The following is a 72089-nucleotide window of genomic DNA, read 5'->3' on the forward strand; positions in this document are numbered from 1 at the left end:
CAGCTTTAAAAAAATGGTAAAAGGAAAAAAGAAATAAAAATACAGATAATAAGTAGATTGATGATAAATTAAATTTAGAGATAGATAAATAGAAAGATTATATGGAAATTATTAGATGAGTTAATGGATATATAAATAAGTGGATTGATTGTTTGGAAGATATACATATATGTAGATGCATACATATTGGTATATAGATAACAATTAAAAGCATTAACAGAACAATAAAGGTCCCCATTTAGGCAATTACATACAGACAAAAACCTTTTTCAACATTAAAATATGTTTTTTTCTCTCAAATAAGATAAAATAAGTAAAGGAATCAAGAAAAAGCCTAAAAGCTGCCTTTGATATAAACGCAGTCACGCAATGATTGGTTTTCAAACAAGAAAATATCTTTTTTTTTATTATAGAATCATCCTATCTATTTCAAACACGGCTTAGGGATTTTTAAAACAGTTAGGTACAATGTGGAAAGCATAGCAACACTATAATTCTTATAATAATTTAAACATGTTGATTTTCAGTCTCCTGTATTACAAATTTAATCAAATTTTTTACTCGTTAATAAATTATAACACTCTACGAGTGTTAATGTTCGTTTGTCCTACTGTTTGATTTTATAGCTTTGATATTATGGACGTTGTCATCCTTGTTTTGTAATAAATATGAGTAATCGATCATTGATAACTAAACATACATTATTCCTATGACGTAAAAAGTATGCATCAAATAATAACTATTAAGTAGAAATTTTCTCTCATTTTATCTCTATATTTATTTATCTAGCAATCTATCTGTTTCTTCTCTATGTCTCTCTGCCTTTCTTATCTCTAAACTTATCTAATTTTATCCTTCTTTCTTTCTCTCTCTTTGTATATCATTTTCACTCTATATATCTCTCTCCCTCCCCCTCAATGTTTTAATATTTTGATTTAATTTTAAAATATAACCATTTAAATGATTTGGGTTAAGATTGGACCAAAATTTTATTAATATTTGAAATTAGTTAAAATCTAATTAATATTTTCATATTTGATTTAATATTACTTTTGAGGGGATTAATTTTTGTAACTTTCACAGACAACCAACCCTTTAATTACAGGTACTTTGAGTATGGTACGATAATTGTTGCTTTGTATACCAAGTTAACATTTATTTATTTTTCTTTCAGAAAAAATGAAAATTAAAAACTGAAAATGAGATAAAAAAAAACTTTAAAAAGTGTTAAAACTCTAAAAATGATATAGAAAGTGATTTTCTGCATTCTTTGCGTGAAAGACAGATACAAACATACACACACACAAACAAACATCCACACACAAGGTTCTCAGTTATGTAACCGACGTTCCCAGAGAAGAATATTAGAGCATGCCTAGTTTCAGCCGCCAACCCGCCACACCAACCGCCGTTTTTCGCCGTCGCCGACTGTTTTTCTGTGCGCCAAGTTTTGTGACAGTTCCCGGAGGGTCATGAGTCACAGTGGTTCAGGTATAAAAGCATTTTCTCGGCTTCTATTAAAAAAAGGCGCCTTAAAAAGAAGATTTTTTTTTTGGCTCAATTTCTCCTTAAATGGTGAATGTACCCTATCCCAGAATATGAATTTTAACTTTCTTGGACCTATGTGAAGCTTCACTGTAAAGGAGAATATTATCGGTTCAGAAATTACAGCACAGTTGTTCAGTCGTTTTGTCGGTATTGCTTTAGAAGACATGAGATTTCTTGGTTATACTTAGCTGCTACTTAAAAAATTGACATCTGATATTTTGGTGAAGATTTCACTGGCAAATGAGGAACTTATCAATAACTTACTTTGTCCGTATATCCGTTCATAACATTGAAGGACAGTTTTGATTCCCATTTTTTTTGTCTATCCCTACGAATATAAAAGGAATAAGACTTTTCCGGCTATTGTTAAAGATAGATGGCAAATTTATAGTAAGCTACAATAAGCATCTACTTTGGCTGCTTTTATCCTTCTGTCGTTTGTTTCTGTTTTATTATCCTGTTATTAATTCTAGTAGAGCTGCGCCCAAAGCATCTAGGAGCTCTTTCTTTGAAAGATTAGGGAAAAGCAGAAAAATAGCATAAAAACATCCCATGACATCCGGGGAACTATGTAAAGCTTCCTTGAAATAACCTCAGAAATTATTAAGCTACAGACAAAATAACCTTATTTCTTTATATAATAGGATTATTATATCTATCTATTTATCTAATAATCTATCTATCTATATACCTCACTAACTATCTAGGTGTAGTAGAGAGAGCGTCTAAGGAATTGTCGCGGCGTATTTGTTCCTTTGCGGCCAAAACTCGGCGGGCGGGCGGCGGCGGTGGTTCCCAACACTCCTCCCACAAACATGAGCGCCTGGTAGAGCAGCTGGACACTGACAGGTATAAAAAAGGGCAGATATTGTCAATGAATCACACCATTTATTATTTTGTTTCCTATTTATCTCAAGGTGGAACTCTTAAGAAAAATAGTTCAACGATCTGTACGGGCATTTACGAGATTTAGCAGACTGACAAGAGGCCTCTCTGGTGGGAAAAAAATTATCCCGTGGTCTATAGGAAGCTGCTTTATAAGAGAGAGAGAGTTATATCAATAGACGCAATAAATTTGGTAGGGATGACTTCCCTTTTTTAACTCCCCTGGTGAATCACTGTGTCCACAAGTGAATAAACCTATATATATAGACAGACAGACATTTACACATCATGTTTTTTCATAATGAATTCTAATCTATTATTTAACTTATAGAGACGAGAAGTCTGCGGCTGATCTTGCGAACGGTAATGGTGGCTGGACAGCCGAACAACAGGTATTGTGGAAAAACTTTATCTATCTTTTTATCTATCTGTTTGTCTATTTATCTATCTATCTATAGTTGACTAGGTAATGGTTGCTGGACAAACGAACAAATAATGTAGAAATATTTTTTTTCTCTATGTCAACCTATACTTGGGTTAAAAGTGTCATGGGAGGGGGCATAATATCAAATATATTCAAAGGGGGAAAAATCCTCATTAACCCCCCGCAATCTGTATTGCCTTTCGCCAAATCTGTATAACCTTTTAAATGCGAATCTAGGTATCTAATTGAATTGAAATAGAATCAAAATCATAAATCTACTATCTATCTTACTTTCTAGGTGTCCAAGGGAAGTTCAAGTAAACAAGAACAATCTGGTTCCAACAGTTCCGGCAATATGGGAATTTCTAGGGGAAATGTCATGGACAAGGTATCTATATATCTGACTATCTATCTATCTATCTAACTAACTATATATCAATATATCTGAATATCTATCTATCTAACTAACTATATATGAATCTATCTGACTATCTATCTATCTAACTATATATCTATCTATCTATGTATCCATATATCTGTGAAAATATGGGAATTTCTAGGGGAAATGTCATGGACAAGGTATCTATCTATCTGACTATCTATCTTTCTATCTGACTATCTATCTATCTAATTATATTTCTATCTATCTATGTATCCATCTATCTGTGAAAATATGGGAATTTTTAGGGGAAATGTCATGGACAAGGTATCTATCTCTCTAACTATATATCTATCTATCTATTTATCCTTCTATCTGTGTAAATATGGGAATTTCTAGGGGAAATGTCATGGGCAAGGTATCTATCTATCTATTTGCACATCTTCCTATATATCTATGTAATTTAGAAAAGGGACTTGGGGGCTATTTATGACACTAGTCCCATAAGTTTTATAATAATATTTAGTTATTCGTTGGCTTAACAACTTTTGGGACTTTATTAAAGTTTGATTGATTGGTTCATTAAGCTGAGTATTCAAACGTTTCAACCACTTATAGTAATTAATCCATGGGGTAATTTTGTGTATCATCATTGAAATGTATTGTACATCAAATTATCGGCCATTGTGTTATCCCATCGGATACCCGTCTCAAAAAATGTATATGCAATATATCAAATGCTATTTTTAGGTCAAACTGTAGAAAATAAAACAATTAAAGTAAACATCTTAATTTTGTAATCAACTTTTTAGTTATTAATCTTTTTTTTCTTCTGTAGATTAATCAACCTATCTATTGATCTTAATTTAATTAATCTTATTAATATATACCTTTTTATCTACAGGGTGACCATGAAAAAAATTGAGTTTTCCGATTTTAGGAAACAACCAGAAGAAATATGTAAAAATAATTATAGTCCTTCTGGTTGTTTTTCAAACTAAATATAGATCTATCTATCCAATTTTACATCTATCCAACTTTCTATCTTCCTATCCTTCTCTCTTTCTATCTCCCTATCTTTCTATTCTTCTATCTTGCTATCTTACTAACTTCCTCTCTTTCTATCTTCCCCTCTTTCTATCTTTCTAGCTTCCCATCTTTCTGTCTTTTTATCTTCCTCTCTTTATATCTTCCTATCTTTATTCCTCTTTTTATATCTTCCTAACTTTCTTTATTCCTTTCTTTCTATCTTCCTATCTTTTTATCTATCTATTTATTTATCTACCTTTCTATCTATCTTTCTATTTTTCTATCTACCTATCTATTTATCTATCTTTCTAACTATATATATTTATCTTTCTATCTATTCGTCTATCTTTCTATCTATTTACCTATCTTTCCATTTATCTATTTTTCCATTTATCTATTTACCTATCTATGTAGGTGACTAACATATTCTCTAACTGCGAAAATACAATCATGGGTAACTCAAGCACAAAAGACAAAGATATCAACGGCATCAATATTCCAAAGGTGAGATTTAAAGTATTAGAATGTGTGTGTGTCTGTCTGTTTAACCGATATTAGAACGTTTGATAAAACTTCATTGTAGAAAATTAGCTTTTCCAAAATTTTAATAATTTTGTTGACAAATAATATTTATTTCTCTGTATTTACCATTTAAAAATAAATTTCTAGCTAAAAGCTATTTTAGATATTTCAAACGTCATAGGAGAAAAATCTTAACTTTAGAAAATAGATTTTTTTTCTTTTCATGTATCTTAGTGTTTTCTTAAAACCGTCAACATAAATACGTATTTATAGTGTCATAGACTTGTGGAGTTTTCATCAACAACCTCCCAAAACCATATTCAGTTGAATGACATAAAAAAGATCAATGATAAACAATAGTTTGTATTACACAATATTTATTTAAATCACCACTGGTTACCTCACATACAATTTATAAGCATTCGAAGGTGTAGAATAAGACATCAATAATAGTATGTGCTAAGCTTAGGACATGGACCACAGCTAAGGAAAAAATCTATTAAAGAGCTCCAGTGATGACTCTATTGTTATAACTCTATTGTCTCTCGTAATTTGCCAATTCTAAATTATAAAAGAATTATGATAAAATATATAAACAAATAATACAGCACACAATTTCTATAAAATAGCACTAAACCATTCAAATACATTTATTAAATGTACCTGAATTTATTGTTCTCGGTTCGGGGGTCTAGATAAAACTAACCATAAAAATGTGTACAGCACTTAAAATAAGCATAAAGTATATCAAATATACTAAAAAACAAGAAATTACTAATATTTAAGTACTTTTCTAAGCATTTTAATTAATATACTTTAATCGGTTTTTATTAATAAAATATGACATAAATCACAAATTATATTTAAGAACCAATTATTAAAGTCTCTTGGTGGGCAATCCAGTAATTAAAATCGCTCGTTCTACACTCCCCACAAAGGAGAAAGAAAAAAATACATCCATTGCATATTTAGAACAGTGATTTTAACTTTACAAGCTCCAGCAATATCCCACAGTCAAGACCATGTTCTAATAAACTAGAGCTAAATCATTGACATAGTTTAGGTTTCTTTACTTTACAACATATCATATCTTAACATTGCAAGATCTTTCTGGGTTTTCAGTATCAAACATTTTGGTTTCAGACAAGTCCAACAAAGTTTGTTTCTGGTACACAACTGTTTACGATAAGTATTTGATCCACTTAAAATATCCTACATTCTCATCCATGGGAATTTTTATGAATTGCACATGGAAACAGAAAGGTATTTTCTGAAGAAGTTGATGATTTTGAACCACTTAAATCCTTATCACCTTGAGTTACATGATCATCATTTACTGTTATAACTTTTCTGTTTGATGAAGGGTGTGACTTAAGTCAGTCATGTTAAAACTAACATCTTTAAGTTTCTTGAGAGCAGCTCCAGGATCAACAAATATGGTATTGGGGGCACCATAATGATCACTGTGTCTTGATATAGCTAAAATAATGCTTTGAGTTGCCCAATTTTCTAAAGCATAAATTGCTGCTGCACCAGATACAATACAACACACAACTAGTGCAGGTATTTTGATAGTTTGTCTGCCATCATGTCTTGCTTTACAATTGAAATGTTGGGCCAAATCAATCATGATTAAAGAAAATGCAGGGGCAAATGACAATCTAATTGAAGAATGGTTCTTCATAGCCTGGTCAAGTGTTTTTTTCCTTATAATTTTGCACTTAATGCAACTATTGATGATGGTTGCAACAATTTTGCGGCTGTTAATGGGATAGAATCTTCTACAGATTTCTTGAATTGTAGTTTCAACACCACCATGTATAACTAGATTTGTATGGACATAGACACAGTATGAGTAAAATAAGTCTGAAGATGGCCAAATACAGGGTGAATGAAATTTGATCTCCATACTCTAGCATATCCAGATCATGTACTGAGACTCTTTGATCATTTGATAGTCGTCCTTTATAGAACAGTACTCCTTTGTTTAAAGTATAATATTTCATATCCTTTTTAGGAATATTCTTCAAACATTCCAATGTTGTTGTTTTGTCAAGGAATGCATTTGTCAATCTTGACGCAACTGTTTCTGTGTTAGAAATTGATATCCATGAGTCATTATTGATTACAGGAGTCACACAGTCAATTTGTGATGATGATTCCCTCCCAGATTTACAAGTTGAAATTGAAGCAATTTCACTGCCTACCTCATTAGAGTCAGGAAAGACATCACCTTCCACAGGGAAACCAATTTCAGTATCACAAATTTGATGATCTAATTGAATGAAATCAGTTGATTTCTCAGATTCAAACATGATTATTGGCTTTTAGAGCTGATGCATAGTATAAAAGTTTAATTTGCAAAGCTTGCATTTGAGTGTCATTCCTGTTTTAAGAGCATGGCTTTTAGTGTTTGAATGAGTCTTATTAAATAATTTCACAAAGAATATGTTGCAGTTTGTAAGTATCCTTAATGCCTTTAACCATCCAAGATGTATAAAGTCTATGATATATTGTTTGTTTGGTTTGTGTGTTACATAAGCTTCAGAAGTATCAGTGCTGTCATTGACACTTTCAACCTTATTGACAGGTAATACACAGTGAATGGGCAAGAAATCATCCTGAGATTTATATAAATGGTAAGCAGGATTATTAGTTTTAACTGTTATTGAGTCAGGGTCAGCAAGAATAACTTCATTAAGGTATTGATCAGCTTGATCCTTATTAAGAGAAACATCTGAAAATCTTGTAAGGGGCATGTATTTGGTTTCAAGATTCATCCACGGATAACCTTGCATCCAGACAGACGATTCCCTAATAGTAGCAGGAGAAGGTGCTTCTTTGGTTAGTAAATCTGCTGGGTTTTGATGTCCGCTTATGTGTGCTATCTGAATTTGTACGTTCTTGCCAAGCCTGTCTTCCATCCATTTATCATATCTGTGTATGGTAATAATTTGGTTTTGTACATACATTCTATTCCTTGATTTTCATTCATGAGCCAGCATAATGCTACTAAGCTGTCAGTTATTATCAGGACTTCAGATATGTTGATTTTAAGAGAAGTGATTACAGCATATGTTAATTCAGATGTAATAAGCAATGAATGGAGGTCATTGCGCGGAACAGACATGTGGAGTAATTCAGATGAACATTCCTCAGCATTTGTCAAGCTAGTCTCTATGTCATGAATGACTGATTTTAAACTTACGATCTCACTAGTAGTGTGGTTGTCATCCTCAAATACAGCATCACTTCCATGTTCATGCACATCATAATTGTCCCACAATAATGATCTTCTAGAATCTTGTAAATTTAGAGTGCTGTCATATTGTGGGGATTGAAATGGTGATAGTGCTGTTTTTCTTGTCTTGTTTCTGGCTCCAAGATTAATGTCTGCGTTCACGTTCCTTATTTCCATGCTATTGTAGTGGGAGAGGTTTTGATCTGAATAGATTTGGCCTAAAACAGACAAGGGTCTCAGCTCCTGTGGGCTGACTTGTTCTTGGCTATTGACACGTCTAGAGACTGGAGTGTCTAGGGAAGTAAGGGATCGACCGGACTTTCTAACCTAATACCTTGTCCCTGTTGCCATGCTGCATATAAGCAATTTTTTGGTAATGACTGAGTTTAATATTGGTTTATTTGTATGTTGGTGAGGTTATGTTAAGAAATATATCCCTGGTAAAGGGGGGTTTGTATGAGTTAGAAACTAATCAATTGTGCCTACCTGTAAAAATTGACTACAAATAGGGACATGACCTAGAATTCACTTAAAGTTGTAGCAAGCAGTTTCAATTAAGTTGCACAGAATAAATTATATACAACAACAGCTGATTTGCTACGCCTATCTCTAGATATTGATTAGAAACAGGAGCATGCAATAGCCTCGTTGTTTGACATAGATTAAATCAATGTGATGTTAGATTACATAAAATGAATCAGTTAGATGAGGGAAAGGACTAAGACCATGTGCCTAGCTCTTCGAAATTGACAAAAGTTAGGGACATCTCACAGCCCTTTTCATTCTAACAGCAGTTAGGGCAATGTGGCGTAAGGTTATATTAATAATAACACATAAATAAAGCATACGACTACTATTACGTGCCTAACTCCAGAAATTGACGTAAGTTAGGGACATACAATAGCCTTCTTTATTTCAATAGCAGTAGGGGCAATTTAACATAGATTTACATGTATATAAATAAAGCATACGACTACTATTACGTGCCTAACTCCAGAAATTGACGTAAGTTAGGGACATACAATAGCCTTCTTTATTTCAATAGCAGTAGGGGGCAATGTAACATAGATTTACATGTATATAAATAAAGCATACAACTACTATTACGTGCCTAACTCCAGAAATTGACATAAGTTAGGGACATACAATAGCCTTCTTTATTTCAATATCAGTGGGGGCAATGTAACATAGATTTACATGAACCAATAACACATAAATAAAGCATACGACTAATGTAATAGCCTTCTTTATTTAAACAGCAATTGGGGCAATATAACATAAAGCTACATGTAATAATAACATGGAATAATATCCAATGAATAAAGCAATAGAATAAGACTTATGCCGATCTTTAGAAATTGACTACAGTTAGGGACATGTAATAGCATTCTTTATTTAAACTACAGTTAGAACCATGTAATATTAGATTACATGAAATAAAGCAGCATAGCTAATACTCTGCGCCTAGCTTTAGATATTGACTTTAGTTAAGGACATGTAATAGCATTCGTTATTTAAACTATAGTTAGAACCATGTAATATTAGATTACATGAAATAAAGCAGCATAGCTAATACTCTGCGCCTAGCTTTAGATATTGACTTTAGTTAGGGACATGTAATAGCATTCTTTATTTAAACTATAGTTAGAACCATGTAATATTAGATTACATGAAATAAAGCAGCATAGCTAATACTCTGCGCCTAGCTTTAGATATTGACTTTAGTTAGGGACACGTAATAGCATTCTTTATTTAAACTACAGTTAGAACCATGTAATATTAGATTACATGAAATAAAGCATAGCTAATACACTGGGCCTAGCTTTAGATAGGGACAAGCAATATGTCTTTCATAATTTCAATGTAACATTAGTTTACAAAGAGAGAATAATTTCATTGTAACATTATTTTACAATGTGACAGCGATTTCAATGTAACATTAGTTTACAAAGAGAGAATAATTTCATTGTAACATTAGTTTACAATGTGACAGCGATTTCAATGTAACATTAGTTTACAAAGAGAGAATAATTTCATTGTAACATTATTTTACAATGTGACAGCGATTTCAATGTAACATTAGTTTACAAAGAGAGAATAATTTCATTGTAACATTAGTTTACAATGTGACAGCGATTTCAATGTAACATTAGTTTACAAAGAGAGAATAATTTCATTGTAACATTAGTTTACAATGTGATAGCGATTTCAATGTAACATTAGATTACAAAGAGAGAATAATTTCATTGTAACATTAGATTACAATGTGAGAATAATTAACACAAAACTGTTTTCACAATAAACCATAAAACTGTTTCATAATCTTTCACTTTAAAGTACTAGATAATTAGATGAATAGTACTAAATAAAGGGTGAACAAATTAATTATGCATAATACAAACAATGTTTTGGTTTAATAGTAATTCATTCAACTTTATTACATTATGCGCCTAACTTTGGACATAGACCTTTGTTAGGGACATAAGATATAATAAAGGTTACAAAATAAATTCAGAATTGTGGAGTTTTCATCAACAACCTCCCAAAACCATATTCAGTTGAATGACATAAAAAAGATCAATGATAAACAATAGTTTGTATTACACAATATTTATTTAAATCACCACTGGTTACCTCACATACAATTTATAAGCATTCGAAGGTGTAGAATAAGACATCAATAATAGTATGTGCTAAGCTTAGGACATGGACCACAGCTAAGGACAAAATCTATTAAAGAGCTCCAGTGATGACTCTATTGTTATAACTCTATTGTCTCTCGTAATTTGCCAATTCTAAATTATAAAAGAATTATGATAAAATATATAAACAAATAATACAGCACACAATTTCTATAAAATAGCACTAAACCATTCAAATACATTTATTAAATGTACCTGAATTTATTGTTCTCGGTTCGGGGGTCTAGATAAAACTAACCATAAAAATGTGTACAGCACTTAAAATAAGCATAAAGTATATCAAATATACTAAAAAACAAGAAATTACTAATATTTAAGTACTTTTCTAAGCATTTTAATTAATATACTTTAATCGGTTTTTATTAATAAAATATGACATAAATCACAAATTATATTTAAGAACCAATTATTAAAGTCTCTTGGTGGGCAATCCAGTAATTAAAATCGCTCGTTCTACAAGACTCTCGAAATGTCGGTATTAGGTCAGCGACTACAACTCTTTGGCCGACATAAACCCTTCAAACAGGGATGCCCACGGTTTTTATTTTAAGGGAGGTAAAACAAGAGACTTTTAATATATGAGGGAGGTAATCTTATGTATTTTTATAATATTAAGGGGGGAGGGGATGAATAAGGGGCTTCAAAACTTTGGCAGGGAGGGGGGTAATCTTACATTTTTTAAAAGAGAGGTTAATCACCAGTTTAACGCTCACCTTGGAGTCAATACCTTATAATTGTATATCGATCATATATGACGACTATACTTTAAATATAAAGCTACAACTGAAATACAATCGACATAACATGATTTAACGATAGCTAAGTATATACTTACTAGCGGCTTCGCCCCTAGCCTCTAGGGGTTTTGCCCCAAGAGGTAATGTTCAAAAACAAGTTTTTCTGGTGCTGCCATTTATTTGGAAATAACTGCCTAAATAAAATAACTGCCTAAAAAATAGTGGGGACGGACGGACGGACAGACGGACATACATCAAGCTACTTTGTATTATAGATATTAATAGAAAAAAAATATTATAACTAAAAAGTAAATTTTAGCATTTTTATAAAAACGCTTTTTTTGTATTTTCAAAGAAAATTTTATAACAAAAGATTTTTGTACATTAAAAATTTAATATTCTTCATCTCTTTTATCTATCTATCCATATTTATTTAATTTACAACGTTTTGTTAGCTTAAAGTCTGTAAAATTTACATACGTATATTTATTATAACATTTGTTAAAAGGCAATATTGATTAAACTCTAAAATCTTAAATATATATAAAAATAAATCGGTTTTTTCCTTCCTTTAAATATCGGATTTTATTTCATCTTTTTCTCTGTAGTACACTTTATTGTGTTTATTATGATAATGGTCTACTATATCGACTATGTCAAAGAAAAATCGATCATGTAAAAATTAAATCTGGAGGGTCGACTTATCCCTTCCACTTTTCTCAAGTTCCCCAGAAGTCTTTAGGGGCATAGCCTCTAGAAATAAAATATAATACTAGCAGCATAAAAAATTACTTTGCTTTTTCAGGGAGCCGTTGCCAACGGACGGGCAAAATTTGAGAGTTCACGAATTTCTACGGAGAAGCCAATGCGATTCTTTAGCAGATCTCGCCCTGGCACTCCTCTACTGCCTGTTAAGGCACCAAAGGTATCTATCTGTCTAACTTGTAATCCATTTATCTATCTATCAGTCTAGGTATAAACTCCTAGTACTCCCCTCATCTTTATTTATATATCTAAAACATACATATATAAATTTGTGTCTATCTATAACTAACTATATATTCCTATATTGTCCCATTACTTCCATATTTCTTATTAAGACACCAAAGGTATCTATCAATCTATCTAGTTATCCATCTATCTATCTTACTATCCATCTATCTATCTTACTATCCATCTATCTATCTTACTATCCATCTATCTATCTTACTATCTATTTATCTAAATAACTATCTATCTAACTATCTATATCTAACTATCTGTCTATCTATCCTATCATTTATCTATCTATCCTATTATCTATCTATCTAACTATCTATAAAAATGTCTCTGCAATATACTGTAAAGGTAAGAAAGGATCTATCCAGTCCAGAAAATCTGTTTCTGCACCCAAAAAGTATGTGTCCATCTTTTTAGCCACCTATGTATTGTCTGTATATCACGTATATCTCTTTTCAGGGCTCTATATATCTATTTATTTGTTTTCCATCTAGGTAGCCAAATACCTATCTATGAGCGATAAACACCGCCCCCCCCCTTCTTCTTAAATCTTTAAGATAGTTGGTAAAAAATGGTTGAACTGTTTTGGGATTAATAATTCAAATAATTGTCAAATGTTTTGCTAATGTCTAACTGTAGTAAATTATAGCTCGATCTAAAACTTTTCAGTGACTTTTCAGTGACTATCTATCTATCTTACTATCTATCTATCTAACAAACTATCTATCTAACTAACTATCTATCTAACTATCTATATCTAATTATCTATCTATCTATATCTAATTATCTATCTATCTATCCTTTTATCTATCTATCTAACTATCTTATATCTAATTATTCATCTATTTATTTGTCTAATTATTTATCTATCTATCTACCTAAGCTGGTGCCAAAAGTATAATTTATATGGCTTATGTTGACTTGCCAAAAAATTTGCAATAGAATCTGATAAAAATATTCTTACATAATATAATATCACGTGTGAGAGAGAGAGAGAGAGAGAGAGAGAGAGAGACTTTTTATACTTTTGAGTAAATCTATCCATAATTAAGTATTATTTGAATTTTTCAATACCAATTAATTTTATCTAAAAATATAGAATTTTTTTTGTTAATCTGTTAATGAATGCATTGAGAAAGAGGGTGTTTATTACACTAGTCCCTTATTATAATGTTTTCGTATTGGTTGGCTTTGGGGCCTTTTATTGAATTTTGATTGGTTGTCTAATAAGAGTGTGGTAATTTTGTGTATCATCATTAGGGTCAGGGATATACATCAATTTATCTGTCATTGTCTTATCCCTTTAGATCCTTGTAATGAATGTATGTATGATTATCTATATATCTTATATAAATGTAATTATCTATCTATCTATGATTTTGTAAAATATTTGAACTATCCAATTATCTCCTCTCTTCAAATTTGCTTTAATTAAATTTTAAGATTTTAATTCTGATATTTTAATATTGGAATTATGTAAAAAGATTTATGTAGAGAGTAAGAGAAAAAATAAAACAAAAGGAAAAAGCAACGTTAAATTGAAGTATAATAGTGGCTTCGTGCCTAGCAACTAATGGCTTTTAATCCGGAGGGAGAGATAATAGCCTAAAACCATCCATTTTATTTATAAAGTTAAAAACTTTGAATTCTAAGGGTGAGACCTAATAGCAGAAAATACCAAAAAAACATCAAATTTATTTATAAAATTTAAAACTTTAATTCTAAATCGGAAACAGCAGAATATAGTCTAAAAACATCCATCTAAGACCTTATTCTTTGAATCAATCGGTTCACTGGTTAGCAGATAACTTTAAAAGAGAGAGAGAGGGACAAAACAAAAAGTTTAATATATTACAATCTATCTAATTATCCATTTTTCTATATCGATATTCATCTGTCTAACTATCTCATAATAAGGATGAGTGAAAAATCTGACCTTCAATCTATCTATGTATATATCTATCTATCTATTGTATTTTTCTTTATCAATATCTATCAATCAATGTATATATTTAGTTATCTATCTATTTATATCTCCCATCTGTCTATCTGTCTATTGATGACATATCAATATCCATATATCCAATCTATCTATCTATCTATTGATGACAAAGAATGCAAACTATGAGAAGAATTCTTCTTATTGATTGCATTATGTATTATCTTCAAGCAGGAATAAGAGAAAGAATAAAGTATAAAACCTTGGCCAGGGTGATGTAAAAATTAAGTAGCTTCCATGAGAATTGCGGGTCAGCTTATAATATAACATCCAGCTGTGCGCAAAGTTTACCAATCAATGATTGGCCAAAGGATTCTCACTTCCATTCTCCGTGTGCATCTGAATTCTAACTTCATTGAATCAGGGCTACATATATACATATAATGAATGCTAAAATAATTTAATACAAACCTAGTTTTGTCTCAAATTATGCCTATAATACATATTTTTATCTACCCATCTTTTACAGATGTATTTATCTATCTAAATCTATCTAACTACCGATAGATACTATTATGATATAACTACTGAACACAAATCTATCTATCAGAAGAATATCTATTTTTCTGTCTATCTATGTTTCCTAGATACATACACCCTTTGAGGCTATAACTATCTATCTACATATGCTAGGTATTTGCAACCTTTGTTGCTGTAAGTATCTAACTATCCATCCAACTATCTATCTATGCTAGGTACCTGCACTCTGTGAGGCTGTAACTATCTATCTATTTATCTCTCCAACTATCTAACTCTCTAACTAACAATATCACTATCTATCTATGCCAGGTACTTGCACCCTGTGAAGCTGTAACTATCTCACAATTTATCTATCTGTCTATCTAACTATCTATGTTTCCTAGATACATACACCCTTTGGGGCTATAACTATCTATCTACATATGCTAGATATCTGCAACCTTTGTTGCTGTAACTATCTAACTATCCATCTAACTATCTATCTATGCTAGGTACCTGCACCCTGTGAGGCTGTAACTATCTCACTATCTATCCAACTATCTATCTAACTAACTATATATCTATGTTAGGTACCTGCACCCTGTGAGGCTGTAACTCTCTATCTATCTATCTAACTAACTATCTATCTATGCTAGGTACCAACACCATGTGAGGCTGTAACTATCTATCTATCTATCTAACTATATCACTATCTAGCTAACTATCTATCTATGCTAGGTACCTGCACCCTGTGAGGCTGTAACTATCTATCTACCTATCGAACTATATTACTATCTATCTAAGCTAGGTACCTGCACCCTGTAAGGCTGTAACTATCTAACTATCTATCTAACTATATCACTATCTCACTATCTATCAATGTTAGGTACCTGCACCCTGTGAGTCTGTAACGCCAGGACCTGTCAAGAAACGGTCCAACTCCAGTTCTAATGACAGCACAGCAAATTCAGAGGTACGTAGGTTCATTTGATTGCACAACTTTTGTCTGCCTTTTCTAACCAAAACTAATGTGCTATTGTCGAATCAATATAAGTAGTATGTAGATTGTCATTTTTGATAACGATGTGTCGTTATTATGTCAGTCATGGTTACTTTTTTCATGTCGATTTAAAATTTTTTATCAACAGAAATATTGATTAATTTAACCACAATTTGAACATTGAAATTTATTTTTAAAAATTCTTTTTTCAGGGTTTATCAAAACTGAAAGGCGGCAACGATATGTCGGCGGGTAAGACGGCCGGGAAAACTGCGGGCAAGACAGCGGCTGTTGTTAGAAAAGCCATGATCACAAAGGAATGGCGATTATTCGTTTACCTATTTATAATTTAGTTCATGGAAAGGAAACAAAGTATCGGGTTATATCGTATTTTCATAGTAGCTTTAGGTTATATTGGGTTCATGTAAGCCCCGCTGGATTAGGGCTCACAAAAGGGGTTAAAAATGGAATTCTTTCACTATTCCCTTATTTAATTTTTCTTCTTAAAAAATTAAGGAAGTTATGAGTGGGCTCGCTAGCAGATGTAACCATAAATTAATTAGATTTCAGAAAAATAAATTCGCAAAAGTCTCGTGATTTTTTGTGGGGGGTGGGGGCGACACTTAGTAATGTTGACCTTTTTATCTGCTCCCCTAATACTATATTTGTTAGGCTCTTTAAGGAAAGTACCCATTTTTCTATTATACTATCATCTCATCTAGCTTTTTTTATCCTTCAATCTTTTTTCGTCTGTCAGTTTTAAAAAAATTGAAAATTGCCAATTAATTAGGAGTGGGTGGGATGGGAACAGTTGTCCGTTGATCCGTCATTCTTACACAACTTCTTCAAATATCTACCCAGCCTTTCAGATAGACTTGTCCTTGCACAGGTATAGATAGATAGATACTTGGATAAATAGGGAGATAATTACTTGGGTAGATAAGTAGAAGTTAATTTGGTAGATTGGTAGATAGATTCTTTGGTAAATAGGTAGATAAAGACTTGGGTAGATAGGTAGATATATAGTTGGGTAGATACTAGATAGGTAGATAGATACTTGGGTAGATATGTAGATAGATATATAGATTCTTTGGTAAATAGGTAGATAGAGACTTGGGTAGATAGGTAAATAAATACCTGGAAAGATAGGTAGATAGATACTTTGGTAGATAGGTAGATATATACTTGGGTAGATAAGTAGAAGATAGTTGGATAGAAAAGTAAAAGATACTTTTTTGATAGGTAGATAGATAGATAGATACTTGGGTAGATAGGTAGATAGATACTTGAGAAGATATGTAGATAGGTACTTAGATAGATAGATAGATAGATACTTAGATAGATAGATAGATACATGAGTAGATAGGTAGATAGATACTAAAGTAGATAGATAAATGAGTAGATAGGTAGATACATGAGTAGATAGGTAGATACATGAGTAGATAGGTAGATACATGAGTAGATAGGTAGATACATGAGTAGATAGGTAGATACATGAGTAGATAGGTAGATACATGAGTAGATAGGTAGATACATGAGTAGATAGGTAGATACATGAGTAGATAGGTAAATAGATACTTGGGTGCAGATAGGTAGTTAGATATTTGGGTAGATGGGTAGATAGATAAATAGATACTTTGGTAGAAAGGTAGATACATTATAGAAATTGTTAATTTTCATCTTGTTCTATTTTTGAGTTAATTTAGTTTTTACGATCGTTAAGTTTTATTTTTATTGTTCCCCAGAGTAAAATTATATTTCTAAAATAATTTTTTTGCAATTTTTATTTAAACAAGGATGACAACATCCATAAAAGTGAAGCTATGAAACGGTAGGACAAACGGACATTAACACTTGTATAATGTCAGAACTGAATAATCAGAATGCGAATGTATAAGAGTCAAAGCAAAATTGTAAGTAAATTTGTTGAAAAACTGCTTGATACAGAATAATGATTATGGACATACTTACATTTTTAGGACTTGATTATAGAGTTGCTTCGCTTATAATATTGTACTTTGTTGTCCCAGGAATCAGTATACCAAAAATCAGACCAATCGGATAATTAGGTCACATACAAATTTTGTTGTTAAAAATGTAAAAAAATCAACATGTTTAAAATGGACGTACGGTCATTCTGGTAATGATTATAGAGTTGCTACGCTTTCTAAATCGTACCTAACTACTAAAGGAATCACCATGCAAAAATTTGAAATCGATAGGACAATTCTAACATGTCTAAATTAACAAAAAAAGCTAACCGTGACTGACGGACGGACCGACCCTAATTATAGAAAACTTCGCTTTTAAAAAAATATCATACAACTATCTTGGAGATTTATTTTGGATAGACAGACAGATAGATATATAACAGATAGACAGACATACAATCTAACTATTATCTATCTAGGTCTGTAAAGCTTGGAGAGATGTGATATATCAACCTAAATTTTGGATAGACAGACATACAGACAGACAGACAAACAGACAGATAGATAGACAGACATACGATCTAACTATTATCTATCTGGGTTTGGAAAGATTGGAGAGATGTGATATATCAACCTTAATTTTGGATAGATAGACATACATACAGATAGATAGACATACATACAGATAGATAGACATACAGACATACAAGTAGGCAAATATACAGACATACAATCTAACTATTATCTATCTAGGTTTGTAAAGCTTGGAGAGATGTGATATCAACCTTAATTTTGACAGACAGACAAACAGACGGACAGACAGACAGTCAGTCAGACAGACAGACAGAAAGATAGACAGATAGACATACGATCTAACTATTATTTGTTTAGGTCTGTAAAGCTTGGAGAGATGTGATATATCAAACTAAATTTTGGATAGACAGACAAACAGACAGACGGACAGACAGATAGACAGACATACGATCTAACTATTATTTGTTTAGGTCTGTAAAGCTTGGAGAGATGTGATATATCAACCTAAATTTTGGCAGGAAAGTAAACCAATCAAACAAACAAACGAACATTAACAATTATAGGGTGGCATTGCTTAATAACCTCAATCTTCTTTTAAAATCTAAATATTTTCGCTTTTTAAATACATGCTTCTAGAGACCGCTAGTAGGCAATATATAGTAGTAAGCTTTTTATGTCTGTAGCAAAGGATTTGCTAACCGCTGAACCGATATGGTTCTCCTTTACAGTGATGCTTCTGATATGTCCAGTGTAGGTTTTAAACTCTTTCGGAGGAGGGTATTTCCAACCTTAAAATACAAAAAAATCTGCCACCCAAAAAATATTAACTTTACTTTTTCTTTTCAAAAATAAATTGAAATCGGGGGAGGGTTCTTCGACATTTCCCCCTTCCACTTTAAGTGCCCCTAAAAGCTTCTAGGCGCGTAGCCGCTAATTTCTTATAAAAAAGTTATGGATTTATTATCCTACACCAGATTTTAATGTTATATAATAGAGTAAACTCCGTAGCGGGCTAAAATAACGATCTTCCCCATATCCCTCCCCTCCTACTGGAAAAAATGCGACGGTATATTGCAACCTAAATTGACAACAATTTTTCTCCTGTCATAATATCCACGTATATCCTACATCCATTAACAAATGTACATCATATAAATCGTAACATGATTGTTTACCTCAAATATTGGGTCAGGAAACCCGGCTTGTAGTCCATTGTAGAGACATCAGACCTTGGACTTCAGAGGATATGATGGAGGTCAAGAAGAACTTCTATCTATCTATCAAGGAACAGATTATATATTAATAGATTGATAAATAGATGTGCAATTAGATAGAAAGATTTATAAATATATATAGATGATATATATATTATATTAATTATTTATTACATCGTATTATAGACAGCTTTCCGCTGATTTTAGAATGAAATATTATAAGATTAAAACTAGTTTTGTTAGACCCGAGGGGCCGAAGGTCCAAGCTAACAAAACTCATATTCATTTTATTATTTTTAGTGGAAAAGTGTATTTAATATGATGCCATACACGATTTTTCAGTATGGCTGAGAACTGGTGGACAGAATCGCTATATTATTAATTGATTGTTACACCAGATTGTCATATACTCTAATAAAATAATACTCCAAGCTTGCTACAATAATGATACCCCCATTCATCCTCTTTACCTTATTCACCCTCCCAAAATTCTGGATAAACAAACTTCCAATAAATAAGGTCAATATTAGCAACCTAAATTGATGACAAAGTGCATAAAAAAAGATCGACAATTCCACCGACAAAGAACTACAATGATACAAACAGTTAGACAGACATACAGACAGATATAATTTATTAACAGACAAATTCTCGGTCAAACAAACATATTGACAGACAAACATAAAGACAGACAGATGAATATAATCTGTGTCCCTGTTAGACCCGAGGTATGGAAGTTGTATGTCTGATGCACGCCAACGATACAGACGTATTTGATTTCATCCAGGTATTTCATTCGCTATTTTATAATTCACTTTGTCTGTCCGTCCGTCATTCAGTCAGTCTGTAACGCTCTTGGGAAATGTAGTTTTCTGAACTGCTATTCAAGACAGACGTTTTTTTCGATAATACAGAATACAGATATTGTTATGATTAATTTTGTGCAATACAATATAGTCGACTTAATATTGATATTGTGTCAGCGATAACCACTTTTATCAAATGCATTAAAAATCATATTAATTTGTCAGTTCTCGGCAAAAGAAAAGGCGCGTAAAATAGGACTTTATTGCAAAGTAAGCTTCCTGCCCTACCTTGTTACTGTAGAGTTACAGACTGATGTAGAAAAGCATAACGACAGACAGACATACAGCTTCTATGAATATTATTGTTTTAGTGTTGTCCTTGGGCCGCCAAATCTGTGAATACCCTGATACTACGCTGTTCCAACCTGACAGACAGAGGGCTGGAGGCACTTCTGGAGTTTTTACAGGTATAGATATTTATGTTCCAACCTTACAGACAGAGGACTGGAGGCACTTCTAGAGTTTCTAAAGGTATATATAGATCAGGGGCGTCCAAGCTTTTTATTTTGGGGGGGGTAAAAATTTTTTAAGGGGGGGTTAATTCGTTTTTGGGGGGGGTTAAAATTGCGCGCGAAGCGCGCCGCAAATTTTTTTTACCCCCCCCCCAAAATTTTTACCCCGGGGTTAAAATTTGCTTGGGGGGGTAATTACCCCCCCTGAAATCTGTTGGCAGGGGCAAATTTAGTTTAGGGTAGGGGTAAATTTTAAATGGGGGGAGTAAAATGAAAAAAATTTTGGGGGTTCCTACGGCACCCCCAAAATCGTTTGGGGGGGTAATCACCCCATTACCCCCCTTGGACGCCTATGTATCATCTTCTTATTTCATATACTTATTTTCTATCTTAGTTAGATAGATAGATAGATAATAAGCTAGGTAGAGCATCTTCCTTTCTTATTAACTGATTTTCATTTATAATACAATTCCAATACTCTTGAAAATATAAATGCATCTTGCATTATCTTATCCTGGATAATATCATATATGAACAATTTCCCTACAACTAATAGTGAACCATAAAAACAATTTCTGAAAAAAATTCTAAAAATAGCTTATAATACATTCGGAAAAAGTAGTGATTAAAATAGCCCCCTACTGTGGGAGGGGACATTGGCTGTTTATTACACTTGTCCCCAAAGTTTTATATTTTCTTTTTCTTATCCGTCGGCCTACCAACCTTGGGGACTTTTATTAAACTTTGATTTGTTTATTCACTTAATTGAGTGTCCTTAAGCGTTTCAATCATAGATTAAATCTACAGAAGGGGTAATTTTGTGTATCATCATTGGGGATGTACATCAATTTATCGGCCATAATCTTATCTCTTTAGATTCCTGGGTTAAAGCAGGAATTAGAACATGTTCACTAAAAATATGAAGAAGAGGGGTTGGGGCTGTAATACCCATCGGATCAACAGATTTGACAATATTTTGCATTTTGAATATTATTTTGTCATCCTGTATCATATTAGAATTCTGACAAAAATAAACCAAGATTGATGCACATTTTCCATGGATCTAAAGGGATTAGACAATATTCGATAAATTGATGTAATTTCTCAATGATGATACACAAAATTACCCTTTATATAGACTATAATTAATGATTGAAACGTTTGAACATTTAACGTAATGAACCAACCAATCAAAATTCAATAAAGGTCCCAAAGAAAATTTATAAAAAAGCACAAAAATTGTGAAATTGGAATTTAATTTTTTTTTCAATATGTTTTCAACCAAAATTTGGGTTTTTCTTTAACATTTAATTTATTTCACAATTTTGCAATCAAAAAAAAGATCTTCAATCTTTTATAGAAGCGAAGCTACTCTATGTAAAGTTGATAGCGTCTGTTTGGCTATCTTTTACTTTAGTACCGAAGCTACTCTGTACTTTTAACTGCCCGTCAGTCTATCTGTTAAAAACAGGATAAAAAAGCGTGTTTTTCTCGACTCCTATTTAAGATTGACGGCTAAAAAACATCTATAGCGCTCGGACTGTTTTTAAGCAGCTTTACTTGATTTTGTTATCTAGAATTGTTTCACCCCCATTGGTCATAATAATACTTGTTTTACATATTATTAATCAAGGAATTAGGCAATGGAAAATAAACTGATGTTTTCCCCCAATTATGATAAACTAAAAAAAAACTAAAACTTGCTGGTTTGTACTAACCAATCAAGATAAAAAAAAAGTTTTTAATCCAACAAACGAGAGAACGTTTTTACAAATTCACAGATTAATATCCCCTCCCTTTTTGTATTTATTTCGTTATAGACCAACTAGCTGGTTGACCCAGGGAGTAAGGGAGGGGACAGAAAATTATTTAGATGCAGACGTAAGAGGTCTTTGAAAAATTAAGGGAGGTAGTTGTCTGTATATACTATACATCTATACTATAGATCTGTTATTTTATCCATGAAATGATATTTTTGGAGAATTTTTTTTGTTGAAACAAACCATCTCATAACAAATTTTTCCGTCTGCTATATTCAAAACTAACTCAGCGAGTTAGCGGCATTTTATGCGGTAGTACCCAAAGTCAGTCAGAACCTGCTAAATTCTTGCACATTCTCTTTAAGCCAGTACCCAAAGTCTGAGACTCATAAAAATTGAATATTCGATCCATTGTCCCCTCTCTAACTCCCTGGGGTTCACCCCTAGCAACCAAGGGCTATTTATTCAAAGGGGTAAGAAATGGGAATAAATAGCTTAAAACCATACCAAGGCTTAAATCTAAAAATGGAAATCAACCCGAGAACCATATGAAGCTTACCTAAAATAGAGAACCCATTTAGTTCAGTGATTAATAAGATCTTAAGCTTCAGACAAAAAATCCTTACTACTTTATATAATAGAATATATTTTTTCAGGGTGTATTTTCACTGGAGATCAATGGCTGCAACGAGATAACAGAGCAGGGTCTGTGGTCCGCACTGCAGCCAAGGCTGGTCTCCCTCACCATTACAGACTGTATCAATGTCGCGGATGAATGCATCTGTGCCATTACCCAACTCTTGCCAGCTCTTTATGAGTTTAACCTACAGGTATGTGACAATTTGTATTTTTTACCATTATTTGTTAGCACATTAGAGGAAAAAATATATTACATTGTGCCATAACTCATTGCATATTTTCCATTAACCCATTCTTGCCAGCTCTATTTTAGTTTAATTTACAGGTATGTGCCAAAACTATTATTTCTTAGATTTCATTACTAGCACATTATTGAAGATAAAAATGTATTGATTTGCGCCATAATTTATTGCATCTGTGCCATTACCCAACTTTATAGTTTTATAAGTTTATAAGCTCTTTTTGAGTTTAATCTACTTTTATGTAAAACAACCACGTATATTTTAAATAGCATTTTTTACATGTTGTGTCAAAACCAAGCATTCTTAATCAGCATTGTTTAAATATTGTGCTTAAAACAACCACGTATATTTTAAATAGCATTTTTTACATGTTGTGTCAAAACCAAGCATTCTTATCAGCATTGTTTAAATATTGTGCTTAAATCTTGCATTCTTCTACTTTATTTTATCTCTTTAAATGTTAACTAAAGATATGTGCAAGAATCATGTTTTTCTTACTTTAATATTCATGTTTTTCCTTAAAAGTTATATTTGTTTGTCAATCTATCTATAATCTATTAATACATTTTTTACTTAGGCGTACCATGTAACTGATTCTGCCCTCTCCTACTTCTCCCCTAAACAGACTGGAACTATGAGTGTTATGAGGCTTAACTCTTGTTGGGAGATAACTAATCATGGGCTTGTTAATATAGGTAAGTTCTTAGAGTTACAGACAGGTATAGAGAAGAACAGAGAGACAGACAGATAGACAGACAAACAGACCAGAACTATGGGTGTTATAAGGTTGAACTCTTGTTGGGAGATAACTAATCATGGGTTAGTTAATATAGGTAAGTTTTTACAATTACAGACAGATATAGAGTAGAACAGAATGACAGACAGACAAACAGACTGGAACTATGAGTGTTATGAGGTTGAACTCTTGTAGGGAGATAACTAATCGTGGGCTTGTTAATATAGGTGAGTTCTTACAATTACAGACAGATATAGAGAACAGACAGACAGACAGATAGCAGAAAGATAAATTCACTAGCCAATAGACAACCATACAGATAGATAGACAGATTTATAGATATACATATATAGATGGACACATAAAAAGTATATAGATGGTGAGACATATACATAGATTGACAGAAAGACAGACAGACAGATAAACAGAAAGACAGACAATTACATATAAACATACAGAGACAGATGGATATACAGACAGATTCAGTTAAAAAGAAGGGAATCTTCTATGAAATGATTTATATACATATAAGTATTATAATAGGTTAACTCACAAACAAAATATGAATTTTACATATTTATTGAGACATTACAAATTGTTTCGTGCATGTTTGCACTCTTCAGATGTATTATTTATACAAAGATGAAAAGAAGTAAAAATATAATTTTCTATATCCAATAATTAATTTTTCTATAAGAACAAGGAGGACAACATCCATGATAGTAAATATGATACAAATATGATATTTTGAGGAACGGATATTAAAAATTAATTTAATGTAAATGGTTTAAAATACAGGATTTTAATATGAACGTAATTACATTTTGAGACGTAATTATTGAGATATTATTTAACATTCTTAATTGTCCTAGGAATAGCTACTTCAAAAATCAAGTAAATGCGCCAACTATATTGTTTAACATTTTATAATTGTCGATTTACCTTTATTACACTTAATTGTCACAGGAATCATCTGTTTGAAATCACATGAAAGGTTATAGTAAGTCTAGATTTAAGTTCAAAGCTATCCATTAATGACATTCAGACGATTTAAACAAAACTTTCTAAATGTAGAGAAGCGTTGTCCCGAAAATCAGAGCTCGGCAACCGCGCGTCAGCCGCAACTAAGCCTCTAATTTAAAACTGTTTGGATGTTTTAAAAAGAGGAATTGCCATATTTGGGTCAGGTTCAGACTTCCAGCTGATTTTTAAAATTGTAAAAGATTGATTTCTCTGTGGCTAACAGGCGTAAGACGCGCGGCTGCCTCGCCTCGCTGAAAATGAATGAAAAATGAGAAAATAATAAATGACACTTTGGAGAAAAGAGAAATAGGGTTTTTGTTGATACTGATGAAATGACAACTAGGACGACTATGTAGAATGTTCATAAGTAGCGCAGCAATTACAAGGAAAATAAAGTGTTATGTAATATGTGACTTATAAAGCTATTGGTTAATAGTAAGCATTTGCAGCATTTGTCAACAAAACAATAAGAAGCTTCATTGTAAGGTAGAACCATATCGGTTCAGTGTTCCTTCGATATCATTCGGTACAAACACAGTCAGACACAGATCCTGTTATTTTTTATTATTAGTAGCGAAGCTACTCTATAATTTAAAATGTCCGTCTGTCCGTCTGTCCGTATGTCCGTCTGTCCGTCTTAGTTTGGGGGAAACGTGATTTTCTCGGCTCCTATAAAAGATAAAAGGCTGAAATTTTTTTGACAACATTTCCATTATCAAGGAGCACAATTAACTATAAAACATCAATGGCGATAGGACCGCTTTTTAGCAGGTTTTAGGCTATTTTTGTATTTTTCACATTTTTCTCCATATCTTTGGTGTTTATGGTCCGATTACCAACATTTTTTTAGTTATAGAATCAAAATTAAATTTCCTGTCGTTTCAAGAAAACAACTATGACGGTCAGACTGCCTTTAAGCAGGTTTTAGGCTATTTTTGTATTTTTCACATTTTTCTCCATACCTTTGGTGTTTATGGCCCAATTTCCAAAGTTTTTCAGTTATAGATATCAAAATTAAATTTCCTTTCGTTTCAAGAACACATCAATGGCGGTCAGACTGCCTTTTTGCAGGTTTTTGGCTATTTTTATATTTTTCACATTTTTCTTCATATCTTTGGTGTTTATGGTCCGTTTTTATTTTATTTTTGCAGTTAAAAATATCAAAATTAAATTTCCCGTTGTTCTGAGCATCCAGTATGTAATTTACTTTGACCGTCAGTCCGTCAAATGTTGAAAAGGTTTCGTGATTTTTTCCTAATATACATGCTTTTGTCAACTAATATCTAAATTCTTATTTAATTGTTTATGCTTCGCTACTTATGGATGTTGTCATCCTTGTTATTAAGGAAATCCTTATAATAAAGTAAAAGGATCTCTGTCTGTCTGTCTGTGTGTGTGTTTGTCTGTCTGTTTGTACCGAAGGATCTCGCTAACCACTGAACCGATATGGTTCTCCTCTACAGGAAAGCTTCTCATAAGAAGGTTCATAAATATTTTGAGGAGGGATACCAATTAGTTATTTTAAAAGAATACCTTTTTAGTGCCGCTAGAGGCCTTTAAGTTCTAGGGGCGTATCCGCTAGTATTTTATATCTTAGTAAATTTAGTAATTTCACTGAGATGTATAGACAATGGACAACCAAATATAAACAATGATTAGAAAAAAATACTATTATAGAGATGCTACGCATATAAAAATCAATTATTAGTAAATTAATAATCTTGATAAAAGAAATTTTTACTATTATATGTATTATGTATAAGTTAGGTGTTAATAAAAGTAAACATTCTTTAAATGTTTTTTATATATGTAGATGTATTTTATAGTGTTATGTGCATCCTATTAGTAGGTAAATCTATCTTATAAGATGCTTAAATTTATTTTAATGTGCTTTAAAAATTAAAAATTTAATTTAAAAAATATTATTTGAAATAATCATTTTGTCTAAATAATGATCAGTTTAGTTTTTATGGACTTTTAGATAATACCTCCTTTCTAGAAATCAAAATAACAAAGTACTGTAGTTTTTTAGAAGGCCCGAACCATGCGGGGTCTAAATATGTATTTTTGGACCATGAAAAGAAAACAACGCAGCGGGTTTCGTCGTATTTTCACAGTAACTTTTGTTAGGCCATTTAGGTTAGGTAAAAGTTAATGATCGCCCCGCAGGATTAGAGCCACAGCAGCTGCTAGTAATAGAAGAAAAGCTACTGTGAAAATAAGAAGAAACCCACTACTTCGTTTTCTTTACATGATCCCAGTTTTAGAAAATCTAACCATGCGGGGTCTAAAAAAATATCTTTTTTCTCAGTGCATTCCTTGCCGAACCTAACCGTGCTGTCCCTATCTGGTTGCTCCAAGATCACGGACGACGGTATTGAATTAATAGCCGAGAACCTGCAGAAGCTGGTGTGCCTGGACCTGTCCTGGTGTCCTAGGGTCACGGATGCAGCCCTGGAGTACATTGCCTGCGACTTAAACCATCTGGAACAGCTCACGCTTGATAGGTAGGTGGTTTGATAGATTAATAGGGTGATTAACAGATAGATTGAAAGATTGGTAAAATGATAGATTGGTATATTTATAGATTGATATAAGATAGATTGATAGAGGATAGATTGATTTATCGTTAGATTGATAGTCCGATAGTTTGACTTTTTGGTGAATATTCTGCTTACCAATATGTTTGGATCATTGGATGTTGTCATCTTTGTTACAGCTATTCCTAAATGCGTTTATTCCCAATGGATTCATAAAGAATTAATACATTAATTGGGAATATCCCTTTAAACTATTTGTGGACCCCCTCTTTCTTATTATTTTGCTTTAAAACTTAGCCTTTTCTCAATCCGTTATTTTACTTAAATGTTTTCGGTTTTAATTGAAATAAAAAAAACGTATTCTTTATACTTAACTAGCGGGTTTGCCCCTGGTGACCTCTAGGGACACTTGAGTCAAAGGGTTGAAAACGGGTGGAGAAAAAAAATGAGGGGGAGGAAAAGCTAAGTGTTAAAAAAGGATTTAGCTGATGAATGTTTTTTTCCTCAAAAATTCTATTATTAGATTTATTCCTTTTAATAGAGAAATTTTAACAGTTATTTTTTGTTTTTATTTTCTTTCGGTCAAAATTAAAGGGAAAAAAATGTAGCAAATTTTGAAGGTAGAAAAAAAGCCAAACCAAGACCAATGTCTTTCTGTATGTCCGTTTAAATCACCAAAACGGCTTGATCGATCATTACACAATTTGTAGAGAAAGTTTTAGTTGATTTAAAGGTGGGTGACGGGGGAGGTTTATAAAAAGTGAACAGTCAAAAATATAATCAATATTGAGTGATATATCATTGGACTGTAAATTTTACTGGTTACAAAGGTTTTATACCACATTAGTTGGCTTAAAAGCTTTAGGGACTTTGTTGTAAAGAAGGGGTAATTTGATTTGTACAACAAATATTTGTCCATTGTCTTATTTCTTTAGATCCCTGGCAATTAAACTATCTATGGTTTTTCAAACAAACGTACAGTCGCACGGTAAACCCAAGTTATAAAGTAACATTCGAAAACATTAATCAGTTAAAAATTTAAAATATCAGAAACAGAAATTAAAAATTTATTCTTGGTGGGTTCTACAAATATTTTGGTACAAAAATGTGATAGTTGGCTTTCTGTATCTACCAGTCAACAACTTTGCTGTTAAAGTAGTATAATTTTTGACTGTGGACACAGCACTATTGGTTAGCCGCGATTATTAGATTTTAGAAGCGAAGCTCTCACTTGGTTTCAAATAACCGTTTGAATGTATGAAACATTTTTGTCTAAAGACAGAGGACAATAAATAGATGTATATTTCCATTGGTGATAAACAAAATTATCCCTGTAGATTTAAACTTTTGGATACTACAAGGATTTGAAAGGCAACCACCGTGGTAATGAACTTTTAGTACCTGAAAATGTACGGTCCAATGTGCCTTTCCCCTCTTCAAAATATCAACAGCATGAATAATATCTTGTTATTTTTTAGATGTGTTCTGATTAGTGATATAGGAGTTGGTTATGTTTCAACTATCATAGCCTTACAATCTCTTTTTCTAAGGTACATGGATAGATAGATAGATAGATAATCAAAATAAAGAACACAAAATCTATATTTTGAAGGCTATAAATGATGTTTATTTGCATGTCTTTAAGATCTCGTTAACAGCTGGAAAAAAAGTTCAATGATATTCTGGGAAGTTTGAGAAAAAATTGATATGGCCACCGAAGGTTTTCGGCCTACGAAAGGCTACTATAGATAAAATTAGGAGGAGGGGTGGTATTCCGCTTTCAAAATACAGGACTCGACAAAAAATATGATTAGTCAGCTTCTAAAAAGTATAAAATGCTGATATATAAAATTATAATGCGTTTTTACACGATATATATTTTCTTTTCACACTCAACTAGAAAATTAAAGTATTCCAACATCCATAAGTAGCGAAGCACTAAAACCTTTCTTATATATTAATACAATATTCTTTTATGCATAACCGACAGACTGACGGACAAAATAAACTGTAAACTTGATGCTCATTGATACAGGAAATCTTTACCAAAAATTTTACCCGTCTATCTTCAAAAGCAGCCGAGAAAATCTTATTTCCCCCATAATGTTACGGACGGACAGACAAGGTGAATTTTAGAGTAGCGTAATTATATGTTTAAACTTACAAATTAGCTCAAAAAATGTAAATGTAAATTAGACTTGGGTACTTTTTGGTAATAATTATAGAGCTGCATCGTTCTCCAAATTGTACCAAATCGTCATAGTTACTAACAGTTTCTTCCTTGCCCCAATCGGACAGACAGACGTACAAAAAGTCCCTAATTGTAAAGCAGCTTCGCAACCAAAAATATATTGTCATCTAAATAATAAAATTTTTCTATTTTTATGAAATCCTTCTAATCTTAGTACTTTTTATTATTTTATGAGCCTAGCTTTTCTTTAAATCAGGGCTTGGCAACCGCGACGAAGCCACATATTTTAACCCCGTTAGATTATTTGAAAATATTTCTTAAAAGATGGATTACCATATTTGGGTCAGGTTTAGACTTCCAGCTGAGATGGGTTCTTAAAAGATGCCGCGTTTTTTCTCGACATTTTTTACGCTATGAATAACAAGCGCGGCATTTGCGAAATCTAAACAGAGTATACAACTATTTATTTAAGTATTCCGCTTTTGTTGGTACAGCCTTTTTAAAAGAAAAACAAATTATCTTAAATCCATTTTTGCTGCATATTTATTAATATATCTTTTTAGAGCTATATTAGACATTATACAAATGGCTAAAATAATAATTTTAAAATTTTGAATTCTTAAGTTGTATACTCTGTTTAGATTTCGCAATGCCGCGCTTAATATTCATAGCGTAAAAATGTCGAAAAAAAACGCGGCATCTTTTAAAACCCATCTCTGATATTTAAAACGGTAGACGGCTCTTTTCCCTGAGGCTTAATCATAATTGTACTTTCTATATCCGCGGAAAGCCGTTTATAATACGATGCGAGAAATAACTATTCTCGTATTCATTTGATTCCGGTGGATAGGAACCGGTTCTCATGAATACGAAAAAACTATGTCTAGCATCGTATTATATCCAGTTTTCTACGAATATAGAAATGTACAATCATAAGATTAAAACTAGTTTTTTTTAGCCGGTGCCTTCGGCACCACGGGGCTAAAAAACTAGTTTTAATCTTATAATTGTACATTCTATATCCGCGGAAAGCCGTTTATAATACGATACGAGAAATAACTATTCTCGTATTTATTCGAATCCGGTGGACAGGAACCGGTTCTCATCAATACAAAAAAACTGTGTCTTGCATCGTATTATAAACCGCTTTCTACGAATATAGAAATGTACAATCATAAGATTAAAACCATTTTTTTAGCCCGTGCCTTCGGCACCTCGGGTCTAAAAAAACTGGTTTTAATCTAATCATTGTACATTCTATATCCGCGGAAAGCGGTTTATAATAAGATGAAAGAAATAACTAATATAGATTTACATGGGAAGTAATAAAATGATGAATGAGCTTAAAATAAAAAAAAAATACTTAGAAATTTATAAGGTATTAAGATATGATTATCTTGGCTATTTTTAAATGTAACAAGCCTATGTTTTTGTTAAGGTGGTGTACACAGATACGAGACTTTGGGCTACAGCACGTCTGTGGGATGAGGAATATTCATGTTCTATCTGTAGCAGGTATGTAGATAGATAGATAGATACAGATACTCATCACGTCTGTGGGATGAGGAATATTCATGTTCTATCTGTAGCAGGTATGTAGATAGATAGATACAGATACTCATAACGTCTGTGGGATGAGGAATATCCATGTTCTATCTGTAGCAGGTAGATAGATAGATAGATGAATGGATGGACAGATAATTGATAGATAAACTAGCAGATTGATGGATAGATAGATAGATAGATGAATGGATGGACAGATAATTGATAGATAAACTAGCAGATTGATGGATAGATAGATAGATAGATGAATGGAATGATTGATGGAAAGATAGATGATTAAGTAGAAAGATGGTTTGTTAGATCGATGCATTGAAAGATAGGTAGAATGAGAATAATTCATGTTTTATCTGTAGATATGTTGAAAGATAGATTGATGGATGAGTAGTAAGATATATAGATAGATATGTTGATAGATAGATAGATTGATGAGTAGTAAGATATATAGATAGGCAGATTAATTAATAGTTGAATGAAAAGACAATTTATTTACTTAATTTAGCATACTACTATTTTGTCATGCTACTTATACATTTGGACTTTAGAATTATCATCTATAGTGGTTTATTAAGATTTTTAATACTAGAGTTTGACAGAAGTATATAGTTTTATACAAGTCTGAAACTTTCCTGTCATACTACCATGTCAGAATGGCTTTAGGAAGCAGCTTAAGATAAGATTGTGGTTTCTTAGAATTAGATTTGGGTACAGTGTGCATACAAAACTGTGAATTTTGTTTGGACAAAAACATAGGAAGAGATTTTAAGATAAAGTGAAAAAGATAAGTTTTATAGATTTTGAAATACAAAAATAGATATTTGGATTAAAGCAAGGTAGGTATTTTGTTAGGTAGATAGATAGACAGATGGATAGATTTCCATACAGATAGATAGATAGACAGATGGATAGATTTCCATACAGATAGATAGACAGACAGATGGATAGATTTCCATACAGATAGATAGACAGACAGATGGATAGATTTCCATACAGATAGATAGACAGACAGATGGATAGATTTCCATACAGATAGATAGACAGACAGACTCTTGTATAGATAGAAAGGTTGAACATAAAATAAATGTCAGGTTAAGTAAACACTGGATTAAAGAAAGGCAGCAGATGCAATTAACAACTTTAATATCTTTCAGGGAAAGAAAGTGACATAGATAGATACTAAGATAGTATAGATTGTGAATATGGGGTTAGTGAGGTGGAAAGTTGATGCAATTAACAACATTAATAACTTTTAAGGATAGAGATATAAATAAATAGATAAACACTAAAGTCATAGAAAGAAAAATAGCTATTAGAATTGATAGTAATCAGAATAGATTAAAAAATAGATAGTTTTTCTAATGTTGGTATCAGGAGCCTTTTGAAAAATGTCCTAAAGTTTTTACTCCTTCTTTTAATTTGATTATATTTTTTTTTACCTTATCACCAATCTAGAATATTTTCTTTAAGTTGATTTAAAAATGAAGGTTAGATTTAAAGATTAATTAATTTAATGGTATTTTTGGGCTTTGGAATAAATTTAATGCTGAGATTATTTTATTTGAATCTTATTCATGACAAACTAAAATTTAAATATCACAAAAAAATTATAATCAGTTATTGTTGGAAAAAGAATTGAGTACTTGTATTAAATAACTGGTATTTTAAATTTAAATCTTATGTGGTTGTTATCATTAATCAGGGTAAAATAATTGATGAAAAAACCTCCTTAAAATTCAATTTGGAATTAATGGTGTTTTTTTTTTATTTTAGGTTGTTCCCAGTTGACCTCAAGTGGGCTGTCAAACTTGCTGCAGCTGCGGCAGCTCAAGGAGCTGGAGCTGACTAACTGTCCTGGCAGCAGTAATGAACTTGTCAGCTACCTCAGACAAAATTTGCCTGAGTGTCTGATCATTGATTAATCATACAAAAAATATTATCAATTGTTTGATTATCAATAAAACAAATTAATACGCTTTATCTCATTTAGTTAGATAGAGATATCTAATAACAAAAAATCTATCTGATAAGATGGCAGAAATTTAAAAAAAATCAAGCCTGTTGTTAATTAGACATGATAAACAACAGCAATAATATTTGAATATCCATAATTTATCTAAATAAAAAACATTTTAATATGGATATATAAATACAAATATCTAGAAAAAAAACCTTGATGGTAAATCAAAATTAATATTTTTAAAACAATTGCAAAGGTTGTTAAAAAAAAGTCAGAAATTAAATTTCTAGTCAGAAACAAACAAGAATAAAACAAAATGTGTAAAAACAAAACATTGCAATAAATGCAAACTACAAAAATTGACAATACTCATTAAACATGATAGAAAATTTTATCAAAGTGAAAAAAATGATAATGTTAATATCAAAACACTCCTTTTTTTCTCTACATTTTTGGGCAATAAACAAGAATACAACTCACTTCTCAGATAGGATATTATACTGTTCCAAATACAATATCAAAATTCATTTTATAATATTTTTTTGAGTTTAAAACAAAACCATTACCTAATGTCCTATAATTTAAGTGAAGTTATTGAAATCAAAAAGTCTGAGAATGAATATATTGGAATTAAAATTTTATGACCTAGAGTATTAGGTTCTAAAATTTAATCCTAGACATAAAGTGTAAAAAACAAACAATATACTGAAACTGATGATCTCATTAAAAGTAAATTTACACTATAAATATGTAAATATATCACAAATACAGATTGAAATAGAAAAAAAATAATTGTGAATTTTAGATATCTAGAGTTTATACAGGATTTTTATTTATTTGATTTGTAATTTTTTGTTGAAAAGTTTAAAATCTAAGGTTTTGATAGAGTTTTAAGTATTTCTAAAAGTTTTAATACAAGAATTAATTATTTAAAGGCAAGACAAAAAAATAAATGAACAACCTGTATTTCATATTTATAGAATTTGGTTAAAATATTTAGATTTGTATTGTGAAATGAAAAATAAAAACATTAATACAAAAAGTAATTTTTCAAGTTATTGTAATTTTGTATTTATTATATGTATACTGTATACAGAATATTGAAAAGCAATCTATAAAATGAATAAGTTTAATTTTGAAAATATTTTTTTTTTATAAGTTTGTTTTTAAGTTTACTTATTTTAATACTTGATGAAAATAAGTTTTTGTAATAGAATATAAACTAAATTATTATATGGATTTGCTTTTTTTCACATTTTTGTGGCTGGTGTATTGATTATTTGTTTAAATTTACATTACAGTTTTAGCTAATTTAAAACAGTCATCAAATTTGTCATTTTTGTTTATGAATAAATTTGATAATTTTGTATAGTACTTTTCTCTGTTTTAGTAAAATATTTAAAGAAAAGTCAAAAGTTCACAAGGGATACACTAGTTAAAAGGGTTTAAATTGATAAGACCTCAAAGTGGTATAGCATAGTGCTAAACTATGATAAAAAAAGGAATATTTGCTAATTTGTAAACTTTTTTATTATTAAAAAAATAAAATCTAGCATTTAAAGACCTGCATTTATATTTTGAACACCCTTTAATAATATACAAATAATTTCTTAATTGCCAAAGTTATTAAAGACAAACAGGTTGTATGAGGGAAAAGATTGAGTTAGTATTTTTTGGTTAATGAATGTGGCTTGTTCTTTTTTTTAGTAATGGGATAATTTGCCATAAGGTAGTGATACCATCAAAACTATCCTTATAACAAATCTATATCTTTGTATCAAAAATTTTCAAAAAATGTATAATATCTTTAAAAGTTCTTTTATAATAATTGGACACTTTCCTGAAATTTGGAAGGATTAGTCAAACAAATATTTGCACTTGCCCTATAGCCAATTTATATTTCAAAAAATTTACTCTGGTTTAAATTAAAAATTAATAGTCTTTTTAATAGATCTTATTCAAACTATCATCTAGTGATTTGTCTAAAATTATTACAAAAAAATACAAATCCAGCCTTTTCCCACACACAATAAAAACACAATTGTAATAAATTTTTAAAAAACAATTTTAAAGATTCATACAGCATTTACCATTAATGTTTTGTAAATTTTTCAGAAAAATTCAAGGGGATGAAATTATTTTGCCTAATTATAAATAAAAAATTATAAAAACATTCTAAAATTCTGAAAGTTGAAGTCTCTTTTGACAATAATATGATTTTTTTGGTAAAATATTTTCAACCTCTAGTTTTTTTTACTAAAAAAGACTACTGGGGTTTCAAAGTAAAGTAAATAGTACTTTTTATGACCCCTCAAAGTGGTTTTTTATCATGATATATCTCAAATTTTTTACATTTAGATAGTAAAATTTAAACTATAGTTTTTGACATGTATAAGTAATAAATATAGTAAAATTTAGAATTATTAGTTTTTTGTATTTTTTTTTGTTATCTTTATGTTAAAATTTGTTTCATGTTTTATTTGAGAAATAAATATACTGAAAACTATTTTTATATCTGCTTATTCTTTTTATTATCATTTGCATGGTTTTAAGTACCATTTAAACAACAGCATTTAAAATGTTTGCCTGAGAAATTTTCAATTTTATTTAAGTTCAGTATTAAATGCTTTGTTAAAGTCATAGAATCCTTTTTTTGTTGACAACCAAGATATTGAGGCACTAATCATTCAAATAGATAAAGTCTCTTAACTTGCATAATTTGTCCCTCATAACTATGCATAATTTCATCCACATTTCAAATTACTGAAAGTGTCATGTGTGCGTCTAAATTCATCTCTTTTCTTCTCCTCTCATCCCTCATTTTTAGACGTATTTTTATTACGCCACACTTTCCGTATCTCTTAATCTATACGCATAATGTCATGCATCATATATAGCAGAAGTTATTTTTGTTGTTTTTAATGTCTTTAGTTATCCTATGATATAAAGTAGTAAGGTTTCTTTAATATTTTTCTTTATATTAAGGAATTTTTCACATTGATTCTGCGAAAGTTTTAGGCTATTTTATTTTTTATTTCAGGATTGGGATGGTTTTGGGATATTTTTCTGCTTTTCCCTAACCCTTCCATCATAGAGCCCCTAGATGCTAGAAGCACAGTTGCAAGTTTTATTATATAAAATAGTAAGGTTTATTGTCTACTACTGAACCAATATGGTTCTTCTTAACAGCGAAGTCCAAGCTAGGTTCATAACTATTTTGTAATTGTAATTGTCGTCATACTTTTTTATATACTCAATAAGCTTATGTTACAAAAGAATATAAAATATTTATTGCCAATGGGTATTAAAAAATAATTGCTGTCAGTTATGTAAAGGGATAAGACAGTGTTCGATAAATTGATATACATCCCCAATGATAATACACAAAATTGCCCCTTCTGTAGATTAGTGGTTGAAACGTTTGGACAATTAACTCCCCAAAGTTGTTAAGCCAACGAATAAGAAAATGATATCATAAAACTTAGAGGACTAGTGTATTAAACAGCCCCCACTCACGGCCATTCTACCTATCATGGGTACCCGGAAGGTTTTAATCTATTTTAAGAGAGGGTGTTCCGTGAGATTTCTATCCTTCTGTCCTGTACTGATGTGCGCATGCGCGCAAGGATAGGTTGCGTGATTTTCTCATAATACATATAATTATGTCGTCTTTAATTGATTAATATTTTCATATTAATATATATTAAAACTAAAAATCAAAAGGTAGAGGTTATGGGGAAATTTGGCGAGCATGGAGGGGGAGGGTGGGGCATAATTACTGTAGTCCAGAAAATTTTATAACAATATTTTCTTAAATATTTGCAGAAATATATAAAATAAGTATAATAAAGTATCTTATTTATTGGCTTTAATGTCCTACTTTATGAATTTAAAAAAAAACTACTGGACTCATTGGGTTCTCTATTTTAGGAAGGGGGCATTTGGAGGTTTTATATTAAATTCCATTCCCCAAAAGTTTTATAATAATGTTTTCTTATTAATTGGCTTAAATATAAAAAATAATGTAAAACTAAATGTTCATTTATGTTGTAACATAATTATCAGCAGCCTCTATAACCTATCAAACTAAATAAAAGCTTTAACATTTTTTAGCTTTGACATTTTTCCTCTTTTTTTTTATCTGCAACAAAAAAATACAAGAAATAAAAATAAAGAACTGCATATTATTTAAAATATATTTATTGAATAAATAATACAAAGATGGCAACATCAATAAGAGCAAAATCCGTATAAATCTGTCTAATATTAATATCCATAAATTAATGATATAGTCCATTCTTTACAGATTGGATAACTTTATAAAAATTGTTATTGAAAATGACAATTCATTATTATCTATGTGTTATCCTATCTATTGCAAGATAATAACAAACTACCTAAATCTTCCTTGAAAACCCAATGTTTATCTATCTATCTATCTAACTCTCTATCTTTCTATAGTCTATCTGTCTGTCTATCTGTCTGTCTATCTATCTGTCTGTCTATCTATTTGACTATCAATCTAACTGTCTATCTAACTGTCTATCTAACTGTAAATCTAACTGTCGCTCTATCTGTCGCTCTATCTGTCTATCTATCTGTCTATCTATCTAACTGTCTATCTATCTAATGGGACACCTGTCATATGCAGCACAGGATTTAATTAGGACAAACCAGGGAGTAAGGGAGGGGACAATGGATCGAATATTCGCGGGTACATAAAAATGTAGAAATATAAGATTAAAACCAGTTTTGTTAGCCCGTGTCTACGGCATCTCGGGGCTAACAAAATTTGTTTTAATAAAATGATTGTACATTTTTATATTCGTAGAAAACTGAATATAGTATTCAATACTAGAGTTGGCTCGATATAATTATCTCCCTATTGGCTAGTTTTCTATATGCATATCTATTTCTCAATAAATCTATTTTCCTCACCCGGCATTACTATCTAAAAGAAAGTAAATATTTAATAATTTAAATGATTTTTAAAAGATTTTTTTAAATTATATTTTTTTCTTTACATTACCATCACCAAAGGGTTAATGATGATGATTACAATTTTAGTTTAATATTTGAACACACAAAATGTCGCCACAATCGAATTCTTTTAAAACATAGTTTTCTTAAATTTATCATATTATAAACTTAAATTTTCTTTTTTATGATTAGAAATTAAATACATCAATATAAGGTAAATAGCAACATGAAATGAAAAAAATGAATTTATTTTTAATAAAGTAAAATAATGGGTCTTATCGTTCTGGGCAATGAGAGTTTATTATGGATTATTGGAGCACTATGAGTTTTAATCATATATTCCTTGGAAAACTTGAGCTCGTTTATAGACATTTATTTCCTATATAGATCTGACATGGATCTTGAAGCAATTAAGCAGGCCGTTTTGTACATGTTAAAAATTGGAAGATTTCATTAAATAAAAGTAATCGCAAATATACTTAGTAAATGATACATGATTTTCAATATGGCTTAGAACCGATTCTAATCCAGCGGATATTAATCGGTTTCGAAGCCATATTTGAAACAAATAATATAATGACCTGTTTGACAAGATCCTTGGCCACGTGCTCCCTGGCAAAGGTGACGAAGCCAAAAGATTTGGGCTCATTGTCCTTGCTCTTGTCCACTGGACGGGTCACCTCAACAACCTATTTAATAAAATAATATAAAAAGTCATTTCAGTTGAGCAGGGGCGTATATTCTTAAGATTTTTTTCCCCCGGCTGCAAAATTACTTTAGAACTTTTATTGAATTTGATTAGTTAGTTCATTAAGTTGAGTGTCCGATCGTTTATATCCCTGGTATTTACAGTTCCTTAACTTACCTCTCCAAATTGTGAGAAATGAGCTTGGAAGTCCTCCTTGGACAGAGCGTCACCAGCTGGCAGCTTACCAACAAAGAACTTGCCCTGCTTACCCTCAGCCTTCTTGCACGTCACCTTCTTACCCTACAACATATTTACAATTTAAGGCAAGCTTAACAAAAAGTCAAAGAAAGTTTAGGATGGTTTTAAACTACCTATCTATTTGTCGTCTTCTTTTATATCTCAATTAATCAGTATGTCGACACTCAAACAGACAGGTATCCTGTTACTTTATTATAAGGATAATTACCTTGACAACATGTGCGCCATTGGCACCTCCTTGAACACGATGAAGGCATAGCCCCTAAACATAATGTCAAATAGGTTAGGTACCTACCAACAAAAGTTACATATTAATCAGATTTCTAAGAATATGTCAATAAGTTACGTAGCATTGCAGAAAAAAAATCAATAGCTAAAAATGATATGTGAATTAGAGTTACCTAAAGAAATGTTCAAATATTATTTAGGTTTGTTGAAACAAGTCAATTATTTTTGGGTTTTGAAGACTTTGAAGTTGTACTATAATTTAAGCTACATTTTCGAATAACAAACATCAACAAACTACATAATTTTTTCATTTCCTGAGGGTTTCGTCATATTAGAGTGGGACACCTGCCATACGCAGCACAGGATTAAATTAGGACACATATTACAATTATACCATGGTCCTTCCTTACATATATATCTTAGTTTCGTGAGAATCAGAATATTTATATTTACCTCTGCAATTAAACCACATTTAAATTGTCTTAATTTGTCTTTAGCACATCCTTGACCTTCTTTTTCTGTAATTCAGACACCTAGCTTCCTTCCAACCTCCGCCCTCCAGATCTGCCAACCACCCAAAAATGCTGCAGAATGCCAACGTCCCTATGATATAAAAATATTTTAAATTATGTTTAAGTTTCTTTCCGAAAAACAATGTTAACCGATTAAAATTTCTCCCAGGCTAAGATTAAGTTGCCAACTTATTTCTTGCTTATTTTGCCCCAATATTAAAATCTCTAAGAACTTAGTGCCATTTACCTAACAGGAATCTAACAAAAACAAATCAGACGTCTTATTTAAACAACAGCTGGTAATTAATTGTTTCCCAAAACGAACATTACACATTTCAAATTATAGAGTTAACTTGCTACAAGCAACAAAAGCATTATTAGACATGCAGAAAACGAAAATTCAAGGCAGTAAAAAATATTTATACGGGGTTGCAACTGTACAGAATGAAAAATCTTTAAAAAAAACACCCCTGATTGTTTTTATACCACTAAATCTTTTTCATTCTGTCCATGGTTAAGGCTACTTTTTACATTGTCGAATATCATTAAAAAAAAATTATTTGCTAAAATGGAGAAAAAATGTTGTGGTGGGTGTTGTCAAACTTGTTACCAAGTACAGCTGCAGCCGCCGAAATTTATGTTCTGAGAACTATATTATAAAAGGGAGGGGGAGGAAGTGACACTTTTAGAAACCAAAACTACAAGTCAAAGAAACTCAACGAAATAAAGATTTACAGCTCTGAGATTTGACATGGCAGTTGCATTAAAGAGGTACAATATGGAACTCTGAAGAAACGGCGGCAGAACCGCCGATCAAGCTGAAAACCGCCATTTCTCGCCATATTCAATTTTCAATCATTTAAGATAAATTTTTTTTTCATAAAAATTTCTCTTATATTTTACACTTGCAATTTTTAATCATGACATGTTTAAAATATTACAAGTGTAATGTGAAAATATAAGGGAAATTTTTTTGAGAAAAAGTTTATTTCAGATGATTGAGAACTGCCTAATTTGGAAAAAAAGGCAAAAAATTTGGCGTTTCTTTACAGTTCCATATTGTACCTCTTTAAAGCAACTGCTATGCCAAATCTCAGAACTGTAACTCTTTATTTAGTGGAGTTCCTTTGACTTTTAGTTTTTGTTTCTAAAAGTGTAACTTCTGTCCCCTCCCTTTACATAAAGATAAACATTTTCTGAAAAAAAATTATTTTTCTAGCTTCAAAAATAAGAAAATTGACTTTGACTCACTTATAGTCGGAAATCCATTATCAAGCAGGGGACAGGCTCTAAAAATGTTAGCCCTCCAGCTCTAATAGGAGCTGAGATAACAGGGAAGGGGGTGAGGCATTGAACGCAGCAAGGGGCCTGACTGTTAAGGGTTAATTTAAAGAAACAAAAAATTTACCCAGAAGATTTTCCACTGGCCCTCTGTAAGCTGTTAGGAGGATACCTGTAAGAGTTGACTAAAGGGTGATTTAAAAATTTAACAAAATTATTAGCAGTATTTGCTGAAAAAAAAGTTAAATTGATATGATTTTATAGCAAATGTAACCAATAATAACTTACACAAGAGCGAGATAGTCATGATCATCTTTGACAAACATTTTGATAGCAGTTGAGAAATTTACATAATCTAAAATATAATAGTAAATCTTAAATCAAATCTATATTTATTGAATAGGTGAAACAGGTGCTTACATACTATACCACCCTCACCTTTATTGTAATATATTGGACAAAGAGAGAGGGGGTGAAGTTTTTCATTTGTTTGTTTATTTTTCTATACAAAGTATAAACCCCGCATGAGTTAGGCATACCAAAAAAAACTTCCCCAAATTCATAATAAATCAGAAGAATTGTGTGCAATAATTTCCAAAGCATATTTAATACTGAAATGAATTACAATTATACGAATGTAAAGGCAGACAGACATTTTGAATTATAGAGTAGCTTTGCTACTAAAAAGGGAAAAGAAAAGTGAAATATATATAGACACCACAAAACTTTTTTTGATATATTTAAATGTCTTTCATACAAATGGACAGACAAGCTATTCTAATTACTTTACGATTTTAAAAAAAAGTATAAACTACAACTGAGTTAATTATTTAGTACCTATTAAGCCAAAATGTAATTTCGTCAAAGCATGTTTTTTTTCACAGAAAAACAATACAATAAATTAAAGAAGTAAATCTGAGTTGTTAACACTTGATCACAGAAATAAATAAACAACGCGCATTTGCCGCGTAGCATTGTAAAGGATTTAACGTTACGTGGCATGCGCGCATTTGCCGCGTAATATTTTACAGGACAGAAGGACAGAAATCTCACGGAATACCTAATGGCCAAAGATATTACTAACATAAGTATTGTATTGTCATTGTAGTAGTTACTGAATTTGGTCATTTATATGACTAATTCAAATTGTAATTCAAATAAGATTTTTTTATTTTAAATGTGTTAAAAAGTGTTCAAAAGTCATTCCATGTTCAAAAATATTTCCGTTATATTTTCTTATAACATAATAATTACTATATTTTAATTAAAGGGGGGAGGCGAAAGTGACACTTTTTGAAACCAAAACTAAAAGTAAACAAAGGAACTCAACTAAAAAAAGAGTTACAGGTCTGAGATTTTGCATGGCAGTTGCTTTATAGGGGTAAAATATGGAACTGCGAAGAAACGGCGGCGCAACCGCCAAAAACCGCCGTTTCCCGCCGAATTTTTTTTGCCTTTTCTCGGCGGTTTTCGGCGGTTGCGACGCCGTTTCTTTACAGTTCCATATTGTACCCCTAAAAAGCAACTGCCATGCAAAATTTCAGACCCGTAACTCTTTTTTTAGTTGAGTTCCTTTAACTTTTAGTTTTGGTTTCAAAAAGTGTCACTTTCGCCCCCTCCCTTTATTTTTACTTAATGTTTTCCACTTTTAAAATTAAAATTTGAGACATCAAGCAGGATTTTTTTTAACCATGTAATATAGAAAAGACAGAAGGGCATGAATATTAAATGAAAGGCATTTAGATGAAAAAAAGATGACAGGAATGTTTTTTCATAAAAAAATGAAAAATAAATGAATAGCATTTATTAGTAGCGAAGCTACTCTATAATTCGAAATGTCCGTCCGTCCGTCCGTCTGTCCGTCCGTCTGTCCGTCCGTCTGTCCGTGTAAGACAGAATAGGGGAAACGTGATTTTCTCGGCTCCTATTAAAGATAGACAGCTGAAATTTTTTGACAGCATTCCCATTATTAAGGAGCACAATTAACTATAAAACATCAAGGGCGGTCGGATCCCTTTTTAGCAGGTTTTAGGCTATTTTTGTATGTTTCACATTTTTCTCCATATCTTCAGTGTTTATGGTCCGATTTTCAAAATTTTTTCAGTTATTGATATCAAAATTAAATTTCCTGTCGTTTACAGAAAACAACCATGACGGCCACACTGCCATTTTGCAGGTTTTAGGCTATTTTTGTATTTTTCACATTTCCACCATATCTTCAGTGTTTATGGTCCAATTTTCAAAAATTTTTCAGTTATAGATATGAGAATTAAATTTCCCGTCGTTTAAAGAAAACATCCATGACGGCCAGACTGCCTTTTTGCAGGTTTTAGGCTATTTTTGTATTTATCACATTATTCTCCATATCTTCAGTGTTTATGGTCCGATTTTCAAAATTTTTTCAGTTATAGATATCAAAATTAAATTTCCCGTCGTTTAAAGAAAACAACCATGGCGGTCAGACTGCCTTTTATCAGGTTTTTGGCTATTTTTATATGTTTTAAATATTTCCCCATATATTTGGTGTTTTTGGTCCAATTTTCAAACTTTTTTGGGATAAATACACTTTAAATCTACTTTTACGCATTTCCATCCACGATTTTTTGTGCTTCGCTACTTATGGATGTTGTCATCCTTGTTTTTCATCTCTTAATGATATGAAGATTCTTGGCATAATTTGGAATAAGTCAAACATGTAAATTTAATGCTGGGTCATTTTCCGGAAATTTACAAAAATGAAAAATAAATGCTGCTCATTTATTTTTCATTTTTCAATGAAAAAAACATTCCTGTCATCTCTCTGAATTTGAAATTGTCATTTCTTTTTTTCGGAGAAATTACGCATGTTTGACTGGATTCTATCGAGTAAAACTTTGCATGATGATATCTATAAAAGTTGGGTACAATTTAGAAAGCGTAGTAACTCTAAAATTGTTATTGTACATAAATTTAGATAATGTTGATTAAAAACAAAATTAATAACAATAGTCTAGGTTTAAGAACCCAAATAGTTTTTAAACACTGCTTAAATTTTACGCATTTTGTACGCCCAAGGGTTAAGGACATTCACAAACTAAATTAACCATCTAAATTTAACACTGTATGACGTCACTTAACACTGCTAAAATTGAACGATGGGTACGATCGTTTTACATCATTAAACGCTCTGTAAACACACTTGATTTGGGTCATGTGACCATTAAAATACACTGAATTTTGATTTTGAAGATAATTTTAAATGTCTTCTTCTCTATAAAAAGAAGGAATTCGATTCTTAATACAGAACTATTATTTTTAAAAATTATTGTATTTTAATAGAAAGATTAATATTTATTCTATATAATAATTTTTCTATAGACATTTAGGTAATATAGATATGTTCTTGATTTTTTTTTCACTTATCAATAAATTAAATTTACAAAGAGTGTAGGTAATTTATATAAGAACAAGGATGACAACATCCATAAGTAGCGAAGCACAAAAAATCGTAGATGGGAATACATACAGGTAGATTTAAAAGGTTTTTACTAAAATCAAGAATAGATTTATTGGATAAGATAAATATGAAACCTTGTTTTATTTTGTATGATGACGATGGTCAAAGTAAATTATATTAAAGATGCTCATAACAATGGGAAAAATTATTTTGATACTGATATCCCATAAAAGTTTGAAAATTGGATCAAAATAAACAAAGATCTTGGGAAATATGTAAAACATATAAAAATAGCCAAAAACCTGATAAAAGGCAGTCTGGCCGCCATGGTTGTTTTCTTGAAACGACAAAAAATTTGATTTTTAAATCCTTAAAAACTTTAAAAATTTGGAAAATCGGACCATATACACTGAAGATATGGAAAAAAGTGTTAAATATATTTATAAATAGCCTAAAACCTGCCAAAAAGGCAGTCTGGCCGTCATGGTTATTTCCTTTAAAGACGGGAAATTTAATTTTGATATCTACAACTGAAAAAATTTTGAAAATCGGACTATAAACACTGAAGATATGGAGAAAAATGTTAAAAATATAAAAAAAACAGCCTAAAACCTGCTGAAAAGGCAGTCTAGCCGTCATAGTTGTCTTCTTTAAAAGACGGGAAATTTAATTTTGATATCTATAACTGAAAAAATTTTGAAAATCGGACCATACACTGAAGATATGGAAAAAAATGTGAAAAATATAAAATAGCCTAAAACCTGCTAAAAAGGCAGTCTGGCCTTCATGATTGTTTCTTTAAACGACAGGAAATTTAATTTTGATATCTGTAACTGAAAAAATTTTGAAAATCGGACCATAAACACTGAAGATATGGAGAAAAATGTGAAAAATATAAAAATAGCCTAAAACCTGCTAAAAATCGGTCCGACCGCAAATGATGTTTTATAGTCAATTGTGCTCCTTAATAATGGGAATGTTGTCAAAAAATTTCAGCATTCTATCTTTTATAGGAGCTGAGTAAATCCCATTTCCCCCATAGTGTTTTGGACTGACGGACTGACGGACTGACGGACTGACTGACTGACGGACTGACTGACTGACGGACGGACAAAGTGAATTATAGAGTAGCTTCGCTACTAAAAATACAAAGAGGAAATCTTTATACAAAAGTAACAGGATGTCTATCCTGTACGTCCGTTTGTACCAAATGATAATTGAAAAAAATCTCTTTTGTTAGGACAATGTTTGTCTCTGTACTATGTATCTCAAAGAAATTGTGGCAGCCGCACCGTTGCTGCAGAAAACGCCGCCGCCGGCGGAATTTTTTTCTTATTATTTCTTGCCGAATCAGACAATATTGTATCATTTGAGTACATGTTATTTTTTCCAAAAATTTTCCACTGAGCTGCGGTAGGACTTAGTCATTTTTATGTTGAATTTTTATTTACTTAGGCTAAATCCTAATTTAAGGCTTTCAAAGTTTGATTAAGGCCTATATAATAAAGCAGTTACATCCCCCTTAAAAAGAAATCAATTAAACTCGGTATTATTCCTATATGAAACTACAACATTAGAAATATTATTGCAAAAACATATGATTTTTCTATGGCAACCCTGAACAAGCGTTGTTTACAGAGTTTAAAATTTAACTTTGCTAAACGTTCATTAACACTGACGTATGTAAACAAATGAAATGTCCTTAACCCCTCGATGGTTAATTTGAAGAGTGTTAAGATTTATCACTGCTAAACATTGTTAAATACAACGTTCTAAAACACTCAAAGTTCTTAAACCTAGGCTAATGTTTATATGAGATAATCTACCCTTCGAATATGGAGCCCCTATAGTTGATAGAGGCGCAGCCACTAGTTTGGTATAAATTATAAATTTTGTTCACACGTTTTACAATAATCTTATCTTGCCAAATTATGGTAGGATTTCCCTTTAACCCTTTAAAGACGAACGTAGGCTATTGCAAGGAGAGGGGAGAGGATAATTGCAGTCAATTTGATGCTCATACAAAGTTATGAAAGCTTACTAAAGAATGGGGGAGGAAGGGGTTGTAGAATCTTAATTTCCATTGAAATTTTCCATTACTATATCTTTTTAAAAAAAAGGTTACTTAAAAGAAATTATGTTTACCGTCCTTCAAGGGTTAAAAAGGTCTAATCCTATGATAGGTTCCCATTTAAAGTCATAATACCCGGATTAGCTTTTACAGCCGGTTTTTTTTGCTGGGTTCTCTACATTCAGAATTATATATGGTATTTAAATTATTGAAAATTATTAGAATTAGTGAGATCAACATAAAAATGAATTATATCGAATTCATTTTCATGTATATCAATTTATATTTCAAAATGCTCTAAACAAATGTACAAATTTTGAAAAATTCCATATTCTATTTATTCCTAATTAGCTTTACTTAAGTTCCTAAGCTCTTTTTGAAGTTGTAATGTGTAACGAGTACAAAGTTGCTACGCTTTCTAAATCCTACCCACTTGTTACAGGAATTTGTTTGAACTTGATAGGACAATTCTAACATGTCTAATGTAACGAGCTTACTGCGACTTACTGACGGACATAAATTCCCTAATTACATAAATCTGCTATTTTGCAAGAACATATGAAATTTTAAAGTAACAATTACATTTTATATTTCTATAAGAGTTTTGGCTACCTAGATATTGTTCTAATATTTTTACAGAAAGAACAACTTTATATTACTGCTAGCGGCTTCGCCCCTAGCCTCTGGGGATTTTGCCCCAAGAGGTTATTCTAAAAAAAATGAGTACCTCTGCAGTTGCGACCACTTCTTTTAAATTAACTGCCTAAAAAAATGAGGTAGGATTTTTTGTTTTTTTGGGGGGGGGTTTGGGGTGTCCTACTCCCCATGACAATAGCTTAAAACCACCACAGGACCATTAGATATATTCCCTGAAGTGTAGAATCTCCAATCGGTTCAGTGGTTACCGAGATCTTAAGGGATAGACATCAAGCTACTTTGTAGATGTTTACTTTATTACTTGATAGATTTAAATTATTATATTTTTTAGTAAAATTTATGGGTATAGTCCCTTTCGTATTTTTTAAATGGCTTTTGATAGGTTATTTTAGGTTAGGTTATATTGGGTTAGGTGATTGTCCCACAGGGTTAGGCAATTCGCCCCGCAGGGGCTTGAAATGGGAGAAAAGCTACTGTGAAAAATACGACGAATCGCCCCTTAAGGGGCGTTGCCACGAAAGGGACTATACCCAAATTTATAGTACATATAAAGAAAATAAGTCATGAAGGTCATATAAGGAAGGTAGACTTATATAGTACACAATTCACTAATCTGATTAAAATTAAAGCTTCGCAGTAACTCACTATTCATTTCATAAAATTAGATTTTTATTTTTTTAAGCAAAGCTTCTTTCAAACTCTTTTGGTTCGGTCTGGTGGTCTGCGATTCTAAGCAGGGAGGGAGGGGACATAGGGCTGTTTTTTACAATAGTCCCCAAAGTTTGCCTCATACACTTTGCAGACTTTTATTGAATTTTTATTAGTTGGTTCATTAAATTGATTGTCCAGACGATTAAATCACTAATTGTAATGTACTAAAAATGTAACTTTGTGTATCATCATTGGAAGTATAATTTATCGGCAATTGTCTTATTTCTTTAGATCCTGAATTCTAATACTACTTGTTCGAATTGAAATGTCAAATCTTAAAGCCATTTGTCTACATGTAAATTGATTTGAAAGTCAATTTGCCTGACAACTACGTCTGCATTATCACCAGAATCAAATATATTTGTCAGAATGGCTTTTTAAAATAAAACACGGCTACGCTTTCAATTATCTTTTATCCTTGTTTTTTTAAAGTAGGAAATCCTTAAATACTTTTTATTTAAATCCGTACTTGGTAGTAAAGTATATGATAATTGTTAAAAGCGAGGCTTTTCTACATACAATTAGGGTTGGTCTGTCCGTCTGTAACGGTTTTCATTTAGTTATTTTAGACATGTTAGAATTGTCTTATCGATTTCAAACTTGGCATGGTAATTACTGTAATAGTTAGGTACAATTTAGAAAGCGTAGCAGCTCTATAATCTTTACCAAAATGTCCGTACGTCCGTTTATCACATGCTGATTTTTAAATTTAAACATCAAATTTTTGTATGATATATCCTTTTTATCTGATTTTTGTAATAATGATTCCTTAGACAACAAAGTATAATGTTAGCGAAGCTTCTTTATAATCAAGTCTTTAAAATGTAAGAATGTCCTATATTTAAGCAGTTTTGCAACAATTTTATCTAATTTTTTTAAAACTTATATATTTACATCCTTCTAAACTCTACACGTGTTAATGTTCGATTGTCCTACCATTTCAAGGCTTCGCTTTAATGGATGTTGTCATCCTTGTTTTTTAAATCCATACTTGGTAGTTGATTATATGATAATTGTATAATAAAGCTTAATTCAATTCACAACACCTGTAGCATTAAACAACAAGAACAATTATATTCAAAAGTTTGATAGCCGCTAGTAATAGAAAAAAGGAGTAAGGTTTTTTTTTGTCTGAAGCTATAAGCTATAAGTTCTCAGAAACTGCTGGTCCGAATTAATTGTTCTTTTCAGGGAAGCTTAATAAATATATTTGGATTGTTTAAGTCTATTTTTCTGACATCCTTCGCCCTTCCAATAGAGGCCAGGGGCGAAGCAACTAGTATATGTACTAGAATGGATTAATAAAGGTAGCAACAGAGGGATTTAATATGTTATTGATTGGAATGCAGCGCTTAATATTAAGGATGGTTTAAGGCTATTTTTCTGACCTCTTTATTCCTCCCCTAGAGGCTAGGGGCGAAGCACACAAGAATTGATTAATAAAGGTAGCAACAGAGGGATTTAATAAGTTATTGATTGGAATGCTTCGCTTAATATTAAGTTATGCGCGCAGGGTTAGAGACAAATTTTGTGCAGAAATAATCAGGACACAATAAAAACTGTCCCGAATTTGTATTAATTTTGAGGAACACGACTCCAGTTACGTCATATTTTTCTTTCCCGAAAAAGGGAAGGGGGAAAGAAAAAAAGGGAAGGGGGGAAGAAAAAAGAGATGGGAGAAAAGGGGGTTTTCCCAATCTCTTTTGAAGAGATTTTCTTCCCCCCTTCCCTTTTTCGGGAAAGAAAAATATGACGTTACTGGAGTCGTGTTCCTCAAAATTAATACAAATTCGGGACAATTGTGTCAATAATCAGTGTTGCGGAACCAGGAGCCGAAGCCGTAATTTTCGTTTAAAACGGCTCCGGCTCCTGAATAGATAAATAAAGAGATTTTTTTTATAAATTATAATTTGGTAACTCTGTTTTGTCATGTGCAAATGCCCCTTTTAAGTTTTTCAAGTCCATTTTTATCAAAAATTGAACTTTTAAAACATTCAAAAGTCAAAAATAGACGCGGGGGAAAAAATATGTCGAGTCTTTCTTGATTTTAGGTCGGAGCCAGAGCCAAATCCGGAGCCGGAGCCGTCATCATCACAGACGGCTCCGCGGAGCCGGAACCGGAGCCGCACCAAAATCAAACGGCTCCGCAACGCTGGAAATAATAAACAAGGATGACAACATCTATAAGTAAATAAAACCAAAAAAGCAGCTCAGAGAGCCTAATAAAAAATGACATCAAACATTACAAATGAACAATAATAGACCAGTATTAATTTTACAATTGGCCAATTACAATGGATACTGGCCTACCAGTGGTCATTTGTATTGTATACCGTCATTTTTTATTAGGCAATGGGTTCATCCGTACATAAGATATTAGTGGACTTACAATGTACATCCATAAAACTTGTAGAGGACACAGTTAACAATCTAAATAATGGCCTGCATGCTATTTTGCTGCGCTACTTAAGGTTAGCAATCAGTGAGAGGACATTGGGTTGTTTATTACACTAGTCCTTAAAGTCTTATAATAACGTTTTCTTATTCGTTGGCTTAACAACCTTGGGGACTTTTATTGCATTTTGATTGGTTGGTTCATTAAATTGAGTGTCCAAACGTTTCAACCACTGATTGTAATTTACAGAAGGGGTCATTTTGTGTATCATTATTGGGGATCTACATTCATTCATTAGCAATTGTCTTATCCTTTTATATCCTAGTTATAAATATTCTTTTTTTCAGATTTCAAAATAAATAGATTTTTGTCAGAGAATGGTTTTCGAAAGATGAATGCCGCGTTTTTTTTCGACATTTTTTATACATTGATTGATTGAACACAGACGATAGAATTTTAACAGAGTATACAACTTAAGAATTCAAAATTTTTAAATTATTATTTTAGCCATTTGTATAATGTCTAATACAGCTCTGAAAATGCATTAATTAATATGCAGCAAAAATGGATTGAAGATAATTTGTTTTTCTTCTACAAAGGCCGTACCAACAAAAGCGAAATAATTAAATAAATAGTTGTATACTCTGTTTAAATTTCGCGAATTAAAAAAACGCGGCATTCATCTTTCAAAAACCCATCTCAGCAAAATTATCCTTAGCTGGATCTTTAAATGTGTAGCTGTAGCCGTGGCCGTAGTCGTAGTCGTAGCCGTCGCCACTGCCAGTACTGCCAATAAAACATAGATTTTTAAATGTTTGAAGTTTTACGTATTATTATTATTTTTTTCTTCTTATATTTTTACTGATAATTCAAAAAGTGGTTGTGATTTAAAGATTTAAAGCCGTGGCTACGCGTAGCTAATTTGATTAAAAGATCGCTATTAGGTTAGTGGCTTTACCTATGGCAGCGGCAACGGCAACGGCTACACATTTAAAGATCCAGCTCTCTCTAGACAGACGGAGATCCTATTACTTTTATATAAGGATTTAATATGATAAATTCACTGATTGAAAAAGTCTTTGAAACTTCTTAGCTATTTATTGAAATATATTTCGGTGAACATGGCACCCTTTTCAGTCTTGTAGTTTACCTGGATGGTAAATATCATAGTCGTAACTCGTAGGTGATATTTTAGTAATAAGCTGTTACAAGATATCTGTTTTATTTCCTCATTACTTCGACTACATTGACTTTTTCTATACCCATGTTATAAATAATGCTATTCTAATAATGATTATATATCCTAATACAAGTCTTACATTAAGTATTGCAATCCTTGGTCCTATAGAGCCCTATATGGGGTGGAGCTAGCCCCATGTGAAGTAGTTCAATAAATTTCAATTTCAAGTAGCACAGTAACAACAAGCTAAAAATTTTATATGAAATAAGAATCTATTCGAATCTGGTGGATAGAAACCGGTTCTCATCCATACGAAAAAACTATGTCTAGCATCGTATTATATCCAGCTTTCTACGAATATAGAAATGTACAATCATAAGATTAAAACTAGTTTTTTTAGCCGGTGACTTCGTCAACTCGGGGCTAAAAAAAACTAGTTTTAATCTCATAATTTTACATTCTATATCCGCGGAAAGCCGTTTATAATACGATGCGAGAAATAACTATTCTCGTATTCATTCGAATCCGGTGGATAAGAACCGGTTCTCATCCATACGAAAAAACTATGTTTAGCATCGTATTATATCCAGCTTTCTACGAATATAAAGTGTACAATCTATATCCGCAGAAAGCTGTTTATAAAACGATGCGAGAAATAACTATTATTCACTAGCATACTTATTTACAATTTTATATTACAAATTTTTTAAAAAGCTTCCGTGATCAATAGATTTGATCGTCACCTAGTGAATTTGTACGAAGCAAAGATAATCTAAAATTATCACTGGAGTAACTGGGAAAATTGGTATGGAGAATCTCTACAAAAAAAAGCTTAATTAATACAATGTTTTCTTCATTTTACAAAATTCTACGTCCGAATTTAAGATCTTCTGTTAAATTACAACTTTTCATTAAAAACTTTGGCTAGTTGAAAGGTATTTGTATAAATTCTTACAATAATATGCTCCCTATAACAATGAATTTTTAATATTTAGTCTTCATAGAATAAAGGAGGGAGGGGACAATGGGCTGTTTATTACACAAGTCCCCAAAGTTTTTATAATAACATTTTCTTATTCGTTAAAGCTTAACAACATTGGGGACTTTTACTGAATTTTGATTGGTTGGTTTATTAAGTTGAACTTTTAAATTTCAACCACTAATTGTAATCAACAAAAGGGGTAATATTGTGCATCATCATTGAGGATGTAAATAAATTTATAGGCCATTGTCTTATCCCTTTAGATCCCTGCTAGTTTGCTCCTTATAAGAATGAATATATAATATGCTGCTAGAAGAGGTAACCTGCTGAAAATTTCAACAATTCACAGTAGAATTTATAACATATTTTAGTGCATTTTAAATAAAATATATAAGTTTCTCCTTTAACAACATATATAAAGCTAGCAACATAATCTAAAACTAAGTGTATTTATACCAAAAAATGTCTTCATTTGAGTCTGATTTTAAAAATTTAAATCTGAAAGTAAGTTAAACAGTATTTTTAATAATATGTTAGATTTTTTTATACATAATCTTTTATTGTTGGATTTCTATAATAGATTCTTGTTTAAAATTTATTTTCAAATTTTTTTGTCCAAATCAATCAAAATTTGGTCCATAGTGGCTCTTGGTCCAAATGTTAAATCTTACTGTGACTGACTTCACAAACAGGGATCTACAGGGATAAGACAATGACCAATAAATCGATGCTCATCCCCAATGATGATAAACAAAATTAAACTTTATGTAGATTTTAATTAGTGGTTGAAACATTTGGTCACTGATACTACTAAACTAGCCAATCAAAATTCAATAAAAGTCCCCAAAGTTGTTAAGCCAACGATTAAGAAAGCGTTATTATAAAATTTTGGGGACTAGTGTAATAAACAGGCCAATGCCCCCTCCCTCCCTGCTTCACTAAAGGTAGATTTTAGAGTCAGTCTGCGTAACTATAATCACATTATAATTTCTTGTATGATATGGCAGTGCTTTGGATTAAAAAACAAGGTTATTATTATCCATAGAAACAACATAGGAAGCCTTCAAAGAACATTGGGGGGTCAACTTCAACCCCACCCTTCCTAATTTAAAAACAACATGCATTCTACATACATTCTATATAATGTCTGTTTCACCTATTTGATGCACTGTGGAAAAAAAACTTTAAAACTTGAAGTTAAAGCTGCTTTCAAATCTTCTAGAGCAAGTCAAAAAGTCCAGAAAACGAAAGGGATAAGACAATGACCGATAAGTTGATTACATCCCCAATGATGATACACAAAAATAACCATTCTTTAGATTACAAGTAATGATTGAAGCATAAGGACACAACTTAATGAAGCAACCAATAATAATACAATAAAAGTCCCCAAATCTGTTCAGCCAACAATTAAGACAACATTATACAATTTTGGGGACTGCCAAATGTTCCCTCCCTCTCTCCAAGAAATTCCCTATTTTTTATAGTCAGAAAATTCCACTATTTTTCCATAGTGATGCTTCTGTCAAATCCCATGGTGTATCAATATTTCATAGTGAGTCAAAAAATTCCATTATTTTTCCATAGTGATGCTGATGTCAAATCTCCCATGGTGTATCAATATTCCATAGTGAGTCAAGAAATTCCATTATTTTTCTATAGTGAAGCTTCTGTCAAATCTCCCATGGTATATCAATATTCCATAGTGAGTCATGAAATTACACTATTTTTCCATAGTGATGCTCCCCTGTCAAATCTCCCTATGTATTAATATTCCATAGTGAGTCAAGAAATTCCATTATTTTTCCATTGTGAAGCACCTGTCAAATGTCCCATGGAGTATCAATATTCCAAAGTGAGTCAAGAAATTCCAATATTTTTCCATAGTGATGCTGCTGTCAAATCTCCCATAGTGTATCAATATTCCATAGTGAGTCAAGAAATTCCATTATTTTTCGATAGTGAAGCTTCTGTCAAATCTCCCATGGTATATCAATATTCCATAGTGAGTCAAGAAATTACACTATTTTTCCATAGTGATGCTCCCCTGTCAAATCTCCCTATGTATTAATATTCCATAGTGAGTCAGGAAATTCCATTATTTTTCTATTGTGAAGCACCTGTCAAGTGTCCCATGGAGTATCAATATTCCATAGTGAGTCAAGATATTCCATTATTTTTCCATAGTGATGCTTCTGTCAAATCTCCAATTGTGTATCAATATTCCATAGTGAGTCAAGAAATTCCATTATTTTTCCATAGTGATGCTGCTGTCAAATCTCCCATGGAGTATCAATATTCCATAGTGAGTCAAGAAATTGCTTTTATTCATATTTTTAATGACCAACAACTAACAATAATTCTATGTATGGTTAAATCATAATAATCTGTTTTAGATCTCAGAAACGTCTGTAATTGCGATAGGTATAACTTTTTCTGAGAACCTTTGCATAACTTACTAAGGCAGGTTTTAGACTATTTGGCGGAGGTGTTAGGTCTGCAATCTTTTGAAGAGTCATTGCCGTGAGATTTAATTTATTTAGTAGGCATTATTCCCGCCCTAGAGGCTATACAACTATTTCAAAGTGAAGTAAAAAGCAGGAAGGGAGGGGACATTGGGCTGTTTATTACACTAGTCCCCAAATATTAATAAAAACTTTTTCTTATTCGTTGGCTTGACAACTTTGGGGAATTTTATTGTATTTTGATAGGTTGTTTCATTAAGTTAAGCGTTCAAACGTTTTAACCACTAATTGTAAACTAAAGAGGGGGTATTATTGTGTATTATCATTGGGGATGTACATGAATTTATCGGAAATTGGGATGTTTATTACACTAGTCCTTAAAGTTTCAAAATAACTTTTTCTTATTTGTTGGCTTGACAACTTTTGAGACTTTTATTGTATTTAGATGGGTAAGTTCATTAAGTTTAGTGTCCAAACGTTTCAACCACAAATTGTAAATTACAGAAGGAGTATTTTGTGTATTATCAGTGGGGTTGTACATGAATTTATCGGCCATTGTCTTATCCCTTTAGATCCCTGAGTGTAAAGTGTACAAATATTTAGTACCAACTGTAACGTAAGAAATGTTTGGTATGGATTCATATTTTATTGTCTCTGCCCATGATTCTGAATGCCTATGTGCACGGAACGTTCTTTTAATCCAGCTAAAAAAAAGCAAAAGAAAAAAGTAATTTCAGCTGCCAGGGAGTGAGGGGACATTGGACTGTTTACCACACTAGTCCCCAAAAGTTTTATGATAACGGTTTCTTATTTGTTGGATTAACAACTTTAGGAATATCTACTTATTTTGATTAGTTCGTTCATTAAGTTCAGTGTCCAAGTGTTTTAACAACTTATTCTAATCTATAGAAAGGGTTATTTTGTGTATCATCATTGGGTATGTACAGGGTGCACCACATAAATCCGGACTTTTTCTTATTTTTACACAAATAATCATAAAATCATCAATTTTAAAGATTTTATTGAATTTTAAAAACTGGGAAGCAACCTAGGTATATGACTATTAAATTATTTAATAAAATTGCCGCCAGCCTCAATCACCGCCTCTACCTGCCCCCTGAACCGCCCGCAGACCCTAGTCAACATGTCCCTGTTCAAGCAGGCGAAGTTCTCCATGATAGGAGTGATGAGAAAGGTCTTTTTGGTATGGGCGCGTCTATTGGTTCGCTTTAATGGCGCTCCAGGCCCAAAAGTCCATTGGATTAAGATCGGGTCTGCTGGGAGGCCACATCTCCTTAAGGAGTGAGTAACAGCAGGATCCAAATTAACCCATCCATATGGGCCCCTGAAGTCAAGAACCGAGAAATTTTTACGATTTTTGACGTTTTTGACATCTTAAAATCTACCACGATCCACTTTGTCGGAGTACTACAGCCATGTCAGCTGGGATAGAGAGCTCTAAGCCCAGTTCACAAAAGCATTTTAGAGGTCGACCGAATTTTTCAGTAGGTCAACCGATTTTAGTACAACTGAAATATAACCCAACCTAAACAAATTCCTATTTTTTGCTTCAATTGCTAAGTTTTTATACACAAAAATAATTAGAGATTGTAATAGTGACCCCATATTATAGATTTACAAGCCTAATTACATTGTTCGGCGAAAAAAAAGTTACTCTATACCAAGTCTCATTTTCCCAATATTTTTAAAATCATTTTCTTATCTTTCTATCCCTGATTATAATCGAGCCAAACCATATCAATAGTTGAAGTTTATTAAAAAGTTATTAAAAAGCTGTCTTTTAAAAACTTACAATATTTTTTGTAATTTTATTTTTAAGTAAAAAACAATTTAATCAATTATTTTTTTGATTTTTTGAAGAAAAAAAAATATATATTTAGCTAGCTAGGTACTCATTGGTATGTATTTTTTAATAAAAATCTAGAATTATAAACAAACTGAAACAAGGAATAATCATCAGCTGATGTGATTTACGTACGAAAATTCTAAATAGCTTAAAGTTAAAATTATACACCTATCCTTATAATAAAGTAACGGGATGTTTTTTGTCTGTCTGTACCAAAGTATATTGTTAACTGCTGAACCTATATGGTTCTCCTTTACAGAGTAAATTTTCATAGGTCCTAGTGAGTTTTTGGGGGGAGGGTAGCACCACAAATAGGAAGTTATTTATTAACTTTTATTTTACAAGTTGAAAAAGGGGATCATGGAAGGAAAACAAAGTAGTGGGTTTCGTCGTATTTTTACAGTAGCATTTCTTCTATTTCTAGCCCCTGCAGGGCAATCATTAACATTTTCCTAACTTAACCTAAAATAACTTATGAAAGCTACTTGGAAAATACGACAAAACCCGCTACTTCGTTTTTTCCATGATCCTAAAAGCACGAACAGTTTTGTTTAATTTAACTTTTTAATTGCAAAGTTTTTCTTTAACTAGGGTCAGTCTGTGCGACTGTAAAGGAATAGCTCTTGTTGTTAATTTAAGCATATTAGCTTTGTGTTATAAATTTCAAAATTTGCATAGTGATTCATGTAGAAGTTAGGTACGATTTAAAAGCATAGAAACTCATATATTCTTTATCAGAATGTCCATACCTACGTCCATTTTAAACATGTAGATGATTAACTTCATTAACATCAAATTTTTATTATCCTATTGTTTTTATTTATTTGGAATAATGATTCCTTGGACAACAAAGTACAAAGTTAATTATAAGAGAAGCATCTGCATAAAAAAGTCCTGAAAATGTAAGTAGGTACTTGAATAGTATGTACATTTATATTCTGTTTTTATAGTTGTAACACTCGACAATTATTAATGTTCGTTTGTCCTATTGTTTAAGAGCATAGCTTTTATGAATGTTATCCTTGTTATCGTGTAGTTTTTAGAAAAAGAGGTCCACTAGATATCTTTTTCCATTGCATGTACGTCAAATAAGCTTGAACATTATATTAATATTCCGTTTTAAATTTCAGAGGTTAAAAAATGATTTTTAGTAAGCCGCTCACTTCTCTCTTTGATTTATAAAAGGTAATATTTTTATAATCCTCGACTGTGGCATAACACGCATCAGCTCGTTTTTTGGCAAGGTGATAGGTTCGAATTTCAGCCCCACACTGCGTCATACTTTAAGACGTTAAAAATTGTTCCCATTGCTGCCGTGTCAGGTGTGTGACATAAGTAGTTAGATAAGAGGGGAAGGCCTTGGCCCGAAACAGGTGCAACTCACTACCATGCTTAATTAGTACTTAGAGACATATATGTAGTGACGTGCACAGTGTTGTGCCAAGATGATTGGCAAAGGAGGGGGTAGTGGACTCTTCATTTTCAATTTTTGTTTTTAAAAGAAAAAAATTTTTAGGGGGGTGGGGAGGATTAATTTCTGTTGGGAGGGTGGAGAAATCATTCCTCAAAATAGTTAAAAACCTTCCCTGGATCAATTAGGAATCCTAACAGTAAAGGAGATCCATATAAATAGGTTTAATGGTAAGTGCTATGGACAAAAAAAGTTTTCTTCTTTATATCCTATCCTCCTATTATATAAGGTGATACGATTTTTTTGTATGAAGCATATAAAGATTTAAGTAACTACTGAACCGATTGGGTTCTATTTTATGTAACCTTCTCATAGGTACTGTTTTAGTTTTTAGGCTATGTTAATTTCCGATTTTACATCCGCCCCCCCCCCCCCTTACAGAACAACTATTTTGGCGTTATCCTCTTTTTTTCAATTCCCCCCCCCCCCCCCCCCCCCCGACTACCGACGAACAACTATTTTAGGTTAGGTTTTAGGCTAGGGAGCCGAGCGCTGCGGCTAGGCAGGCCAAGGGGCCGAGCGCTGCGGCCAGAGTTCATAGTTCGCTGTCTGGGGGGGGGGGGGGGTACTCAAATTTTCAATATTGAAAAAAAAAATTCTAAGAGGATAATACCACCAGTTTAGGTTAGGTTAGGTTTTATGCTAGGGAGCCGAGCGCTGCGCCCAGAGTTCATAGTTCTGTCGGGGGGTGGGGGGGGGGGGGGGGGTATAAAAAATCTTAAAATTGAAAAAATATTTCTAAGAGGATATTACCACCATTTCTGCCTTTTTGAATACAGAGCCCTTAGATAAGTATTTTATAAAGCAATAGGATTTCTTTTGCAGTGTAGCTTCCTATAGGTCCAGGGAAGTGCTCTTAAGGCTTCCCTTGGCGTATCCGCTAGTAAAAGGTTGTAATCATATATGAAAGGTGTAGTTGCTTTTATTTTCTTTAGCTTCTCTTGTAAAAAGTCTCAATGTGAAAATGGACAGACAGACAGACATTTTGAATTATAGAGTAACTTTGCAACTAAAAAGTATTTACTATTTTAGAGGTTGCGTTTAGCCAAGGAGGAAATCAACCCAACGAGATGAAATTCAATGTTATTTGCAGCACACAAGAAAAATCTTCGACGTGTAGTAATAAATATAATAAGAATGTGTGTGTGTTTTAGCATTTTTTCCTTACCAAACCAATGAAAATATTTTGATACCGCTTTCTTTTAAAAATTAAATAATCTGGCCTAGCACACATCCCTCTTATAATTAATACTATATATTTCAAAATATTATTTTCTAATGATTATTAATACCATATTCATGTGATATTTAGAAAAGAAATTTATTTGATTTGTAGAAAACCTACTCTAAATTGAAATGTCCGTCTAACTAAGTGTTTTGATCTAATTTGTATTTTTTTCGGATAAAATTATTTGTGTCCATAAATGAAAGGACAAGTATCTTTACTTTCTATGTTTTAGCAAGAACTTAAGTTACGGTTTCTCTAAACTTAAAGGCTGTTTAATTGTAGATAAAGACTCATGTAGCTCAATTTCATCATTAAATATGCTTCTGAATTTATTCCAGATGATTCATCAGATTTATTAGCATTTATTCTAAATCTTAATTTGTTATTCTATTTGTTTTTTAGCCATCTTTTAATTTTTGTGCGGGATGTTGTCAACCATGTTTTATTATTAATACATTCTATTTTATTGTAAATCAACTTTCACAAGCTTTATATTTGACAATCTAAATCAACAGCTTGGATTCTGTCATAGAACTATCCTGTATGTTAACTTATTTAATAAGTTTTAATCAACAAAATCACATGTAAGGGGGAGGGGGCAGAAGTGACACTTAATAAAACCAAAACTAAAAGTCGAAGGAACTCCACTAAAAAAGAGTTACAGCTTTGAGATTTGGCATGGCAGTTGCTTTTATGGTACAATATGGAACTGTGGAGAAACAGCCGCTCCCGCCGAAAACCGCCGAAATGTTTTTGCCTTTTTTAGCCAAATTAGACAATTTTCAACCATCTTCATAAAAAAATCCCTTATTTGCACTTGACACTTGACATGTTTGAAGTATTACTAGTGTCAAGTGAAAAGGCAAAATAAAATTTAGTGGGAAACAGCGGTTTTTGACATGAGCGACAGTTCCTCCACTGTCTCTTCAGAGTTCAGTATTGTACCTCTTTAAAGCAACTGCCATACCAAATCTCAGAGCTACATCTCTTCATTTAATTTGGTTTCTTTGACTTCTAGTTATGGTTTTAAAAAGTGTCACTTCCGCCCCCCCCCCCCCCCCCCCAATTTGAAGCATTAACATTTAGAGAGAAAAAAAAAACTGTTTTCAATGTTTCTGTTATAACTATTACGTATTTTACTTAATTTCATCTTCAAATTGTGATTTTATAATGCAAAGCAAATCTATTATAAAATATAATAATTACTTCAATCAATCATTTTTATGTATTAAGAGCATGGCTACTTTATAACTAGAGTTCTGTTATTTACGTAAATGATTACATTAAAAGGTGTGTGTCTATCATTCCGTGAACTATCAAATTTCGACATTTTTCTTGCGTGTTTGCTGTGTACAATGTGTTCTAACTAGACTTTTTAAACAGTAGAAGAACGCTGAAATTTGGCATGTAGTTGCTCTTATTAGTGTAATAAACAGATTAATCCCTGCAAATGTTTCAAAATTATTGGCGAGAAATAGCAAAAAAAGGCAGTAGATTACTGTATTCGATGGCAGCGCAAGCAGCGGTCCCGCCGCCTTAACTTTTTAGTTCCACATTGTACCTAATTAAGCGCAATTACCATTTATGTAATGAATTGGTAATTAAATTATTAATCAGATTTTTAACCCTTAACAGTCAGGCCCCTTGATCGGTTGGGGGGGGGGGCTATTATCTCAGTTTCTATTAGAGCTAGAGGGCTAAAAATTTTTGTGCAAGTTCCCTGAATTACTGACCTTAAGTCAATTTTCACTTCCTTCACCCTTTTATTTAACAACCTTTGTTTCTAGGTCCTTTTTTACTTCAAAATTTCAAACTGCTGTAATTTTCTTATTTTTGAAGCTAGAAGTACAATTTTTTGCAGAAAATGTTTATTTATATGTAAATTTTATATTAGAATTATCAAAATATAAATTTCAGCGGCTGCAGCTGTACTTGGCAGCTGCCAGACGCCGTAGTTGGCGGGAAAACGGCGGCGGATCTTTATGAAATTTTAATACGTTATGGAAACATGTGGGATAAGCTTAAGTTCAAAATTTGAAGTCTCTAAGTCAAAAATTGCGGCCACATGAGCCTCATAAAGATTTCTGGAGACCTGGAGGATCATACCTGGAACCTATAATAGACTTAAACACCTGTATTTCGTATGAGGATGTACTTCTAGAGGATATTTTAGTATTTTGGTAAGATAAAATGCTTTGTTTAAGTCAAAAAAATATTTTTTGCGCTTTTCCTGGATGAACCTGCCAGGTTTGCTGACATCCTGTGCCCGCCAGGATGAAGATATCAAAAATATTCCAACTCTCAGTTATGTGTCATACCCATACTTTAAAAGTCACGCAGTTTGGGCTCTTTATCTTTCACAAACAGAAAATGAGATAGACAAAAACTGAAGCCGACCGTTAAGCAAAGCTTTTCTATAATTAGGGTCGATCCGTAAAGGATAGCTTTTTGGGTCAATTTAAACAGGTTAAAATTGTCCTATTGATTTCAAACTTTTAATGCTGATTCCTGTAACAGTTACTTAGAAACCGCAGCAACACTATAAGCATTACCAGAAAGTCCATACTTCCACTTAAAATAAGCTGATCTTTTAATTTTTGACTATAAAAAATTTAGTATTTTAAAATTATAATATTCATCTGAATTTTGGTATACTGATTCCTATTACAACATAGTACAATATTATAAGCAAAGTATTATATTCAAGTCATATAAAGCTGTTTTGAAGCAAATTTACTTACAATTTTGTTTAGACTTTAATGCATTAAAATTCTGCTTATTCAGTTCTGACACTCTACAAGTGTTAAGTTCGTTCATCTTTCCATTTCAATGCTTCGCTTTTATGGATGTTATCATTCTTGTTGTATTAATGATTATACAGTTGAAGCTTTAAAATGTAAGCATGTCCGTTGAGAAAGCATAATCAATACACAAGATTACATCAGGCATGTTCAAATATATAAATTTCAAACTTGGAACGATGATTCCTGTAATAAAGGCTTGTGAAGATGATTTCTGTAATAGGCATTAGGGGACTATGCACGTAAGAGAGCAAGTGATGCTAAGCACCTTCCAGCAGTGATTCTAAATATTTTTTTGTGAATATACTGGGGTTATGTTTGATATAGTTATACCAATAAAGTTTCTCCATGGTTTTCTAACAATAAAACTTTGAAATGTTAAGAATATTTTGATGAAATTTAATAAAATGTTTTGTTGAGTTTAAAGGTTTAAATAAAATAAAACACCAAAACAAAAATTACAAAAGTACATTAATAAAACTATCTACAATACTACAAGTTACCATCCTTTTTTATAAATTAACATTTTTAATTGAAAAACTTTACTTTTCTGTCACATCAGTTTGAACTCAACAAAACATTTGATGATATATAGCCAAAAAATGCCTTACATTAAAAGTTTGTTTCACACAAAACCATGGTAAAACTTTTTTTTAAAAATTATATAACGATATTAAACCTAAACCTAGTATATTTATCAAAAACATTTAGAATCACTTGCTCTTGTTCATGCATATTCCATTTAGCGTGTATAGCAACTGTACATTTTAAAGTTATTCTCATATTAACCTTGATTTTTGGACCATCAAAACATATTAGGCACTTTGTAATATTATATTCAATAGCAGCTGCGCTCTAGCATCTAGGGTATTGTATATCCTGAAAAAGGGGGGGGGTGGGTGTAGTTTACCCTCCATTTTATTTTTTTCCAAACAAGATGACTATCGAATGCATGCTGATCATAAAAAGGCTACCAAAATATTCCAGCACTTTTAAAATAACCTTTCTCAAATGGAGACATTAATCGGTTCAGTGGATATGTATCAAGATCTTAATGACCTAACAAAAAAATAAAATACGATAATTAATCTTTAGTGTTTAATTTTATATACACTTAAAGGGGGTGGGGATTAATTTCTATCCCGCTGTTTTATTTTAATTTCAAAAAGAAAGTCTAAAAAAATAAAGGGAAGAGGAGGTAGTACCCTTATCAAAAATAGCTAAAAACCTTACAAGACCAAAGAGAAGCTACACTGTAACGGATTATCGTATCGGTCCAGTGGTTAGAGATATCAATAGGAGCAGATAGACACACAGAGATCCTGTTTCTTTCCAATACGGTTTAAAGTATGACATTTTTTAACTTTAGAGCTAAGGGGTAGTTCCACAAATGATTTCAACAAAAAGTTAAACCTTATTTAATTTTTTTAAAATTCCGTGGAAACTCCGTCAATAAATACCAGTTTATGATATTAAAGATGTTTAAACTCAAAAACCTCCCGCATTTCTATAATTATTACGTACATTACGGTTCGCTGTTTTTATTAATTTATGCATGTTAGAATTGTCCTCTCGATTTCAAACTGTGCATGATGATTCCTGTAGTAGTTAGGTACGATTTGGAAAGCGTAGCAACTCTATATTCGTTGCCAGAATATCCGTATGTCCATTTTAGACATGTTGTTTTTTAACTTTTGAAACAACAAATTTTCCAGAGGTCTAGATTTAAGAAGTTTGATACCACTGCACCAACAAGCAGCAAAGCATAAAATGTAATTCCAGAGAGAGGTAACAATGGGCTGTTTATTACACCTGTCCCTAAAGTTTTATAATGAAGTGTTATTATTCGTTGGCTTAACAACTTTGGAAACTTTTACTTAGTTTTAACTGGTTGGTTTATTAAGTTGAGTGTTCAAACGTTACAACCACTAATTTTAGTCTTGATAAGGGGTAATTTTTTATATTATCATTGGGGATGTACGTCAATTTATCGGCCATTGTCTTTTCCCTTTAGATCCCTAACATAAATCTATTAGAATATCAAGAAATAAAAAAATCTGAACCTGATATAATAGCCTCATTAATGTTTAAAACGTACATATGTAATTAGAGAGCAGCTTTATACATTAAACTAAACAAATATATTAAATATCTTATTTTATTTTATCAAAAATCATTTATAATTTCGGAATAAATAATTAATTATATGTATATTAGGGTGGGTCGATTTTGAAAATTTTTTTTCTGAGGCCAAAGCGGGGATCTGCACTCAATTTATATAGATATAATACACCTCTGGATGATTTAAAATTTATCCTAAGTCTTAAAACCGCTGACGACCAGACATTCAATTGTATAGCTATTTGTAAATGGGAGTCAAAAATTTATTGAATCAGAACTATGGCTTCATGGTGCTCCCTGGAAATGCCTTGAGGAGCTGAGTCAGGAACTTTTGTCCGTTTCAAAAAATCTCGTTCCTAGCCTGAGAAAATCTAAAAAACCTCTACAAATTAGACAATTCTCAATAAACCTTTAAAAATTTTGTTTTTTTAGTGATTTCTAAGGCTAGGAACGAGATATTTTGAAACGGACAAAAGTTCCTGATTCAGCTCCTCAAGGCCTTTCCAGGGAGCACCATGAAGCCATAGTTCTGATTCAAAAAAAATTTGAATGTCGTCTTTGCATACTAATAAGTAATGAATCATATTTTTAAGTGGTCGTGTTCTAAAACTCAATTTTTTTAAATTCTTTTTCGGTCAGAAATGTTTTTAAGGTTAATTTTATCTGTTGCATATCCCCGCTTTGTCTAATTCCGATATGAACCCACCATAATGTATATGCTACTGATCTTGGAATGTTTTTTTCTTGTTTACGAGTTTTTACTTTAGCGGAGCGAGTAAGGGCATCGTAAAATAAGGTTGAAGGATTGTCCATACAGATATTCAAATATCATTTGGTAGATTCTCTCACTTTACCTAGCAACGAGGAGGTCAGCTGGGTGTCCTTTGCAACATCATTGTTCCTGAAAAAAAAAACAATACTTAATCAAAGAGTACATTGCATAACTTACTTTTTTTGTCGTTTATGTAGGAAATAATTTCTCATTTGATAAGTAGGTACTAAGTAGTAAAGAAACACATGTCCAATAAGTTATTAAGTGCTAGCGGCTTTGCTTATGTAAGCCTTAAAGAAAAAAGGGGACTGTTCTCCAACAATTAATTAATTAATTTTTCATTTTATTGATTGCCTTAAAAAAACGAAGAAAATAAGCCATTAATCATTAAATTCTGATAACTATAAGTGGGGTAAAATTGCTTTCAAAAAAGTTCTCATAAAAAAACACACTGTATAACCTCTTTCTGTCTTAAATAACTTAAACTGTGTAGAGACTGTAATATTACGACCTAAAACAAGAGTTCGAGTTTTATCATTGAAGGAAAAGCTGCATATATTTACCTTTATATATAGGATGTAGTGTGCAGAGAAATTCTTCGTAGTTTTATTCCGTTGGTAAAAGTTGTTGTTGTTGTGTCGGTCTCCTTACCATTACCTTAAATTTTATAAATAATCATAAATAAACGTCCTTATAATAACAGGATGTATGTCTGTCTCTGTGTACTGAATATTCTTATAGGTCTAGGTCAGGTTTTATCTTTTTTTTATAAAGAGTACCACTACCACTCTATTATCGCTCCCAGAAAAAAAGCCAACTCCCACCCCCACTTACAAAAAATCCTTTAAATTTTGTTTTTACTTCTTTCAAAATTAAAAGTATCTTGGCAATTTTTACGCAAAAAATTAAGCTTAAGAATATAATTTTCAATCGCCAAATAAAGTAATTGAATCTCGAAAAATCTATTGATGTTTAACCTTTTTTTTTAGGTTTCTGTTAGATATGGTTAAGTGCACGTAAGCTCCATGTGTATGAAAGAATTAGCGACAAAAATATCTTAAAACAAAGATGATAACATCCATAAAAACGAAGCTCTGAAATGGTAGGACAAACGAACATTAACTCTTGTAGAGGGTCAGAATCAGTATATTTAAAGTATAAAAGTCGAAAAAATTAAGTCTGTTAAAAACTGCTGAAATACAGGATAATGTTTAAGGACACACTTACATTTTTAAGACTTGATTATAGAGCTGCTTTGCTTATATTATTGAACTTTGTTGTCCTAGGAATCAGTATTCCAAAAATCACATCAATCGGATATTAATAACACACACAAAGGGGGGAGGCGGAAGTAACACTTTTTGAAACCAAAACTAAAAGTCAAAGCAACTCAACTAAATAAAGAGTTACAGCTCTCAGATTTGACATGGCAGTTGCTTTAAAGAGGTATAATATGGAACTGTGAAGAAACGGCGGAGGAACCGCCGCTCAGGCCGAAAAACGCCGTTTCCCGCCGAATTTTTTTTCGGCTTTTCTCGTCAAATGCAAATATAAGAAATGACAGGAAGGTGGAAGGTTGCTAATGCAGGAGAAGAGAACTGTGGTTTTAATAGAAGTATGAGGTCGGTAAATATATTTGCACTTGACACATGCAATATATTGACATGTTTGAACTATTTCAAGTGTCAAGTGAAAATATAAGGGAAATTTTTATGAAAAAAATATCTCAGATGATTCTAATTTGACGAGAAAAGGCACAAATAAATTTCGGCGAGAAACGGCGGTTTTCGGCGTGAGCTGCGATCCACCGCCGTTTCTTCACAGTTCCATATTGTACCTCTATAAAGTAACTGCCATGTCAAATATCAGAGCTGTAACTCTTTATTTAGTTTAGTTCCTTTGACTTTTAGTTTCGGTTTCAAAAAGTGCTACTTCCGCCCCCTCCATTTGTTGTTAAGAAAGTTAAAAATCGACATGTTTAAAATGAACTTACGGACATTCTGGTATTGATTTTAGATTTGCTAGGCTTTCTAAATTGTACCTAACTACTATAAGATTCACCCTGCAAAGTTTGTATTTAATAGGACAATTCTAACATGCCTAAAGACCTATCCTTATTATAGAAACTTTGCTTTTCATAAAATAAAAACCAGATGCGCAATACTATTAATCACACTGTTATCCTTTAATATAAATTACACACACGTAAGTTTTTTTTGTCTAAAGCTTAATTTCTCGGAAATTAGAAGGTCTTAGTTAAAGATCTCAGAAATAGCTGTTCCAAATTAATTTTTCTTTTCAGGGAAGCTGTATAAATTTCTTGGAATAGTTAAGCTAGTTTCTGACCTTGCCCAGGGCTAGAGGTTAGAAGTGAAATATGTCTTGGGTAGGTTTTAGACTATTATTCTCGTCAAGAGGCTAGGAGTAAAGCAACTACTAATATTATAAATCCCTTTCTATAAATATTATCGATAAAATCTATTTTTTATACCCGCAACCGTAGCTTAGAACATTATGCATCGGGGAGGTGAAAGGTACGAATCTCGGCTTAACACCACTTTAAAACTAAAAACGTTAAAAATGGTTCCTACTACAGCTATGTCCGTTGCGCGATATTAATAGTTAGAGTAGGGGAAATGCCTTTGCCCAAAACAGGCACAACTCACTACCTGACACATTTAGGACTTTTAGACAGAGGTCCTGCAACCAAAGTGTTGCTTGTCTATTGGATATTACCCCCAAGAGGTCAAAAATCCAGAATTACCATGGGAGTGTCCCTTTACGGGTTGTAAAAGGGGGAGCCAGGACGGGGGGGGGGGGGTAAAACCTAAATTTTAACGTTTCTTGTTTTTTTTCTAACCTAATATGTTTAACAAATGAAAGCTAAGGTCATATCACTTACCCTCGTTCTATTGTCACCTTTCCATTTTGAATTTTTCATTAGCATTGGCTTTAGAAAGTAATGTTTAACTTGTGATTTTTATTATGCATTAAAAGATAAAAAAGTAAAACCTGATTTGCATTTTGTTAGTAGAAACATCGTTTTAATCAATCTGCCGTCACTTTCTTCTCATCTTTAGTAAATTTGCAGCTCATCTTTATTAAATATCTGAAAGATTCAAATTAACTTTAAAGTATATTGAAACGAAACAGGGGATATATTACCTGAGATAGAATATTTTGCCGCATCCATTACATCATATTTGTGAAGAAAGTTGTGTGTGGCATATTTCAGGCCTTATTTTAAACAATTAATTTACCCAAGCAATAAAAACATTAACGTTAAGTAAGCTAGGACATTTCCCCTTTCTACAATTTATGTATTTATTTATAAAGGAAGCAAATAATATTGTCTTTAATCTGAGCTTATGCTTGCGCAAAAATATACACACACAAAAAAACGCAACGTAAACTTTACATCCCCAACTAACCCCTACTCCCCACCTCGCTTGATTTTTGATAACTTTTAGCAAACGTTGATATTGTAATAAAAATCACAAATAAAATAATTATAATATAATGCATTAAAATAGTATAAGTATTGTAACATTTTAACATTTTTATTTAAATTCGAAAAAGATATTTGTTATTGTGTCCACCATTTTTATTAGGTTGGTTAGACTAATCTAATTATCAGCTGGAACTTATCCTAAAAAATTTATAGACGTTTCTTCAACATTGGAAAATTTTTAAAATAAATATAAAACCTAAAAATTTTCAATTTTCATTTCAATAATTTGTTATATTAAAAGTATTTTAAGATTGCAGGTATCATTTTTTAATTTTCAAGAAAAATCAAATATTATTGAAAATATTTTTTTTTTGATCATGAGGACGTCAGTCTAAATTTTGTAAAGTCTGACCTCCAGCTGTTTTTCTCAGGGAAAAAGGAACATTAAATAATTTATTTTTAAAGTAAATATTCAAAAGTACGACTGAAAAAAGGTTAACCTCAAAAAAGGTTGACTGAAAATTTCTATCGGTCGACTGTTTAGCTTTTGTGAACTGGGCTCTAGTCTTTTCTAGTGTTTTCACTAGGTATCTGATAGTATCTCCAGCAAGTTTCATTAGTCCATCTTACCTACAGATGGGCTGAGATTAGATTTAGTAGGCCCAAGTCTTAAATCCACGGTAATTAATCTGCGCAATTCGAATCTGCCTTGTTGAACATATGCGCGGCCAGCTCGGCGTACACGTCCTCCATCGTCCAAAGATTTTCATGGGCAAAAAGGTCATTACCTAGGCTTTTTATAATGGGGTCAAACGTCCTGATTGGTCAAGTAGTTTTGGCGCTATGGCCGTTTAAAAAAAGTCCGGATTTATGTGGCGCACCCTGTACATCAATTTATCGGTCATTGCCTTATCCCTTTAGATCCCTGTGCAGCTGCCGTATTTAGCCAACAGTTTAGCATACTGCAACTGCAAATACACAGACCAACACATTTTCTAAATTTATTAAGACGCAGCTTAGACGTCATTCTTACCGTTGTTAATACAATGTTAAGCCTTATCAGAGATGTAATAGATCGCTCTTATCGTTGATCTAGGCATGGTAGAATTGTCCGATATATTTCAAACTTTGTATGGTGATTCCTGTAACAGTTAGGTACAATTCAGAAAGTACAGCAACTTTATAATCGTTAACTGAAAGTCGGTGGGTCCATTTGGAACATGATGATTTTTTTTTACTTTTTATATAATTTTCATATGATTTTATTATCCTATTCATCTGAGCTTGATCTTTAAATCATTTAAAGATCAAGCTCTGGTTTTTGGAATAATCATTCCTAGGACAACAATGTAAATATAAAAGTAAAAGTGTCTCTATAATAAAAAATGCCCTTTTTTGCAGTATTTTGCATTTATGCAATTTTTTAAAAATTTACATTTACATACATTCAAAAGAATTTGCACAGTTTTGATAAAACAACTATTTTTTGGAGGGGGGGGGGTTGCATTAATTTGATTGGGGGTCACTGGGTGATGGGGGTGGGGTATGCACAGTGAATCTAATGTGATAGAAAGCAAAATTCTCTGTGGGGTGTTTTATATTTTGGATAGTTAGATACTTTGGTATATAAATAGATAGATAGTATGTCAGTAACTATGTGGTATGTTTTATATCTTCGATAGATAGATACTTTGGTATGTAAATAGATAGATAGTATGTCAGTAACTATGTGGTATGTTTTATATCTTCGATAGATAGATACTTTGGTATGTAAATAGATAGATAGTATGTCAGTAACTATGTGGTATGTTTTATATCTTCGATAGATAGATACTTTGGTATGTAAATAAATAGATAGTATGTCAGTAACTATGTGGTATGTTTTATATCTTCGATAGATAGATACTTTGGTATGTAAATAGATAGATAGTATGTCAGTAACTATGTAGGGTGTTTTATATCTTGGATAGATAGATACTTTGGTATGTAAATAGATAGATAGTATGTTAGTAACTGTTTTATATCTTGGATAGATAGATACTTTGGTATATAAATAGATAGATAGTATGTCAGTAACTATGTAGGATGTTTTATATCTTGGATAGTTAGATACTTTGGTATGTAAATAGATAGATAGTATGTTAGTAACTGTTTTATATCTTGGATAGATAGATACTTTGGTATATAAATAGATAGATAGTATGTCAGTAACTATGTGGTATGTTTTATATCTTCGATAGATAGATACTTTGGTATGTAAATAGATAGATAGTATGTTAGTAACTGTTTTATATCTTGGATAGATAGATACTTTGGTATGTAAATAGATAGATAGTATGTCAGTAACTACATAGGATGTTTTATATCTTGGATAGTTAGATACTTTGGTATGTAAATAGATAGATAGTATGTTAGTAACTGTTTTATATCTTGGATAGATAGATACTTTGGTATGTAAATAGATAGATAGTATGTCAGTAACTACATAGGATGTTTTAAATTTTGGATAGATAGATAGATCATGGATAGTTAAAGTTAGATTGTATTATGATAAGATAAATAGAGTTTTATTTAGCAACCTAGAAATATACATAATTAAGAGTAGCTGCGCTAATAAATAGATATATAACTTACTATTGAAAGGAGGAATGGTAAATCTTCATGATAAAGTAACATGATGTCCGTCTGTTTGCTTGTCTGAGTGTTTGTATGTTTGTACCGAAGGATCTCACTAACCACTGAACCGACCAGGTTCTCCTTTACAGGGTAGCTTCTAATAAATCCTGGGAAGGTTTATAACTATTTTGGGGGAGGTTACCACATCCCCCCCCCCAAAAAAAAAAAAATCCACCCGAACAATTTTTTAGAAATTTTTCTTTTTTAAATCTAAAATAAAAAAATGAGTTAAAAATTAGAGATATATAGATAAATTAGATAGGTATACAGATAAGTAGAAAGTTTCGCT

At 31.8% G+C, this 72089-nt stretch overlaps 1 protein-coding gene and 3 long non-coding RNA genes across 4 annotated transcripts; 2 read left to right on the forward strand and 2 right to left on the reverse strand.

The window, feature by feature from the left end:
* The first annotated feature begins 1178 nt into the window (after nt 1-1178).
* LOC145330818 (uncharacterized) lies at nt 1179-36075 on the forward strand. Its single transcript, XM_080175481.1, has 19 exons — nt 1179-1491; nt 2256-2397; nt 2765-2825; nt 3156-3245; nt 4680-4769; nt 12273-12392; nt 15811-15897; nt 16137-16256; nt 16715-16813; nt 18860-18904; nt 19579-19672; nt 20323-20390; nt 20781-20876; nt 23338-23511; nt 24140-24257; nt 27633-27828; nt 29340-29411; nt 31491-31567; nt 33383-36075. The coding sequence occupies exons 1-19, from the start codon at nt 1473-1475 to the stop codon at nt 33529-33531; spliced, it is 1917 nt and encodes a 638-aa protein (XP_080031607.1). The 5' UTR covers nt 1179-1472; the 3' UTR covers nt 33532-36075.
* Nucleotides 36076-39051: 2976 nt separating this feature from the next.
* Nucleotides 39052-40325, reverse strand: LOC145330635 (uncharacterized). Its single transcript, XR_013883530.1, has 4 exons — nt 40177-40325; nt 39704-39757; nt 39415-39537; nt 39052-39238 (listed from the first exon to the last, which is right to left on the reverse strand). It is a non-coding gene; the product is annotated as an uncharacterized LOC145330635 (long non-coding RNA).
* Nucleotides 40326-58407: 18082 nt separating this feature from the next.
* On the forward strand, nt 58408-61190 carry LOC145330636 (uncharacterized). The gene is made up of 2 exons (XR_013883531.1): nt 58408-58465; nt 59784-61190. It is a non-coding gene; the product is annotated as an uncharacterized LOC145330636 (long non-coding RNA).
* Nucleotides 61191-65613: 4423 nt separating this feature from the next.
* On the reverse strand, nt 65614-68784 carry LOC145330637 (uncharacterized). The gene is made up of 3 exons (XR_013883532.1): nt 68686-68784; nt 66237-66330; nt 65614-65802 (listed from the first exon to the last, which is right to left on the reverse strand). It is a non-coding gene; the product is annotated as an uncharacterized LOC145330637 (long non-coding RNA).
* Between the last annotated feature and the right edge of the window lie 3305 nt (nt 68785-72089).

This window comes from Acartia tonsa, chromosome 10 (assembly GCF_053477335.1).
Source record: "Acartia tonsa isolate MP-2025a chromosome 10, ASM5347733v1, whole genome shotgun sequence".
In the NCBI taxonomy this organism is placed as follows: domain Eukaryota; kingdom Metazoa; phylum Arthropoda; class Copepoda; order Calanoida; family Acartiidae; genus Acartia; species Acartia tonsa.

Coding starts and splice junctions, on each gene's coding strand:
- LOC145330818 (XM_080175481.1), top strand. Junction 2,826..3,155: donor GCTGGACAGCCGAACAACAG/GTATTGTGGAAA, acceptor CTTACTTTCTAG/GTGTCCAAGGGAAGTTCAAG. Junction 27,829..29,339: donor GAACAGCTCACGCTTGATAG/GTAGGTGGTTTG, acceptor GTTATTTTTTAG/ATGTGTTCTGATTAGTGATA.